We start from the raw sequence: 72,089 nt of genomic DNA, 5'->3' as shown, positions 1-72,089 counted from the left end.
TCTTTATATATGACATTAAATATATAATAGCAATATTATTTATGTTTTACATAATTTGCGCATGTGTTTTTATTTCTCGGGTTATTTATTAGTTTAATACTAGAACACAAAAAAGAACGATAACTTAACATAAATTTAAATTAGGCACAATTAAAGAAAATACATGACACGTACAACATAAAGATAAAATTCTACACTCAACACTTCCATGTGGTTGCTTAGACACTATCGCCCATTATTCTGTGCTTCAACCACTTAAATTTCTCTTCCAACCTATTTTTTTCTTTTTCTGCCCCTTTTAGTTTCTCCTTCACAGCTGCAAGTTGTTCTTGTAGTTTAATGATCTCGAGTTCGTATTCACCGGTCAAATTCCAAATGTTTAGCAAATATGATTTGTAGTACTCCTTGTTAATAGGTTCATCATACAATTCTTAAAATCCACATTGATTTTTTCCCTACCAATGGGGATTACAACACAACACTATTAATTAATATATTATATAAAAAATATTAATAAATATTTTTTCCAAAAATAATAACTTACAAGTTGTTGACAGATCTAGCATCTGCGCTCCAGATTGTAATTTGACTAAAATGGCTTCAAAATTGCACGTTTGCCACAGTAACATCTTGGTACGTTATTGCGTCTAGACATTTCGTAATGCAAGAAAAATAAAAAATTAATGAAAAGTTGTTCTATATGTTTCGTTAAACGCAAATAATAACATAAATGCATGAGGTTTTTGTAGGTAGCTAAGAGTGATTTTAGGTTACATAACACATATTGGTGGCACACTATGTTTCGTGTGATAATGATTCTTTAGAGTACAAGACAGCTTTTCCAGGTCGATAGCTTTTTCAAGTCGACATGACAATACACATAGCACATATTGGTGGCGTGCTATGTTTCGCGTGATAATGATTCTTTAGAGCACAAAACAGCTTTTCCAGAACGGCAGCTTTTTCAGGTTGACAAGACAATACACATAACGCATATTGGTAGCGCGCGCTATGTTTCGCGTGATAATAATTCTTTAGGGTACAAGACAATTTTTTCAGGTCGGTAGCTTTTTCAGGTTGACATGGCAAAATACATAACGTATATTGGTGGCGCACTATATTACGCGTGATAATGATTCTTTAGGGTACAAGACAGCTTTTTCAAGTCGACATGACAATACACATAACGCATATTGGTGGCGGGTTATATTATGCGTGATAATGATTCTTTAGGGTGTAAGGAAGCTTCTTAAACTGAACCAAGAGATCTGTATTCAAAGACCATTTACATTACAACATCCATTTCAAAAAATGCCACTAACATTTAATAAGTGGTTCAAGAAGAAGCAAAAGGGTGAAGGTAGTTCAACAGATCCACATGGAACACATTTTAACACAATCGATCCCTACCTTAAAAAAAATATACTAGGTTGCTATACTGATTTGGTTGATGACAAGTGGTATGGTGTTCTGTGTCCCTTGAAAAATAAGCCTATCAATATACACACTGATCTCAAAGTTGCAGGGCACATTATTGAGGGCGAAGTGCATTCTACTTAATCCTGGAGGTATGCGCATTTGAGGCAAAAAACTACAATGGGTTCCCCTTTACTCAAAAACGATATGATTATGAAGTACTATGTCACTGGCATGGGCTTGTTGTACCACAAGCACTGTCTGCAACCTTCCAAACAAACACACACAAATATGAACAAGAAGTGATTCGACATTTGATGAAGGAGATTCTAGAGATGAAAAAGGCACTAGTTGTTCATCATGCAATGGATGATCTTAACTACCTGGAAGGAACGGAGGAAAAGTACTGGGATTTATTAGAAAATAAAAAATTGCATAGAGATAATGAATATCTTGTTTTCCCAACAGTTGTCGAGTGGAAGGGACTACCTAAGTTTCTACCACAGACGTTGGATGTATGAGTCCCATATTGTTGTAGAAATCAAGCAAGTGATCGTATTGATGATAGCGATGAAATAAGAGAAATGTGTGTCAACTGGAGCCTAGATTACGACGCCCTCGGTCCTGAAGGGTGCGTACAAGATGTTGATGAAGAAGATGAAGACAATGATAATGAAATAGTGTCAGACAACGATAATAATGGAGAATGACATTTTTTTTATTTCTTGGGGTGTATGTTAAATTGTTGTATTGAGTCTTTAATTCTAAATATCAATCAGATTTAACTCCATTAGAAACATAATTTTATTTCATACATTTTGCAATCTGAACATTTACATATATTTAGTACAAAAAAATTACTACAATAAAACACCATGTGTATCCTTAGTAATTGGGCACATTGGATGAACTACCATCTGGAGCTGAATTACCACCTCTACCCAAACCAGCTGAAGGACATTTCCGGCGATCGTGTCCTGTTTGGGAACATATGCCATATTTACGCGCATAAACGGTATCACCAACATTCATTTGGTTCCGTATATGCGTTCTTTTTTGCACTTGCCATTGACGCACATAATCCTTGTACACACCATTTTAAATGGTTCCGGCGGCCAATAATGCTCAGCACCCACGGGCTGCAACTGTCCACTATAGGTGTTTAAGTATGCAGCAACACTATATTCTTTTTCAACGTACCTCGTTGCTGTGAAACCTGTATGTGAAAGCACTTCATGGCATGTGAGCATGGTAAGTGATAGATGGGCCATTTTCCACAGGAGCATAATCTTCTAGCTTCATTGACGGTGTGTGTATTATTCCCCCGGTTGTGATGCAGACCAGTGCGAACTTCAAAAATATTTTGCTCATAGCGATACTGCAAAAATGAATGCCATTGTGCTCGCTTCCTATATTTATCAATTCGTTTCATTGGTTGTGGAATAAATTCAACACCCATTTTCATCAATGACGATGCACCTCCTGATCTTTCAACAAACCTCTCCGCCATCTACTTGAATGACATCCGCACCATGGCAGTGACAGGCAATCCACGTGCAGACTTCAATAACCCATTGAAAGACTTTGACACATTTGTAGTCAGAATTCCCCATCTTCTACCACTATCCGCATGCAAAGTCCACTTGTCAAGCTCATGTCGCATCAACCAACGATAGGCTTCTGGGTCTTCCTGCCTGATCAATTTTATTCGCCTCCTGAATTTACACTCTTGATGATATGTTGCAGCTATCCACATCAAATCATGCAAGTCCTTGTTCAGATAAGTCCTCTAGAAGTTGGACTTCAAGTGCCTAACACAGTAACGATGGTAGGCATACGGTTCCTACCATGCACGCAAATTCTGTACAGAATTTAAAATACCGCCATACCGATTAGATATACTTCCATTAGCATTAGCATTTCCATATACATGAGTGTCGTCTATGGATATTACCAACCGACAATGCACAAAACCATCAATGGCTGGTTTAAATGCCCAGAACCCGGACTTCGCTCAAGCTCCATTCAACAACAGTACCCGGGTTAAAGTGTTGCAATACGGCCATGTACTTGGGTAGAGAGGCAAATGACTTATCTCTATTACCATAAGCAATTTCAAATGCACATTTGCGCTCGAGAAATGCCTTTCGTTTGGTGATGGTACACCCATATACCTGGTGGACATATATTGTACACTCTTTGATCTTGTACCTTATGGACGCTTCAATGTGTGGAATCAAGACAAGAGAAATCAAGCCAACATTCTAGTTAAAATAATTCTCACTAAATGTGTCCATTTCACAATTGTAGGTGCCAATGAATTTACCCACAATCCACATATTTGTTACCAACTTTCTCGCACGCAGAATCTAATTACAACTTGAAACCATCTTCGACAAATAACCTTGTATACTTCCGGAGATGATTAATTAACCACGATCTCACGACACTTTTTTATGTTGTACATTCGCACCGCCCTGCTTAGGTGCGCTTTATTAGCAAAAAGCACGCCCTTTGACAACTCTTTGCTCTAGATTCATCCCACATTGATGTTCAAAATTCGTCAAGATCCCTTGTGAGGGCATCCACATCCGGAATACTTGGCAACTGATCAAGGTAGGGAATCTCCCTTGAATGAAACGGCACATGAGACTCGTACACTCTTGGTCTAACGGCACATGAGACTTGTACACTCGTCCTCATTATCATCACCCTTGGCAGGGAAGGGTGTGTCATCTCTAGACTCATCAGCATTGTTGTCATAATCACTATTATCTTCTTGACTCTATGCATCTGCCAAATCTCGATTAAATATATCGTCTTCGGGCCATTGAGTAAGGACATGATCTTCAAGTTGCTCGTTTTCACTACACAACCAATAAAATAATGAGTTTCTCAAATTTATCCAAACTTTACATATAAAATTTATCACTTCACTTACAAATCATAATGTGTTAATATCACATGATGCATATTATCCTGTTGATGATGATTCCCGGATAGACCACCATGATCTAACACACCTAAACTAGGCATATTACAACTGTGTGTTGGTTCATAACTTGTAAAATTTATATCTGGCCGGTACCCCCTGTGGAATATATGAGTATTAATACAAATTCAATACATAAAAATAAACATCATAACACAAAGAAAAATTAAAGTTTACCACTCGGCTTGTGGATTATGTAAACTTGGGGAGAAATTATTTCCTCGCTCCTCATTCGCCTATGGAGATAAGTTTAGATCATGCCAAACTCTTTCACCCGGAACCTGTTCGACTAAAGCTGCTTCAAAATAACCACTCGATGATTGAGGGATATCTCTATTTTGTGTAACCTCATTATTACGAACATCTTCAGCCTTGATGTACATTTTCAACATTTCTATCACAAGATGTTCCTGGTGTTCATTTAGAGTCCTCAAAGAATCTGTCAGAGTTTCATTGTCTTCGATGTTAAACTCAACATAGAAAGCAACCCCTTGCAGGATAGCAGAATACAAATATCTTCCGGTTATTTTAATATTCATTGAACGTTTGCTCACATTCATTTTTTTACATAACAACGATACCAATTTATCGTACTCCATTATAAGTGACAACTTAACATGACACTGTGGAGAACAACTATAGCATACTGAGTTATTCTTCACCACAATCTGACCCCCCAATATAATAAAACCCTAATTTTCGCTCTTCGGACACTATGACGAAATGCAAAATAACTTAGCGAGCAAATATTTCGGAAGACTTGAAGGATCCTGAATGGATTTTTACCAAATTCTGAAACTCCTTAAATAAGAAAAAAACCAGTCCTAAGGGTACAATTATTTGATGTATAGCGCATGCATAATAGGCGCTATACTCATATGAATTATTCGTGGGTCAGTTAAGTGCACATGAATTATTGATAGGGCCACATTTTATATATAGCACGGTTATTCACCGCGCTATACCTTAATGGACAAACGTGTTGTTAAGGTATAGCAGGGGTAAATAACCGCGCTATATATAAAATGGTACCCAAATTTTTTTTACCTATTTACGTTGCTTGAGTACAAAAGAACCACACATTGGTTCCGGACTCGAAGAATATGTCCAAAAAAATGGAGGTGAAGTATGGTGATTTCGTTGTACAAGAACAAGGGTGACATCCAAAATTGCAATAATTACGGGGGGATCAAACTGTTGAATCACACTATGAAATTTTAGGAGGCGGTGGTGCAAGTGAGGAGCAGTATGTCTATTTTCGAGAACTAGTTCAGATTCATGATGGGGCAATCGACAACGGAAACCATTCTTCTTTTGAGGAGATTGGTGGAGCAGTATTCTGGTGTTTATTCACCTAGAAAAAAGCTTATGAGAAAATCGCTAGGGGAGTTCTATCGAGATGTTTGGAGGTTAGTGGTATTACAATAGCGTAAACTAGGGTGATTAAGGACATGTACGATAGAGCTAAGACCGGAATGAAGATTGTGGGAGGAGATTCAGAACGTATTCGAGTTGTGATGGGGTTGCACCATGGATTAGATCTTGCCTATTTTTATTTGCCTTAACGATGGATGTGCTAACTTGACACATTTAAGGAGATGTGTCATTGTGTACGTTATTTTTAGATTGCATAGTACTAATTGATGAGACGCAATGCGGGGTTAACGTAAGGCTGAAGGCTTGAAGACAGACCCTGGAGTCTAAAGGTTTCAAGTTGAGCAGGACCAAAATGTATACTTGATGTACAAGTTCAGTAATGAGACTCATAAAGCAGAAGTGGACATGAAATTTGATTCACAAGTTATCTCCAAGAGAGGGAGTTTCAAGTATCTTGGGTCCGAAATCCAAGGTAATGAGATATTAATAAGGATGTCATACATTGTGTTGGAGTGAGGTGAATGAAATGGAGCCTCACATCTAGCGTTTTGTGTGATAATAATACGCCACCAAGACTTAAAGACAAATTTGACAAAACGGTGGTTAGACCAACTATGTTGTATGGGGTTGAGTGATGCTAGCCGAGAACTCCTACATTCAGAAGACGAAAGTAGTAGAAATAAAGATGCAAAGATGTCTGTGTGAGCCTACGATGAAAGATAAAACTAAGAATGAAGTTATTCAGAACAAGGTTAGAATGACCCCTGTGAAGGACAAGATGCGATAATCGAAGCTGAGGTGGTTTTGGCATGTGAAAAAGAGAGACATCGGTGCCCATGTTAAGAAATGTGAGAGATTGGTTATGGTGGGTTTGAAGAGAGGTATAAGTAGGCTAAAGAAGTATTAGGGAGAAGTAGTTATGCAGGACATGATGTTATTTCAGCTTAACGAGTTCATAACCTTTAACAGAAGATTGTGGAGGTCGAAAATTAGGGTTGAAGGTTAATAGTTAGTCGAGACTTTCGCCTTTCCTTACTAGTAAATCAATACTATTTTTGTATTTTCTTATTCTTAGATCTTTAAGCTTGTTGCTTCGTTTGTTTCATTTATCTTAGGAAATAGGTCCGGAATTGCTCCTCTACTATTGTAATTTGCTTATGTGTCCTCTGTTATAATTTTCGTCCATTTTTGCCCCTACTATTAACAAACTCTTCAGATTTTTCCCTAACCCTAATGGACCTACACTGTAGCAGCTAACATCTCCAACTATTTTCCATGTCAACTGCTAAGTCATATGACACCATGTCATTCACCACAAAACGGTCAAGGAAGCTTCGGACCAGTTACGAGGAGCAAAGCAAGCTCTTTAGGACAACAAGCACCCCAAGTGTCGTCCGCATCAACCCTATTTTCGGATCTTCATCCTCAAAAGGAGCAAGATTTTCCACAAACGCATCTGAAGGAGGAAGCGATGTTGCTGAAAAGATCAAGAAAACTCTTGCTCTGCTTGACCTCTCCGGATCCAAGCACTCTGCTGTGAAGGAAGATGATGATGCTTCAAGTGATGGATCCTCCCCACTTACACCACATAGTGTGAACCAATCAAGGATCAATCTGTGTGAAAATCCATGCTACTCTCTATCGTCCATGACAATCATGAAAGTCATGGTGTCAAACACTTCATCTATGGAGGAGCAATTGACAAACTTGACGAAAGCAATAGTTGGCTTGACCAAATGCATACAAAATCAAGAGGCTAGAATTGACAAGCTAATAGACAGGGTGGGAATCTTGACGGAAGAAGAATCCATTCATGCACCCAGCAAACTCCCAGAAGTCTAAGAGATTGATCCTCCCCCACAACAAGTTGTATCCACTAAGAAAATTCCAGTCTCTTCAGAAGGGATGATTCCGATCAATCAACTAAAGGAGTTCATTGAAGGGACTATAAAAAACAAATATGAAGTTGCTTCCAAGTCCTCCTTTACCTATGCAAAGCCATACACTTTAAGGATCGATATGTTGAAGATTCCTGCTGGCTATCAACCTCCAAAATTTCAACAGTTTGATGGCAAAAGCAATCCAAAGCAACATGTGGCGCACTTTGTTGAGACATGCAACAATGCTGGGACTTATGGAGATTACCTCGTCAAGCAGTTTGTCCGCTCATTAAAAGGAAATGCTTTTTATTGGTACACGAACCTCAAGGTTGAATCTATTGATAGCTGGAATCAACTAGAGCAAAAATTCCCCAACCGCTTTTATAGCATGAGACGCATTGTGAGTACGATAGAACTTACAAATACTCATCAACGAAAGGATGAACCCATTATCGACTACTTGTGCTATGGGATACTTCCAGAAAATCCGTAGAGAAGAACTAAATCCGTCGTCGTGCACCTCGCTTCCTTTACTACAAAGATACCCTATACAGAAGATCATTTGAGGGAGTACTATTGCAATGCTTAGGGGAAGATGAAGCACTTCAAGCTTTTCAAGAAGCGCATTCTAGGGTATGTGGGTCTCATCAGTCTGGACCAAAGCTCCACTTCCATATAAAAAGGATGGGATACTATTGGCCAATTATGGTAAAAGATTGCTTGGACTATGCTCGAAGATGCAAGGCTTGTCAATTCCATGCGAATTTTATTCATCAACCTCCTGAAGTGTTGCACCCGACTGTCGCATCCTGGCCGTTTGACGCTTGGGGATTGGATGTTGTCGGATCACAGCCAAAGTCCTCTGGTGGGCACCTATTGGCTACTACTTCTCAAAATGGGCTGAAGTTGTTGCTCTTAAGGAAGTAAAGAAGGAAAATATTGTAAGTTTCATCCGAGTAAATATTATTTATCGCTTTAGCATTCCTCGTTACGTAATAACGGATAATGGAAAGCCATTTGATAATAGGCTGATGAACAAGATTTGTGATATCTTTGGCTTCAAGCAACGTAACTCTTCAATGTACAATATTGTCGCCAATGGTCTAGCTAAGGCATTCAACAAGACTCTATACAACTTGTTAAAGAAAGTCATCTCCAAATCCAAATGAGATTGGAATGACCGTATGGAAGAAGCTCTATGGGCATATAAGACGACTCACTGTACGCCAACACATGTGACTCTTTATTCACTCATTTATGGAGTCGAAGCCGTCTTGCCACTTGAGCGTCAAATACCTTCGTTACGATTGGCTATTCAAGAAGGGATCACTGATGAAGAAAATGCTCGACTTCGATTAGTAGAGTTGGAGGCTCTTGATGAGAAGAGGTTGTAAGATCAACAGAGTCTTGAATGTTATCAAGCTCGATTATCTCGCGCCTTCAATAAAAGAGTTCACCCGAGATCCTTTGAAGTAGGAGATCAAGTCCTTTCCGTATGAAGACCCATAATTACTTCCATAAACCTATAGGGAAGTTCACTTCAAAATGGGATGAGCCATATGTCGTACAAGAAGCTTACTCAAGTGGGGCTTACAAGTTGGTTGATGCAGATGGCATGAGAATCGGCCCTATAAATGGCAAGTTTTTAAAGAAGTATTATCCTTAAAGTTACTACGCTCCTTGAGGTAAGAGCCTAAACTGCATGTTGCTACGCTCCTTGAGGCATGAGCCTAAACTGCATGTTGCTACGCTCCTTGACACACGAGCCTAAACTGCATGTTTCTACGCTCCTTGAAGCATGAGCCTAAACTGCATGTTGCTACACTCCTGGCCCGCATGAGTCTAAGCTGTGTACGGCCCCTACAAAAAAAAAAGTCCGCTAGGTTGAAAACTTCAAAAGAGGCTGCCTAGGCAAAAGTGAGGACATATAAAAATAAAAAAAATTACCTAGTCTGAACTACGGTATGACTTGATCCTCTTCACCGAGGTACGTAGACAGCTTAGAGTTTCATTCTAAGTTCAGTCGCATAAGTTCAAAAGATACATATTGCCCCAACTGTTGTTCGAATGAAGTATGAAGGAATGTAAAATCAAGTTGAAATGCCATTTTCCTATTGAACTTTGATCTCATTTGATTTAAAGGAGGCAACCCTCCATGGTAAATTGATATCTTCAATGGGCCGATTTTAGGAGAATGTTAAGTGTTTGCATTGAAGTCCAGGGATTTGTGAGAATATAGCTCTTAAATTTCGATTGATGGCAATTAAGACATCTTCCAATCTCGAGGCTTCCATACCAAGATATGAATTTTTTTGGTGAGACTACGCAAATCTGGAATTGATAGCGTGGTGCAATATAAAATTAATTTCAAAATATTATCTGGGACGATTCTGAAGTTGTTTGATTGAGAATTCTGGATGTGTTCTATATCTTGAAGTCTAGTTTTCAAAAAAATCAAATGGTTCATAATTTCGACGTTCCTACACCAAGATATGATTTTTTTGGTGAGACTGCACAAATCTAGAATTGAAAGCATGGTGCAATATAAAGTTGATTTCAAAATATTATTTGGGATGATTCTGAAGTTTTTTGATTGAAAATTTTGGATATATCTAGATCTTGAAGTCTAGTTTTCAAGAAATCAAACGGTTCGTAATTTTGACGTCTCTGCGCCGAGATATGATTTTTTTGGTGAGACTACGCAAATCTGGAATTAATAGCATGGTGCAATATAAAGTTGATTTCAAAATATTATCTGGGACGATTTTGAAGTTGTTTGATTGAGAATTTTGAATATATTCCAGATTTTGAAGTCTAGTTTTCAATATATCAAACAGTTTACAATTTTGATATTTCTACACCAAGATATGATTTTTTTGGTGAGGCTACGCAAATATGAAATTTTCAACTTGGTGGAATCTAAAGTTGGTTTCAAAATATTATCTGCGGTGTTTGATTCTAAATTATGGATATATTTTAGATATTGAAGTCTAATTTTCGAGAAATCAAATGGTTCATTATTTAGACTCTCCCACGATAAAATATGAATCTTTTGTTTCAAGCGCTTAAAGCTGAAAATCATGCGACTAAGATAAAAGTCGGACAATGTAAAGCAAAAGAGAAGCTGAAATATTTAAGCCCTCAAAGTCTCCAAGTTGAAATCTTCAAGTTTGTCGGTCTTCAAGTGGAAGTCCTCACGTTCTCCACCCTTCAAGTTGAGATATCTAAGCCCTCCGGGTTTCCAAGCTGAAGTCTTCAAATGGAGGTCCTCAAACTCGTCGGTCTTCAAGTGGAAGTATTTGAGCCCTCAAATTTTTCATATTGAAACATCAAAGTCTGCCGAATCTTCAGGTTTGTCGGTCTTCAAGTTGAAGTATGCAAAGTCCGCTGAATCTTCAAAGTTTTCCAAGTGTTCAAGTCGACGTCATCAAGTCTATGAAGTCTTCGAGTTGAAGCTTTATAACTTTTCAATCTTAAGGTGGACATATAAGTCCCTTTGCACCTTAAGTCGGCCTCTTTGTGGGTTTGTCCTTAAAAGGAACTATAACTTTCCAATCTTAAGGTGGACATATGAGTCCCTTTGCACCTTAAGTTGGCCTCTCTGATGGGTCATTTTGAGAGTAATCTCTCCGATAGTCGGGCCGCCTTGAGAGTAATCTCTCCGATAGTCGGGTCATTTTGAGAGTAATCTCTCCGATAGTCGGGTCATTTTGAGAGTAATCTCTCTGATAGTTGGGCCACATTGAGAGTAATCTCTCCATTAGTCGAGGCACATTGAGAGTAGTCTCTCCGATAGTCGGGGCACATTGAGAGTAATCTCTCCAATAGTCGGGCCACATTGAAAGTAATCTCTCCGATAGTCGGGCCACATTGAGAGTAATCTCTCCGATAGTCGGGGCACATTGAGAGTAATCTCTCCGATAGTCGGGTCATTTTAAGAGTAATCTCTCCGATAGTTGGGCCGCCTTGAGAGTAATCTCTCCGATAGTCGGGTCATTTTGAAAGTAATTTATCCGATAGTCGGGGCACATTGAGAGTAATCTCTCTGATAGTCGGGCCACATTGAGAGTAATCTCTCCGATAGTCGGGCCACATTGAGAGTAATCTCTCCGATAGTCGAGGCACATTGAGAGTAATCTCTCCGATAATTGGGCCATATTGAAAGTAATCTCTCCGATAGTCAGGGCACATTGAGAGTAATCTCTCCGATATTCAGGCAAGGATGAGTATTCATCCTTTTACATCCCAAGATTGTCTTCTTCATGCATGTATCATCTCGTTAAACAAGAACACATTCCTCTTGTTTGACCTACAAAAAAAGAAGGAAAAAAATGATGAAAAATACACAGAAGAAAAATTACCTTGGGATTGCCTCCTACTAGTGAAAACACGTAGCCAAGGCATCTTGTGGATGCTCCAATTCGATGCTTAATAAACACATGGGCATGGGGTTTATATAGATCTTCAATGCAGCTAGTTGGGAGGTGATGTCTCGATGTGGGATCACCTGAAATCAATTACCAAAAGGGATTTGGAATTGCTTAGGCGGCTGAAATAATTAGTGTTGGAGATGGAGTCAAAGTGTAGTCTTCAATATTTAATATTCACTGTTTCAATACTAAAGAGATTCGGATATATGTACTGGCCGAAATAAGTAGTGTTGGAGATGGAATCAAAGTTTAGTCTTCATTTAATATTCATTGTCTCAATCCTAAAGAGATTTGGATACATGTACTGCATTAATACTACACATAAGACAATAATAATTTTCAATTAAAAGAGAGGTTTATTTTACCAAAAGGCAAAATGGAACGTTAGAGAGCAACTACACTGTTTAACGTGAATGAAATTTGGAACTTTGGTGTTTCGTTTTATGTGAAAATAAAGAGAAAAAGATGTTGCTCCATAATACTTCAAGCCTAGTCTTAAAGCTTGTACCTGACAAGTCTTGAAGTAGGGGGCATTTGTAGGCATGTAAATTTTATTAAAATTAAATCCATGAAATAATTTGGACTATATTTTAAATTCAAGATATATTGGTCCAAATAAATATATGGGCTAATATAATTGAATTAATTATATAAGTCCAATATATATGGATTAAATAAATAAGTCTTAATCCATTGAGCTAGCCCATTTAATTGGGCTAGAGTGATGAACCCACTTTATTAAGCCCAAGATGTCGTTTTCCTAGAGGCCCAGTCTGGTGCCACGTGTCAAATGACGTGGCGCGCCAAGTCAAACGGAAGAGCCAATAGGATTTTGCCACGTGTCAAAATGACAAAGCATGCCAAGTCACACTAAAAGGCCCATGAAATCACGCCACGTGTGCAAGTTACATGTCTGGCCAATCAAATGCGGCCATGTCACACTTCAATGTGATTAGCCGGAAAGAGTTTGTTCTTATCACAACTCTTTCCTCCCACATCTATAAATAGGGGTCTTCATAACTCAGAAAAGAGACCAGAAGTTATAACAAGAAGCAAGAGAGAGCTCGTGGATCAAACGCCGCAAATTTCTCTACAAGTTTCAGACTTCAAGCAACCAAGTTCAAGTTCAAGAAATCAAGTTCAAGTTCAAGAACAAAGAACAAATCAAGTATTCAAGATCAAGAACGAAGTCAAATCAAATACATGATGCTCATGATCAAGGCTACTTGTTCGTGATACAATTCGTGGCAACAATCAAAGTGTTCGCAATGGTTAAATCAAATTCCAATTCAAGGTCAAGCTCAAAAGCCCTTGAATTTATACTAGAAAAGAAGAATAAGAGGAATCATAGAGATTGTAACACTCAAATATTCGAAATAATATACTACGATTGTTGCGATATTTTCAATCTTGATTTTATTTTCTTGACGCAAATTTATTATCTACAATATTACGTATATATCTACACTTTAGCTTGCAAAGTATCCATATAACAGTGTAAAAAATTGGTTGCATAGCAATGTCAAAAAAATCATTGTTTGTCTTAATTGAATACTGAGTCAAACTTTTTAAAGCTAATACAGAAAAGGAATGAACAAAACTTGAACTGTAACAAGCTAAAGTCCAATAAATATTGCTTGAAATTAGGATTTTTACTAATATTTGTATCATAATCAGGATGTTTTAAGTATAAGTAATATGCAATTCTCTGTATGTATGTTCAATTTTATGCTTATACGTAATAACTCTCGAGGAATACGCCAGACTTATAACAACAAATTAGGTTTGGGAAGGGTATAATAGTGTGTACGTAGATCTTACCTCTATCTTGTGAAGGTGAAAATGCTATTTTTGATAGATCCTCATCTCAAGGAAAGGTGAAAAGGAAGCAGTAGCAACAAGAAGTAATAACAATAAGATAAAGGGAAAAGGTCCGGAATTGTCTCTCTACTATTGTAAATTGTTTATATGTGTCCCCCATTATACTTTTCATCCATTTTCACCCCTATCATTAACAAACTCTTTAGATTCGCCCCTAACCCCTATGGCCAATTCTATTGGTACAGCTGTATAACAACCTAGTACGGATTTGTACTATTTTGTACAGATCATATCCTATAATTTATGCCCTGACCCACGTGTCCTTGAGAAATCCACGCTCTTTCTTAAGTGTCCTCGAGATTGTATTGCCCTCGATGTAGGTCACGCCAGGTCTTCGATCTGCTTCCTCGAGGTGTGTGTCCTCCGACTGGGTCTGACCTCCACTTCGAGTCGCCCAGACTCGGACTCATAGCCCAATTTAAGACTTCGAAATCGAGCTTCTTGATTTTGACCGTATACAAATCGAGCATTCAAGAAATTCACGCTCTTTCTTAGAATGAAATGATATGAAACGATTTGGATTCCCGAAGCCCTTAGTGATGATGCCATCCTCGTGATGCCCTCGTTCGGAGTGATCGAAACGTCCCATCAGCTCACTTCCTCAAAAACATTGAATGCACGCTAACATTGGTCGGCCACTAATGCCATCGAACCGTCGCTGCCCCTCTATAAATATGAGGCATTTTCTCTAAGTAAAGAACTTTACCCTTTCTTCAATCCTTTCCCATCTTCATCTCTTTCTTCAATTACTCGCTTCCTCCTCCTCTTTAAGCACCGAAAAACACTAAGCTCTTGCCGGAAACACCATATCCTTGTGCACCCATATTCTTTAGTTTACAACCATGGACAAAACTTCCAAGACATTCCCCAAAAAGGATAAAGCATCATCTTCCTCTGCCTCCCGGCCGGCAAAACCGGTGGTGCCGCCAACACTTGAGGAAATCACCCCTGGTGATTGCATCATCAATAAGGATTTTGGTATAAAAAATCCTCCCGATGTCGAAGGACGATGCGAGCACGTATCCCGATATATTAGCCTGATAATGGATCAGCTCACCAAGGAAGTAAAAAATGATTGTCGGTGGGGAGACGAGGTCGAGGTTCAGATCCCGAGGCCTGATGAAAGCATAACTACCCACAAGGAGGGCTTTTTGAGTGTTTACACTTACCCCTTCATACTGGGCCCCCTCAATCCAGTGGTGATCGACTGCTGCACGACGTACGAAGTCACCCTCGGTCAAATCCGCCCTTCCTTTTGGCATATCGTGATCATGTTGCGGTACTTTTCTAAAAAGGCCGAGGGTTTGGAATTCACCCTTAGCCACCTGGTTCGGTTGTATCGACCCCAGCTATTTCGAGGGCTCATCAAGCTGCAATGCCGAACAATGAAATCCCTCTTTGCCAACACCGATGAACCCAAAGATCAGGGTTGGATGAGCCGGTTCGTTATAGTAAGAACTTCAGACATCATCCTCGAGGAAAAAATGCCATTCCCGGAGAAGTGGAACTTTAACTGTAAGTTGAGTTCGTATTTCTTGTATACATTCATATTCTTTCATGTTCCATAACGCCCTTATCTTTCTTTTGGCAGCCAATGCTTGGGTGCCTCTAGAGATGCCCGACCTTGGGGATTGGGTCAAAAATTTAGCTGCCACTTCATCCTACGACAAGCGCAAGTGGCGCGAATTAGCAAAGGGCCAGTGGGAGGCCAAGAACCACGATAAGCGCCTTTCTATAGTTTCCACACTTTCCATACATTTGGCGGTATTTTTACTTACTCATGCTTGCCTATGCAGGCCTTGGATATGCGTCCGAAATGAGACCGGCGTCGCTCGGGGAAACAACCAAGCCTTCAAATCCAAAGCCTAAGAAGGACAATAAAAGAAAAAGGGTCTCGAAACCTGAAGACCCCCAAGACAAGAAAACCTCCACTCGAAGGCTGCGGAAAAGGTTTGCTCAAACGGGCACAAACTCGGCTCATGACTCCTTGGATGGTGAGGAAAATGATGATGAAAAGTTGGCGCTAGTGACTCAGACCAGGAAGCCAGTTGAGGCCGCCGAGCCTTACGAACTAGAAAACCCATCCCGTAGTGAGGATGCCTGGAGGGAAGAAACGGGCAAAGCCCCTATGTCTCCGGAGGTTGAGATTGTCCCTCCGTCTTCAGAAACTATACCGAAAGGGGTAGACGTTGAGTCCCCCAATGCTAATAAGAATGCCCCGAGTGAATATCTTGGGGTCGCGACAACAAGTCATTCCCTTTCTTTGCCGACTTATTCCGAGGGGGCAATTGAAGAGGCCAACGATTTGCCTAAGCCCGATACAAGTAAAGTCAACAAGGACGATCCTTTCCAGGGTTGCAACGCTAGGATTGAGGATGTTGATGACCTGAATGATGCGCCTGCTGCCTTTGAAGAGGCTCAACATCTCCTTTCCTAGGTAAACCCTTATCTTTAGCTTTGCGATTTTTCCTTTCTTTTCTTTCGACTGATATGTCTCCATTTCATGTATAGGCCATTGCAAAGTTTAGAGTCGAGCTGAGCCAATGTGATGCCGAGCTCAAGAAAGTTTCGGGCGAAGAGAAGGCCCTGAGGCTCCTTTGTAGCCAGAAGGAAGATGAGCTTAAGGATCTCCGAACCGCGCTGGTGTTGATACCCAATTTTTTTCTATATATTTTTTAATATACAAGATACTTTCAAAACAACATTTGTATGCCTATATAAGTGTGTCCAAATGTTTTATTATTTTTCCTTATTTGTTTAAAGGTTTTTTTAACCAATTTATCCCCCTATTTCTATTCATAAAAAATCAATAATAATTCCCAAAATTATCATTTTTGGTGATTCATTTATTGGATTCTCATATTTTTACTAAAATATAGCTAAAATATTTTTGCATATTTTACAAATTTATTTAGTATTTTTAAAGCTAAATTGCATATAATTACAATATTAGCCCCTTTTAAGATTTAATTGCGTTTACATTTATAAAAATTAAGTCCAGTATTTTTAAATTGATAATTATGTGTTATAAATCATTTTAGTACCTTTAATTTATTTTTAGAAATCAATTTGCTATTTTTTTTTATAATTTTAAAATGGGAAATTGGCTATTTAAATAATAGCCCAAATTCATTTCAATCATAGCCTAAATCCTACCCCAATTTTAACCCAATTCTCGACCCAATTGAACTCATCGGACCAGGCCCAAACTTAGTTTCATAAACCGCCCCACTTACCCGTTTTAATCCAGGCCGTTGATCACTCAGATCAACGACCAATAGTCGCCCTTGCCTTAATTAATTCCAAACGACCCCAAAACCCTATCATTTCTCACGTACCGCCACCTTAGAATCGCCTTCCTCTCAAACACTCTCTGCAACACCACTCAAACCCTAGCCGCCGCCACCCTAATCCGCTGTAATCCATGGCCTTCCGAGGTCATCGGAGACCTGTACCAGCCTTCCTTGGCTCCTGTGTGTTTGTCCTTATGGTTTCAAGGCTAGACTATGAAGAGCTTTATTCCAGTCTTCATTCGATTTTAGTCCATGGCCCTTCTCCGGTCATCTTTGACCTTTCTCCAGCCGGTCATGATCATTCGAGTCAGACCTTTGACTCTCCTGGTTAGATCGATAACTTTCGAAGCCTTTCTCATCTTTTCTGGGTTTTCTGAAACCCTAATCTCTAAGGTCTTTCGATTTCTTTCACATCTACTTTAGATCTATGCTTGCTCTGAACTTTTAAGCATCTTCTCGAAGTTTCTTCAATTTTGCTTTCAAAAACGACTCTTTGTCTTTTTTCGATTAGGGTTTTTCCTATTAAGTTATTTCAAAATCTCTTATCTGACTTTTAATATGTTTAAGATGTGCGTTTGTTCGTTTAAAATCTTGCTTGACTCGTCTGTTTACTATTTTTCGAACTCGTTGTTGTTGAAAACCCTAAATTCTTGTGGGTTTCAGTCGAGTTCTAAAGTTGTTTGTTTGGTTAAGTTTTGTTTGATCTATTTTTAGGGCTCGACTATTGTTGAAAACCCTGTGGCTTTAGGTCTTAAACTGTTCGTTTAAATACCTAACTTGATTTGAAGTTCCTTGTTTCAGAATCCCTATTCCTTTATGTGATTCCTCTGACTCTGGGTTTCTACTATCTATAAAACTTGACTATCTTGAAACCCTAACTTTTTAAAAGGTTTCTCATCTGTTACTGTAAGACCTTTGCATGCTTCTGATACTCTATTTTTTCTTCACTATTGATTCAATGTGACTTGACCTACTTGATTAATATGCTTCGAATGTTTGCTTTAATACTAGCTTACTTCTGCCACTATTGCATGTTTGTGATTATCTCTTTTGTTTGGCCTCGCATGTCTGATGACCCTGTTCACTTTATTTATATGCTGAAATTTCTTCCTTGATTAATCTTCACCTTGTGACTGATTTCTAAAGTTTCCCTTTTATGAGCCCTGTTTCACTCGCCCGTTAAAAATTGATTGATTCTTTTCCCTTTATTGTAATATTTACCGTAATGAATCTATTTCCAAAATAAGTATATTCTGTACTTAGACTTGATTACTCACTGAATGCTTGTACTATTTCTTTTATGGCAATAATCAGTCTATATCTAAACTGATCTCTTTCCTTATTTGAATCTGTTAAACAATGATTCCTTAATTAAAGGGAATCACCCGTGTAATTGATTCTGACCTATGATTGTTTCCATGTTTGTATCTTATTACTTTTCCTTCACTCATTTTCAAAAAACTACAAATACCCTGCACCCCTCTTCTTTCAAAGACGAACTAATTGAGTTAAAACACATACACTTCACTCAAACTCTCTTTCTTTTCTTTGTTACTACTTGTGTTGCTACCTTGTCTAGCCGGCTGAAAGCCAAGGCTAGGCTATGGAAAACTTGCCTACTTTTTTTTCTGCATTTGCTTTTTTACTAGTATGTCCTAATTACTCTTCCTGCATCAACAACAACATGTTTCTTTACTAATTCCTTCACTCTTACCTGTTTCCTGCTTATGTTTAATCGAGTTTCATTATTAAGCATGCTATGATCTGCCTTTCTTTTTTATGAAATAATGTTTTCTCATGTATGAACCCCAATACCTCATACCCCCTATGTGTTTGTATATTGGTTTGAGGGCATGTCAACATCATAAATTGTTGTGCATGACCTAAACCTAACCCTCCCTAGGTCATATGTTCCACATCCCCTATGTGTTTGGTATCTTTGGTTGGTTTGGGGCATGACAGCAGCATTGAACATTATTGTGCATGACCCAAACCTGATTCCCTGGGATCATAACCCCCACTTTCCCCTCTATATGTTGTGTGTTCTAGTTGGTTTATAGGCATGACAACACCATGTATTACTGTGCGTGCCCAAACCCGGTCCCTGCCTAAGGATATATGCTCCTTGCAATGTATTTCCCAAACCTCTGACCCCTTTGTGCAATTGTTGATTCTGTGATTTTACCTTTACTGCTACTATTTTCAACTCACCCCTCCCTTCTCCATTCTCCACTCAGTTCTAAATCTCTACTCCTGCACTTTCACTATATTTTTAGACTTAAGTTCTGCCCCTCTTGTGTGAGCCTTGCCTTGGGACCCATGAGCTCCCTCTGAACTTGAACACATAAGGGTTGACCCTTCCACACTGCACTCATCTCTATTTGATTATGCAACTTGGGTGTGAGCACTGCCCAGGGTCCTCTTGAGACCCTTAGGAAACTTTGACACACTCAAGTCTGAGAAAGTCTTTGAAACAATGGCACTTGAGGTGGTTTATTCCATAACTCAGAGAGGAAGTCAAGAATCAGGCTTCCTCTGGTTGTAACTTTTCTTTTGTGCTTCCTTGATGTAATTCATTATCTAGTCTGTAATAATTTTGTAATAAACATTTGGGGGCTTGGCTAGTGAAAGGGGTTGGGTAATTATGCATGCTCAAGGGTAGATATCACATCTATAGGATCTAAAATTCCGCATGTTCAATTCTGCAATTTAGATAGTTGTTATACATGTTTAATTCTGCATCTAGATACCATGCCTATAAGATCCAATTTCATTAAATTCCTGAATGTTCTACATTTAGAGAATATGCCTATAGGACCTAAATTCTACATATTGAATTCCGCATTTAGAGAACCTGTTTATAGGACTTGTCTTAATTTTTGCATTACCACACTTAAACACCATGCTTAGGAACTGACGGGCTAAAAATCAGATATCATTTTCAGTACCCTCTTTCATAGAAATCATGCCTATAGGGATACTGCATGCTTCAATTCACGCTCGACTAGATATCATGTCTATAGGAATTAAAATGAGCAATACTAGATATCATGTCTATAGGATCTAAAACCAATTTAAAATCAGTTTGACTCTGAATTAGTTTTAAACAACCTTACTCTTTACTTTAACGCGGTTTAGAAAGCATGCCTATAGGATCCAAATCGTTCGTCTTCAATTGTTACTATTTTGCTTCATTTTGAATAGATACCATGTCTATAGGATCTCTCCTAAACGCTTAGGCAAGCCTTAGGTGATAACAACCAAAGAATTGAATCTGCCTTTGTTAATTGCTACAATCAGCAGACAGGACTGATTCGGACTTCTTATCTGAGTTATGTAATAAACTGGTCTGTCTCAACAATTGAAATTTCCATTACCTTAGTATGTTATAGTCAGACCTTAGATGTATGTTTAAGTCATGCTATTTATGTGCTTTGTTTGAGGAGGTATACATGAGCCTCTTATTTGTTATATGTTTCCCCTAATGTGCAGCCCCTATATGTTTTGTATGTCGCCCTAGCTTTTTCACCTTTAAAACCTAAAATCAGCCTAATATCCCTCCCCTTTAGGAATAGTAGTCCTAAAAATCCTCCAGGACTGATAGGAAGGGACAGGTAGTAGCATGCAATAGACATCGAGACCAATCCGTGCTTTAATACCTTAACAGGGTGGAAAGGGTAGATATGGATATGATGACTGGTGCGCTAATGCCACGTGTATCCCCTCTTCTGAGGAGTATCATACCGGGTATCGCATTGATGTGATCCATATTATAAATAAACCTAGGACCCCCCCTTTTCTCTTTTATATTTTCAAGTATTTGTAGAAGTTATAACCCTTTCTTCTCAAAATTCGCCTTTAATTGTTTTCAAACTCTTATGTGTTTAAACTTAAATCCCATACTATTTGAGCCTATATTTGTCTATTGCTAAATTGTACAAATTCACAATAAACTATCTGGTCAAGAACCACACTAGTGGATCCTGAGGGGTGCCTAACACCTTCCCCTTATGATAATTTCAAGCCCTTACCCGATCTATGGTTATCAAACAAGCTTAGGAGTAGATCTTATAGGTGTCCTAATGCACCTTAAATCATTAGGTGGCGACTCTTCAAAAATTCAAAACCAGTTCCCAAAAGGAATGAGTTATCCCATACCAAAAGTCACAAACCCGATCTCCTGATTGCATAAGAGGGAAAAAAGGGGGTGCGACAGCTGGCCAAAGCTCAAAAAAGTGAGTCCAAGCTAGACGAGCAGGTAACTATGATTTTAATAGAGTTCAGCCTTCTTGGACATACTTCGGAGGTTAATACTTCGGTATCTCAGCTACAGGAAAAGCTAGATATGATTGGGCAATTTCGGGGCGAGGTAGATCAAGTTCGGGCTGATTGTCATCAGTAGAAGAAGAACATGGATCATCTTGCTGCCGACAAGGAAGCTATTGCGGCCCAACTAGCCTCGGCTGAAGCTCAGCTTCGAGGTGTTGAAGCGAAGGGTTTGGCTCAGGCCAGGAAGATTGAGGGGTTGAAGGCCGAGCTGGCTACAGCCCGGGCCAAAGCTGTATAGGATAAGGCTGAAGTTGTACAAGCTAAGGCTAAAGTTGAGAAGACGAAGGTTGCGGCTGATAAATCCATTATCGTATACTTAAGGGATGCCCGCGGTCATTCAAGCTGAGTTGAGGGAGGCCTCCAACCGGGAAAAATATAGCAATGATTTGGCCAAGTGCAAGGCCCGGAAGGAGACTCTCGAAGAAATCCATGCCTAAGGGTTCGACCTTACCGAGGAGATAGCCGAGGCAAAGGCGCGGGAAACTGATGCTAGGTTTCTTGTCTCCTCCGATGACGAGGATATGGTGAGTGGCTCCGGGGATAAGTAAAGTGAAGAAGGTGTTCCCGAAGGGGAAGAAACTCCTGAAGATAAAGTCGTTGAAGATGAAGATGACACTCCCGGGGATGTGGCCTCGGAAATAGATTAATTTCCTTTTTTGTGCAAGTGCCCCTTGTGGGCGTTGCAATATATTTTGTAAATTTCCTTAATGAACATAAAGTATCCTTTTTCTCTCTCCTTGATTTGTGTTGACTTTTATTTTGTCCTTGTTTATGAAAAATTCCGATGATTCAAATACTAAGATCGAGTATTGGTCTAGACTCGTAGTAAACCCTCATGTTTTTTTTGCTCAAGATCATACCCCTTAAGGTTTTAGATTATCCTTGAGTTAAGCTTAAAATTACTTTGATGCGATCTCGGAACGATGGGCCTTTGGGTCCGAGATAAATGAGAACAGAGTCTCGGGCTCCCATAAGCTTTTGGCCCTATATCATTTTTAAGCTGGCCCTTAGGCTCTTGTATATCGGCCCTTAGCCTCTTTCAAAATTGGCCTTAGGCTCTTTTAAAGATGGCCCTTAGGATCTTTAAATTGGTCCATTTCAGCCTCTAAAATGGCTATATAATTTTTCCCTCATTTCGGCTAAAAGACTTAGTAAAATTTTAGTTATGCCTTAACATGTGTTTTTGTACCCCTTGGGTTTTCCGAAGGCTCGACGTATCGGAACCTTATTATTCATTTCGTTTGTGTAGACATAATCGAATACCTCTTAAGGTTTTTCCGAAGGCTGGTGTTATCGAAGCCTTTGGATTATTCGAGGGCTAGCTTATCGAAGCCCTTAGATTTTTCGGGGGCCGAATTTATCAAGGCCCCTTAGATTTTGCTTTTGCCGGGGGTAGCTTGACTTAACCAATTTTTTAATGTTGAAGGCCTTTAATTTTATAGCAGAAGTCGGACGTCTTCGAATCACATTATTTTGGTCATAGCCTTTATGTGACCGTAGTCTTTAGTATGGTTGTAGCCTTCGGGTTTGTCACTTGAACTTGTTTCCTGATAACTTTCCGAACTTGTTCGAAAAGTTAGTCCCCGAGTATATTGGCCTTGGCCTTTGTTTTGAGGGGGTGCCTTTTTGAGGTCTTATGAATCCGAATTTTTAGTGACTCGGATGCATTGACTGTCAGTGATAGTCCCCGAGCATTTTGAGGTGCTTTGGCCCTTGAGCCGCTTCCTGTAGGATTGTAAGTGTAGAGCTCGTATGAGATACAAAGTGTTTTTGATATAACCAGAATGCTTCTTTAAATAGTTGATACATGCGTACATGTTTTACCGTTTGGGCTCGACTAATCTATATGGACACGGTTCATTTGACCGTTTGGCCCATTATAAAGTTCTCCTATCGAGGCCCTCTTAGGCGTGAAATATCTTTCTAAAAAATGTAACCTCTGAGGGTGATGCCCCTCAATATTCGAGGTTGATTGAAAAGAAGCCTTGAATACTTGTTGAATGTTCCTTAGGTAATATATAGGTGTTGCCTCGTTAAAAACCTTGCCGGTAAAACCCATTCGGGATAAAACTTGATCTAAGGGAAAAAGAGTGCAACGCATGCTTTCAAACCCAAGGTCTTCGAGCTAAAGATGCCTCGATATCTCCTATCAAACATCTGCAAGGAGTTGGTTTTAAATACAAATGGAAAAGGGGAGAAGGTCATACCTCAGTAGTAGTATCGCCTGAGCATCGATACATTCTAACTGTTTGGTAGTTGCTCGCCTTCCATTGTGCTAAGTTTGTAGGATCCTTTCCCTATGACTCCGAGGACACAGTACGGTCCTTCCTAATTGGGACCTAGCTTCCTTTCGTTTGGGTCCCGAGTGTTGAGAGTGACTTTCCTTAGGACTAAGTCCCCGACTCCGAAATGTCGAAGGTTCGTCCTTATGTTGTAATACCTTTCGATCCTTTGTTTTTGTGCGGCCATTCGGATTGACACGGTCTCTCGTTTTTCATCGAGTATTTCGATAGAAGTGTTCATAGATTCGTGATTTGAGGCCTCGGTGGCATATTGAAACCTGACGCTAGGTTCCCCGACTTCGACTGGGATCAAAGCTTCGGACCCATATATCAAAGAAAACGGGGTCTCCCCCATGCTTGACTTCAACGTCGTTCGATACGACCATAATATCTCGGGCAACACTTCTCTCCATTTCCCCTTTGCATCATCTAACCTTTTCTTCAAGTTTCGAATGATGGTTTTGTTTGTAGATTCAGCCTGACCATTTGCACTTGGTGGTAAGGTGCTGATGGGATCCTTTTGATTTTATGGTCCTCAAGGAATTTTGTTATTTTGCCGCTGATTAAATATTTCCCATTGTCACATGCTATTTCGGCGGGTATCCCAAACTGACATATGGTGTGGTCCCATATGAAGTCGGTGACTTCTTTTTCTCTTACCTTCTCGAAGGCTTGTGCTTCAACCCATTTTGAGAAATAGTCAGTAATAAATAAGATAAATCTAGCTTTACCTAGCGCCGGTAGCAGGGGGCCGACGATGTCCATCCCTCATTTCATGAATGGCCATGGAGATAGGACCGAATGGAGTTGTTCAGCGGGTAGATGGATCATCAGTGCAAATCTTTGGGATTTATCACATTTTCGAACGAACTCCTTGGTATCCTTTTCCATGCTATACCAAAATACCCTGCTCCGATCACCTTGCGAACCAGAGGGTCTGCACCAGAATGGTTCCCACAGGTGCCCTCGTGGATTTCCCATAGTACATAATCGGTGTCCCCGGGTCCAAAGCATACTGTAGTGGTCCTTCGAAGGTTCTTTTGTATAACGTTCCATTTTCATTGAGTGAGAATCTAGATGCTTTGGCTCGAAGCATTCTTAACTCTTTTGGGTCCGCGGGGAGCTTCCCATGCTTCAAGCAGTCGACATACTTATTCCTTCAATACCATGTCAAACTTGTTGAATTAATCTCTACATGTCCTTCTTTAACCACCGATCTCGATAGTTGAACGGCAGTCCCCGGGACGATATCCTCTTCTTCGATCGATGATCCCAAGTTTGCAAGTGCATCAGCCTCGCTATTTTGTTCTCGAGGTACATAGTCTAGTGTCCATTCCTTGAAGCGGTGTAATGTCATTTGAAGTTTGTCTAAGTACCTTTGTATTCGATTGTCTCGAACCTTGAAGCTTCCGTTTACATGATTTACTACCAAAAGGGAATCACACTTTGCCGATGACCTCTGCTCCGAGGACCTTGGCTAGTTTAAGACCTGCAATCATGGCCTCATACTCGGCCTCATTGTTAGTTAATTTAGAAGTTTTGATAGATTGCCTAATAACACTACCCGTAGGCGGTCTCAAAATGATGTCGATCCCGGACCCTTTCACATTTGAGGCACCGTCTATAAAGAGGGTCCATGCCCCTGATGACGTACCTATTTTTAGCAAGAGCTCCTTTTCTACTTCAGGTACGAGGGCAGGCGTGAAATTAGCCACGAAATCTACCAGAATTTGAGACTTGATAGTCGTTCAATACTGATATTCGATATCATACCCTCCAAGTTCGATGGCCCATTTGGCAAGTCTGCTCGATAATTCGGGCTTATGCAAGACATTCCAAAGCGGGTATGTAGTCAGTACACATATAGGATGGCATTGAAAATATGGTTTTAACTTCCTAGATGCACTTATTAATGCAAGAGCTAACTTTTCTAAATGTGGGTACCTGGTTTTAGCATCTCCTAGGGTCCGACTCACATAATAGACAGGAAATTACGTACCTTGCTCTTCTCGAACCAACACGCCACTTACCGCTACCTCGGACACGGATAGATACAAGTAGAGTGTTTCATCCTCCTTTGGAGTATGGAGCAGGGGTGGGCTCGAGAGGTACCATTTTAATTCTTTCAAGGCTTGTTGGCACTCCGGAGTCCATGCGAAGTTCTTCTTCTTTTTGAGTAGGGAAAAGAAGTGATGGCTCCGATCTGATGACCTCGAGATAAACCGACTGTCGTGACCCCTTTTTTCCTCTGCGGAGAAAGTCTGGGTTCCGACATTCATGGGGGTAATAACTCATTTCCTTTTGGGAATTTGGGTATTTGAAGAGTCGCCACCTAACAGATTATGGTGCGTTAAGGCACCTAGAGTAATTAACTCTTAAACTAGTTTGCATTACCAGAGATTTAGGGCAAGGGCTCGAAATAACCTTGAGGGGAAGGTGTTGGCACCCCTCTCGGTCCACAATAGTGGGTCCTGACCAAACTTATACTTATGAATTAGTCATTTAACTAACAAGAAGTTGAAATACATAATTTGTAAATAAAAGCATGTTGGACACTATTTGGCTCAAATAACAATAAGACAAGGAATTTGAGCAAGTTGTATACAAAGGAGTAAAGTTTAAACATTGAGAATTGGAAAAAGGGTCCTAGGTTGGTTAGCCTACAGGATCACCCCACACAATGCCCGGTAAAGACTCCTCGATGAGGGGCTACACATGATATTAGCACGTAGTCATCATATCCTTTCAACCCAATTCCCTCCCCTTAGTAATAGCCTAAAGCGTTCTAGTAACCTTGACAATGTCCTATGTGTGCACTACCCGTCCCTTCCTCGTGGCCTTGGAGGTATTTTAGGACCTCTATTCTTTGGACAGTTCTAGACTTTCCTAAGGTTTTAAAGGATAAAATCTAGGCATCATCAAGAACAGTTAGGACTGCATATAAAGAAACAAGTTATAGGCTCACAGTTACCTCCTCAAACATAGCAAGTAAGTGCACATCTTCAACAATATTTCAATGTTTAAGAGAAAATCCTAGAACATGATATCTAGGTGAGCAGGGGTTATACAACCTTGAATTAGGACAAAGTGTCAAAAATCCTATTTAACTTGCCTAGTGGTTTAAACCTGTTAAATCTGGACAACTTAAGTAGCAAAACACAGTTTCAGAGTTGCAGAATTTAAAATCACCCTATAGGTTTGCCTAAACGCAGAACAATGATGTCCTAAGAGCAAGGTATCTACGTGGGTGCAGTAAATCAGTGAACAATTTTTAAACAGATAATTGAGATCCTATAGGCATGTTTTCTAGAAGTAGTGAATTAGGGAAATGTTTTAAAAAAACTCAATTAAAAAAGTGGATAGTTGATTAAGCCAATTTCAAAGTGAACTAACATGAATTAGACTGACTTGTGTAACTAAATTGATTTTAATTCTATAGGCTGGATTTCTTATTTTAATTCCTATAGGCATGGTATCTAATTGTTAAGAGCCGATGTTGGAACTTATATGGGCATGATTTTAGCGAGACAAATGTAAACACATGCAGTAGCAGGAATTGAACTCAATCACTTTACACTCTATAGGCATGGTATCTAATTTTGAAGTTGATTTTAAACCTATAGACATGGTTTCTATTATTGAATGCATTTAAACCCTATAGACATGATTTCTAATATGGGAACCTTTTAAACCCTATAGGCATGGTTTCTAGTGTGGTAAAGCAAACAGAGCAAGTATATTAATATAATCCTATAAATATGGTATCTACTCGAATTACCCCACAGATATGTAACTACCCACCCCTTTTCACTAATCAACCCAATATTGTTTACAAATAATTGTTATAGACCAACTGAACAAATTACATAAACAAATGAAGAAGGAAAAGAAGAAGTTAACTATAGGGAGCCTGAAGTAGGCCCAAATGACTTCCCAAGCCTCCAATAGCCTCAAGTGCCAAAGTACCATAGACAATATCATGTCTAGGTGTGTCAAAGTTCCCTAAGGACCTCAAGAATCTCGGGCAGTGCTCACACCTAGACCCTTTCTCAATAATAACTGATTTAAGTGCAGTGTGGAAAGGCCAGCTCTAACATGCCAGAGTTCAGAGAAATCTCATGGATCTCAAGGCAGTACACATGCCAGAGGGGCAGGACCTAAATATTCTAGGAGTAGTGGAGAGTGCTTGACATAGAAAGAGTTTGGTAGACAGAGAAAGAAGGTCTTAGTAGCAGAAAGAACATTTATGAAAGTCAGAACAGAGTTTTAAGAATAGAAATAGTTTAAGAAGACATTTAAAACAGTCAGAAATCAGGTCAGAGAACATACAACTTCAGAACAAATTTCACACAAGGGATAGAGGTAGGGGAACACATAACATACAACTTAGTGATGTCAATCAAGTACAAAGATGGTAGTTACAAAGTTAAGTTGGGAATACATAGGTTTAAGACACAAGCAGAATTATATTAGAACAAACTGTACCAAACAAACATTTCATGAAAAACATTCAAGGTATTAGAACAAGCAGGGTTTGGTCATGCTAAATAGTATGAAATCATAAGCTTGAAACATGATTTGTGATACAGTAATCTAGGCATACTGATTGCATATAAGTAGAATAGCTCATAAAACTGGAAATCAAGATTGATAAATGGCAGTAACAAAGTAAACACATAGCTTGGAATGTGAATTTAATCAGCAAGATCTTTCCTTAATCAAGGGACAGTTCAATCAACGGTAAACATGCCAGGTATTTAAGGAAAAGAATAAAGTAAAGCCTTAGGTATAGAATAGGTAATTAAAGGCTAGGTACATAAAGTTCTAATTAGGGAAATAATCAGTAAGAATCGAGTAATAATGCAGACAAGGTAAGGGAAAATTAATTAAGGCAAGCAAATCAATCAAATTGAGTAAAGAAGCAAGAATCAAACGTTTAAAGGGAAATAGTCAAATTAAACCAGAAAATAAGGGATTCAGAGTAATCAAGGGTTCAGAAAATCGTGAAAGAAGTAGCATGCTTAGCATATAAAATGAGGTAAGGCATGAACAATCAGGATTTCACATAGCCTTGACAAAACCCATGGTTAAACGACACTGATTCAAAGAGAAGCATACAAGTTTTGCATGAACGGCTAGTACAAACACAAGTTCATAATATCAGTGAAAGTTTGAACTAAGAAGATTCAATAGAAGCATACTAGGACAAGTAAATCATGAGAAGTCACAAGAAACTAAGGCAAGAACATAGTCAAAAGTACCCATATCAGAAACCAAACGAAAAACCCCAACATTAGGGTTTTCAGTACAAACGGGTTAGGGTTGCATCAAGTTTATAAAATTAGTCAAAAACGTGTGAGAATCAGAAGTTTAAACACAAAGAATCATCAAACAAAGTTTTAAAAAAAATTCAAAAACCCTAATTTTAGAAAATGTGAAGAAATCACTTGCAATCAAACGATTCTAGTAGAGAATCTCAAGGATATTGTAAAACACACAAGAAACAAACTCAAATCATCCTTGATCTGTACAGATCTATGAGGTTTAGAGACAAAGTTAGGGTTTCACAGAAAACCATACAGAGGTGAAGAAACATACTGAAAAACCCTTAGATCGTGGCTAACATAGAACGATTTCACTCAAAATCACACCGGAATGGCCAAGAATAGGCAAGAGATGGACCCTAGATGCAAGTCGGCATGGCCCTGGTCCCTTGAGGGCCTTAGGGATGGCAAGAATGACATGAGAGAAGCCATTGGAGGCCTGAGAGATGATGAGAGGTCGCCGGAGATGGTCATAGATGGGAGGTCGGCATTTGGAGATTAGGGTTTAGGTTGAGAGTATTTTGAGAGCAGATAGGATTTTAGGGCGGCGGGGTGGGTTGTAAAATGAATTAGGTTTTTTTTTTTGGGGGGGGGGTTATTGGTCGGTTTAATTAGGAAAGGGAAAATTTGGGCCGTTGGTCAAAACGATCAACGGCCAGGATTTGGCCGGTATTGGGTCGGGTATTTTAATCAGAAATTGGGCTGGGTAATTTGGGGTTCGGTTTGGGCTGAATTGGGATTGAGGAAGGGTTGGAATTGGGCTAAAGTTGAAATGCAATTAAGCTAGATTTTAAATAGCCATTTTAACACTATACTCCCTCCGTTTCAATTTATGTGAACCTATTTCCTTTTTAGTCTGTGCCAAAAAGAATGACCCCTTTCCTTATTTGGAAACAAATTACCTTTACACAATGATTCATCGCCACACAAAATATATGTGCCTCATTTTATACCACAAGATCCAAAGTCTTCTCTCTTTTCTTAAACTCCATGCCCAGTCAAATGGGTTCACATAAATTGAAATAGAGGGAGTATAATTTATAATAAATAATAAATAATTTCATGTACTAAAAATGATTTAAAAATAGTTGTTTAACATTTTAAAAATATAAAAGACCATTTTATGTATTAAAAACGTAATTATACTTTAATAGGGCTAATATTGCAAATATATGCAAATTGACTTTAAAAAATGCAAATGAAATTATAAAAATGCACTAAAAATATTGTAACAATATTTTGGCATAAATACAGAATTTAGATGGCTAAATTACCACAAAAATAATTTGAAGGATAATTATTGGAGATTTTATGAGTAAAAAGGGAGGAAATAAATCAATTTGAAGTCTTTCAAAATTATCGAAAAATTATAAAAATGCTTATGCATGCTTATATATACATGTATGCTATTTTGAAAGTATATATATGTATTAAAAATATATAGGGAAAAATTGGTATCAACACCGACCTAGGGTAGCTATTCGTCCGGTCAATCGTTATACGACTTTCACATTGTTCACCACGGTGATTTCCTCAATGGCTTTGATTTTATCGGGGTTGATCTCGATACCTCTATTCGATACCATGAAGCCCAAGAACTTGTCCGAGCCGACTCCAAAAGCGCATTTCTCGGGGTTGAGCTTCATGTTGTACTTTCTTAGGATATCGAACGTTACCTGCAAATGGGTCAGATGGTCCTCTACACGAAGAGACTTAACTAGAATGTTATCAATATAGACTTCCATGGACTTGCCTATTTGATGTTCGAACATCTTATTAACTAGGCGTTGATATGTGGCTCCTGCATTTTTAGCCCGGAGGGCATTACATTATAACAATACGTACCATACTTCGTGAAGAATGAAATTTTTTCCCGGTCCTCCGGGTTTATTTGAATTTGGTTGTACCCGGAGTAGGCATTGAGAAAGGTAAGGATCTCGTGGCCGGCCGTAGCATCGATCAAACGATCGATGTTGGGCAATGGGAAAGAATCTTTAGGGCATGCTTTGTTTAAATCTTTGTAGTCTACACACATTCTAACTTCATTCCTCTTTTTAGGTATTACCACTACGTTAGCTAGCCATTAGGGATATTTTATTTCCCTGATGGATCATACTTTGAGAAGTTTGGTTATCTCTTCTTTGATGAATGCATGCTTTACCTCGGACTAAGGTCTCCTCTTTTGCTTCATCGGCTTAAATCTGGGATCGACACTTAGTCGATGGGTAATTATCTCCGGTGGGATCCCTATCATGTCTAAGTGGGACCAGGTAAAGCAATCAATATTGTCGATGAGAAATTGAATGAATTTTTTCCTGAGTTCGGGGGTTAATCCCGTTCCCAGTTATACCTTTCGTTCTTGAAGATGCTCAATCAATATGGCCTGCTCGAGTTCTTCGACCGTGGACTTTGTCACATCTGATTCCTTGGGGGAAACAAAGGTTCGGGGGGGTGAGGAAATCTTCTTCTTCATCCTTAGCCACTTGTTCATCGAACACCTATCCCTCGGGCTCAACCGAGGGCACGGGCTGTGATTGCTATTTGGCCACCTATTCATCCTTCAACTTTTCTGATGTGGACAGTGCCGATGCCGGTGCCAAGTCGTGTACTGCAAACATCTTCTTAGCTGCATGCTATTCTCCATATACTGTTTTCACGCCATCCTTTGTTGGGAACTTCATCATCTGATAAAGGATCGATGGCATCGCCCTTATGCTATGGATCCACGACCTTCCAAGTAAAGCATTATATCCCATCTCACCTTCGATGACATAAAATTTGGTGTCTTGTATAGTTCCGGCCACATTGACTGGAGGATGATTTCTCCCTTCGTTGTTTCACTTGCCATGTTAAAGCCATTCAAGACCTGAGATGCCGGTATGATTTGATCGAGCAGCCCGAGCTGCTCCACGACCCTTGACCTAATTATATTTGCCGAACTACCTGGATCCACAAGAACACGCTTAACTTGAGCTTTATTTAAAAGGATAGAAATTACCAATACATAGTTGTAAGGTTGATATAAAGCCTCGATGTCTTCCTCGCTGAATGTGAGGGTATCCTCGGGCATGTAATCCTGAGTCCGTTTCTCCCTTGTGTTAGATACTTTGGTACATTTGAATATAGGTCCCTGCGGGACGTCGACTCCACCGATGATCATGTGAATGACATGTTGAGGTTCTTCAGGTTCATTCTTTCTGCCTGCATCCCTCTCCCTGAAGTGACTCTTATCCCGATCACTTAGGAATTTTCGAAGGTCGCCCTCATTGAATAACCTAGCCACTTCTTCCCTTAGCTGCCTGCAATCCTTCATTCTATGACCATGTGTGCCATGATACTTGCACATCAAGTTCGGGTTCCTTTGGGATGGATCGGTATGTATTGGCTTGTGCCACTTAGTATCTTTGATTCTACCAATAGCTAAGATGATCCCTGATGCATCTATGCTGAAGTTGTATTCTGATAATCGGGGGACCTCGACGGGGTCGGTGTGCTTATCAAACCCGTTCTTGCTCAAGAGTCCCCAAGAACCTTGACCTTAGTCACTTCTTCGATCGCTCCGGGAGGTGTTGTGGCTCGGGCCGTTGTTTCTTTGATCGGCATATGGTTGATATCGTTATTTGTTGAATCTTGATCCCCAGTCTGTGTCCCTCGGAGGCTTGGCTGCGAATCTGTTAGGATGAACTGAGCCCGAGGGGGCTCCCAACTAGTCGTCCTCGACCCTAATTTTGACTGATAATGATTGTGCACATCCGACCATGTCACAGTTGGATATTCAATCAAGTTCTACTTTAGCTGTCGAGATGCAATCGAGCTCCTTTCATTAAAACCTTGCATAAAGGCCTGAACTGCCCAGTCATCGGAGACTGGTGGTAATTTCATCCTTTCCATCTGAAATCGGGATGCGAACTCCCTTAGCATCTCGTCTTCCCTTTATTTTATTTTGAAGACGTCCGATTTTCTTGTGGCCACCTTATAGCCCCGGCATGTGCTTTCACGAAGGAGTTTGCCAACATAGCAAATGAATCTATTGAGTTAGGAGCTAAGTTATGATACCATATCATAGCTCCTTTTAATAGTGTTTTCCCAAACTTTTTCAATAATATTGACTCGATTTCATCGTCATTCAAGTCATTTCCTTTGATTCCACAAGTGTATGAAGTAATATATTCGTTAGGGTTAGTTGTTCCGTTGTATTTTGGTATATCGGGCATGCAAAATTTCTTGGAAATGGACATCGGAGCCGCACTTGGGCGGAAAGGTTTTTGTATGAATTTTTTGGCGTCTAGACCTTTCAAAACTGGAGGTGCTCCCGGTATTTGGTCTACCCAGGAGTTATAAGTTTCCACCTTCTTATCGTTGTCTTCTATCTTCTTTTCTCCTGACTCGATTCTTTTAGTCAGTTCCTCGAGCATTTTCATGATTGTGGGGTCAGTCCCCGAGCTGCTTTCATCAGGCCTTTCTAGCGCTGGCTCGTACAGGGCGTTTACTGGTTCGGCGATGTTAGGAGTTCTGTTCTGACTCTAAAGCTGAGCGATGGCGACTTGCCGAGCTTGCAGCATTTCGAATATCACTTAGAGGCTGACTCCTCCTTCTTCCATCCCTCGTGTTTCCTGGCCTCCTGCTCGGGCTTTCCTGTGTGCATTCCTTACGGGGTCTGTGCATGTGTCCGTGTTTAGAGCGTTGTGCAAACTGATATCAACTGGCTCCACGTTTGTCACTCCCTCAGGATTTATAGGTGGTACACCGACCCCTATAGCGCCGTTTTCTCCAAGACCTTCGTCCTCGTGAATAGGTGCATTCTATGTGCTAGACATGATTAAGCCTGAAATCAAAGAATCTTTGACAAGAAAAAGTGTGAAGAATAACGTGTGTTATCAGAAAACTAGCACTAAAATAATCACTATTATCTTTAACCCCACGGTGGGCGCCAAACTGTTTACCTCGAAAAATGGGGATAACAATTAAAGATAAGTTGTGGTTTTAAAGATATGTGATTTATTCTAATACTAGTGAATATACAAGTAATATCAAGTTTAAGTAAGAAGAATTGATGAACCAAACCAGTTTTACTATAACAATGAGGACCTCGAGCTCGACTTTCTTGGGGGCCTCGAGGTTAGTTAAGAGCAATGAAGTATGAATAATAAAGTAAAAACAATAAAGCTAAAGAACACTTGTTGAATACGGTAAACAAGAAAAACAGAGTAGAATATTCTATTGCAGTGAATAATGTGAGATGATCCTTACAAAATGATTGAGGTCCACTTTATATAAGAAGGGAAAACCATAATATGATACATTTCCAATTATGGCCAAGAATTCTATTGGTACAACTGTATAACAACCTAGTACGGATTTGTACTATTTCGTACAAATCTTATCCTATAATTTATGCCCTGACCCATGTGTCCTTGAGAAATTCCTGCTATTTCTTAAGTGCCCTCGAGATTGTATTGCTCTCGATGTAGGTCGCGCAAGGTTTTCGATCTGCTTCCTCGATGTGTGTGTCTTCCAACCGGGTCTGACCTCTACTTCGAGTCGCCCGAACTCGAACTCATAGCCTAATTTAAGACTTCGAAATCGGGCTTCTTAATTTTGATCGTATACAATTGTCATTCTTCTTCACCACTCAGGTCTTCGGTTTTTGCCCAAAAATAAAACAAGATTGACATTACAAGTTGAAGTATATTTGTATCACAAGATAAACATCATATATAAACCATGAAGGGAAGAAAAAAAATATTCAAAATCATATATCTATGAGGTTCATTAAAGCCATATCGATTTCGAATCTATTATGACAATTTATTACTGAAGATATAAACTAATCAACAATGAAGCAATCAAAGACAATTTAACAAAGAGAGAGAGAAATTCAGATGAAAACAAGGTATAGCTGCCACCTATTGGAACAAAAATATTGGTCCTGAATTTAATAGAAATTTGTGGTGATACCAAAAAAGCTATCAAATTTACATGAATTATGAAATTTTCTACAAGAATACTGCAGTAATATTGGCTATCTCAGTAATTACATAAACATGTAATTATATTAAAATTTTCGAACACACACTAAATATTAATTTTGCTGCATATATGATGTATTCCGATACAAAAGGTAATAATAAGAGCTCATAATTAATGGCTTTCGAAAGTGGGGTTTGGGGTTTTGTGTGTGTGTGTGGGGGGGTTGTGTTTCCAAAATGTGAAATTTTGGCTGGTTTTCATTTTATTTTACTAACCTGTAAATTTTATGAGAATTTAAAAAATATGCAAAATAAATAAGTAAAATGCAATTTATATGTCTAAAACTCTAAATTAATTACAAAATGGTCGTCCGTTAAAATTGAATTCGGTAAAATGCAAAATACAAAATGTAATTTTATGTAGTTATATAGATGTATCTCCTTTGTAAGTGGACATAAATAGCTCGAACAAGTATAACTTTACGGGATAAATTGGGAAAGGGTACATCGCATTCATCGCAAGAACTGAATCGCATAACCGAATAGGACTTGTATATAAGTCGATGGAATAAGGAAGGCGTGAGAGCAGTGTTGGCTGCCATGGAAGGAGCTCAAGATCAACAACAGCAACAGCCGCCCAGGGTGGCGGAGGGCCTGAACCCCGCCGTTCAACAGCAACTGAACCTGGAATCCGTCAAAACTCGAGCCATTAGTCTATTCAAGGCTATTTCTCGCATCCTCGAAGACTTCGACGCCATCGCTCGCACCAATGCTGTCCCCAAATGGTTCTCTCTTCTTTATTTCTTCTATTATTTAAAACAGTAGGAGGAAATACAAAATTGATCTGCTTATACATGTCCATTATCACAGTTGAATGAGTGTACCCCTTCACTCTCTAGCACTTTTATATTATTCAACCCCCTTATAAAATAGAATTAAAAAAAAATCCAACCTAAGATAGATTTGCACATTGGTTAGTAGAAGGAATGATGTATAAGAAGGTTGGCTTGCACATTTCATATTGATTTCCTTTTTGGTATCTTATTATACTGCTGATTTCTGTTTTCCATATTATTTGGAAAATGGAATCCGAATTTTCCACGAGATAAATAAAGCCAAATTTATTTACATGAAATCTGTGCTCTTACTTCCACACACTCTTTATATTTCTATAGACGCTGTTAACTAATTTGGATCTCGTTAGAAATTGAGATGAAGTATTTTACAGTTGATACTTGATGGTATATCCTTAAGAATTACCAATCAAAAAAAGAAAGAGATTTTTGGAAGTATCTAAAACTCATGCATGATTTCCAACTTATTCCTCAAACATGTTAATCATTAGTTTTAATAAATCCTTTTGTCAGGCAAGATATTCTGGGGCAATTTTCTATGGTGAATCTCGAGCTTTTTAACATTGTTGAAGATATTAAGAAGGTTTCCAAGGCTTTCGTTGTACACCCCAAGAATGTAAATGCTGAGAATGCTGCAAGTACGGATTTCTTCACTCACACTGGGTAACTTTGTAAAGTTGGACTTTTTGTTGTCCTTTTTTAAATATACACGTGAATCACTGATACTTGTCGTTGCGTATAAGCAAGTATATAAACTGTCTAGAAGAAATTGGATCACCAAGAAAGTTGATGTCTTACTAATTCTCTTCTCTTGGATGCTACCAAAGGGTATATACATATTTAGTTTGACTGCTAAGTGACTCTTTATTTGACATTTTTACTTATTTGCGACTTTCTGTGGATAGGTTGATATACATGTGTGGCTAACTAGATAGCATGAGGGTCAGTCACTATTGCTATCAATTCTGTTGTCATGTGGTGAGATTGTTTGAGCATAATTGATTGATCAATCAACGATGCCCAATCCCAAATTATTTGTGGTATTGTTTGAGCATCAAATCTTGTCAAATTTGCGAAAAGGTTAAAGAAAAAAGGAAGCAGATAGTTTTTGGGCCGTGGCTATGTGATATTTGTGTTGACAGAAAATCTGGAAGATACTTTCTGTCATTTGTTAGTTGCAAATACTTTTCCATGCAGTTCTACCTGTTATGCTGTCATCAAAGCTGCTGCCAGAGATGGAAGTCGAAGATAATGCCAAAAGGGAGCAATTATTACACAGCATGCAAAACCTATCAGTAGCATCCCAAATTGAGAAGTTGAAGGTGGCAAACTCTACAGATGCTGTTCTTATGTTTGTCTATCTGTGTGGCATTCTAAGATTCCTATAAATAGCAGGTTAGAATTGATATGATTGGAGCAGCATGTGAAAGTGCTGAGAAGGTCATAGCTGATACCCGCAAGGCCTACTTTGGAACCAGACAAGGGCCAACACTGCTTCCAACTATTGACAAGGCACAAGCAGCAAAAATTCAGGAACAAGAAAGTTTACTTCGAACCGCAGTAAATCATGGTGAAGGTGATAATTTTGTGTCGTGAGTCCTTTGCCTAAAAAGATACTTTTTTTTCCTCTCAGCATTTGTTATGCATGAGAAATTGAGGCGTAAGATTCTTGGACCCCAATGGTCCCTCTGTTGATGTGTATTCTACTTAAACTAAAAGAAAGAGAGAGAAGGATTCTTACAAACTATCATATCCGTTGAGTGCCTTGTTTATCAGTAAATTGCACATGTTCTCCGTTGAAGAATTGATACAGTATAGGAAGGGTGAAAATTTCAAGTCAAATGATTCTATATGCTGCTGCTATGCATCATAACATTTATGTACAAATTCATCCGCCACGTGTCTAGTGTATTTGTAGCATCTCTTCGGTGCTGTTTGGAGGTACACTGGTTTATGACTTGTTTGATTACATGTATACTCACAGATTTCATGAAACTGGTACTTACACAGGGTTACGTGTACCTGGAGACCAAAGGCATATTACTTCTGCGCTTCCTGGTCATTTGGTAGATGTGCTTACAATCACTGACGGGCCCCAGTCTTTCGCTGATTCATCTGGTAATCTATCAACTAATGTTGTCATGCTCTCTCCACTTTATTTCATGAACATTTGACTAGAGAAACTGATGCTATGTTCAAGCAGGCACTTATCTGAAGAATACTCCTCCCTTTTCATCGAGCAATGTCAATAGTCAGGGAGCTTTGTTACAGGTCAGTTTTCTTATAATTTGCCTTGTAAATGAGCATTTTGCTCAAGGAATGAAGATAAGATTGTAACACATGAATTTTACTTCCAGATCTTCCTTTAATTTTGTTATTTAAAGGTGTTATGAACAAAGGGACAAATATTACTATACAAATATGTTATGCGATCTTTCTGTGAGAAGAGGAGCCTTGGTGAAAAGGTTAGAGTTGCGCCATGTGACTAGAGAGTCACGGGTTTTCGGGTTCAGCCTTGGAAAATGCCTCTTGCAAGAAATGCAATGTAAGATCTGGCCTTCCCTTGTCCCAGCGCATAGCGAGAGCTTAGAGCAACTCTCTACCTTTTTTTGTTTTCGGTATGGTTCTACTTATCTTTACTTGTTCCGGGGAGGGGATTAATTTTTTTTTTGGGTGTGTTTTCGTTTTGATAGTTGCTAATTACTCAGTCTAGGTATACAGACCCCTTTCTATGCCGGCCAACCTGATATTTTGTTAAGTATGTTCCATAGCACCAGGCGGTACCGAAAAACTTTACATCTTACAATGGGTTTAGATCCATCAATTATGCAAGGAGTTTAAAAGGTTCATTGTAGTGTTTAAAAATCATATACACTTCTTACGTTTAAAAATCATATACACATCAATTATACATGGCTCCGCTCCAGCTCACTGACGACATGATCATCGATAGAAAGGTGTGGAGGTCGAGAATTAGGGTGGTTGGTTGATAGACAGTCTATAGTTTCGCCTTGTCTTACCAGTTATACATGTCTCTGCTCCAGCTTATCAAGGACATGATCATCAATAGAAAGGTGTGGAGGTCGAGAATTAGGGTGGTGGGTTGATAGACAGTCTAGAGTTTCGCCTTGTCTTACCAGTAGTAGTAGTACTAGTCGGGTATTTTCCTATTCCTAGTCCCTTGTTTTTATACGGTGTGTCATTATTATCAGTAGGATTGACACTATTCTTGTAGTTTCGTATCCCCGGATCTCTGTTATTAGTCGTTGTAATATTTGCTTCTATTGTCTTATTACCTTGTTGCTATTGTTTCTCTATTGCTTCATTTTTACTATTCTTGAGCCGAGGGTCTTTCGGAAACAACCTCTCTATCTTCATAAGGCAGGGGTAAGGTCTGCGTATACGCTACCCTCCGCAGACCCTACTTGTGGGATTTCACTGGGTTTGTTGTTGCTGTATACACTTCTTATGTTACACCAAATACTCAAACCTGATGTTGATACTGCCAGTTGTTCACTGCTTATTTACATCCTTGGTTGCAAGTGTTAACACCTTTTCTTTTTGGTTGGGGTGAAGCAGGTGGTAAGAATTATTTCCCTCATTTATTTGAATTTAACGGAGGAACCGAAATTAAGTGGACATGTTCGTCTCCATGTTTGCTATTAAATACTTGAGTAATCAGATTGAAACTCTTTACCTCTATACATTGCGCTAAAGAGCATTAGGGAAAGAATAAATGATTAACCTGCAGGAAGCAAATTAATCATATCCTTTTTCCCTTCTTTTCCTTAACTTATACACAACAACAAATCAATGTTCCCGAAGTTATGTTAATATATTGAGTCCATATCTCCGTAGAAGTTCTTCAATTCTAGTATCTGTGTGCTGTTGTTGGAGTAGGCTTCTGGAGCACTTCGAGCAGCGGCTTCTCCTAGTGGGACTACTTCCTTTGATACTACAACAGCATCCCCCTTGCCACATGTCAACTCACCTAGGTCTAGTGCTAACATGATGAATACACCATCTCCTCAGCAGCAGAGCCTTCAGCAGCAGCAGCAACAACAGCAGCAGCAACAACAGTTGCAGCAGCAGCAGCAGCTCCAGCAGAGGCAGAAAATAATGCAGTTACCTCAGCATCAACAGCAACTTCTTGCCCAACAGCAGCTTAGGCAAGCCTCAATGCCAGGACTGGGACAGGTACGGGTTTGTACAACCATCTTGACTGGTTTAAGGTATCTCTTGCGTTATCCTATATGCTTGTTCCTTTTAGTCAATATTTTTTCTTTTGATAATGACCAAATAAGCTAGTTTTTTTACTAACAAAATAATGCGATTACCGCGATTACTAGCTGTATACAAGTGAGAACCGTATAAATAACTTGCTTTTGTTATCATCTTAAAAATCTGCGAGTGGCTTTGTGCTCTGAAAATACGATAAAAATAACAAAGAATGCTTTGTGTAGCATCAGATTTTCCTCTGCTCAAATATCTGTTGTATGCTTTAAATTGTCCAGTATATCGCATGTTGTATGCCTTCTGCCATTCTTTTTCTGCTTTTGCTGCCTTATCTAAGATCTCGGGCATTCCAAGCTCTCTTTAACATTGTAGATACCTATAAACAGCAGCCCCATAGTTTATCAGCAAATTACGGTTTATTAATAAATGGGCTACTTCTTATCCCCTTTACACATAAAGGATCAACGCACTATGAGCCCGTTTTGGTTAGCTGATTGAAAGTAGCTGAGAAGTATCAAATGCTGAAAAGCACTTTTATATGCTGAAACTAACTTTATGAACAATTTGTTATGTGATTGGATAGAAGTGTTGAAACTGATTATAATCAGTTAGTGTATTTGGTAAAAAGGTGCTGATAAGCACTTTTTCTATTAGATTGACTGAAAAGTCCTTAAAGATTGTAAATATGCAAGTATTTTCACATTAAAAAAGATGAATGAAGGAAATAGAATATAAAGATAATTAGGAGTTCTGTTTTAGGAATATTATTTTGGAGATTACAAAAGATATTAGGAACAAAATGGTAAAAGGTTTGGTCAATTTAAAAGCGCTTATAAGCTGAAAAATCATAAGATGGGGGTGACCAACTTATGGTTTTTGGCTGATTTTACCTTAGTGCCTGGCTTATTAGCACTTTTGGTGTTTACTAAACGTGTGGATATGCCAAAAAGTGCTTATAGCTTATAAGCTTAGCCAAACACCCTTTATATCTTCTTTTGTTTCCTCCAATTGTCAACTGTGAGAATTGAATCCGAGGCAACTGTTCTCACAAAAATGCTACTTTTTTGGTCTTGACTCCTTATGACAACCCATAATGGATTTAACGGTGGGAGAGCCTGATGAATTACCTTCCAACTGCGAAACATCTCTCTCATACAAAAGCAGTGATTCTAATTCTTTTCAGGGGGCAGGTTAGTGAAGTTCTTATCTAGATAGTAATTGTTTAGAGTAAGAACTTTCTAATCTTAAAACAAAAACATGACAAATATTGATTTTCTGCAAACCAGAAAATTATGGCGAACTGTATTTTTTTGTTTATTTTTGGTGTAATGAAAGCTTTGTAGATGATGCAGAACCTTTACCTGACATGATTGATTCCTTGTAAGATAGAACAGAGGATACTCTGTGTGGTTTTTTGAATTGTAGTAATGCTATGTTACCTTACTTTGAAATAGTATATTAGTTTCTGTAGTTCATTACATTGGACAATATGTAATAACTGAAGAGCCTGTTTATTAGCTGCATGGTCAGCCTCAGATGCAGTTCTCTCAGCCACTGGGAGCACAGCAGTTTCAGGGCAGGCAGCTAGCATCTGGTGCCATTCATCATGGTATGGGTCAAAGTCAGCTCAACCAAGGAAATCAGCTGAATCGACATCTAAACCAGTTTTCTAGTCCTATGAATACTGCACTATTCAATTCTGCCCAAAGTACACCTAACTCTCAGATGGTGAGTCATAAATTTCAGTATTTATTTTATTTGCTTCTTCATCAGGCGAATTATTTGCTTTTTCCGCTAGTTTTGAGTTCAAATTCACCTGATTCTGCTGTTTTCTGCCGATTTAAATTAATATGGGTTTATTCTGTTTTCTTACTGTGGCAAGTTTCAGAAGTGAAGAATGAATTAAATCTTTTAACTGATGTGCTATGTGCTCTTGTTCTATTTCCTGGTAGACTAGATATGTCTAATGAAGCGACATACTTATTCCGCTTGCCTCTTATGTGCATTAGGTGACATTTACTTGTATTTTTCAACATCATGTTGGTGCAGATGAACTTTCTTTCTAATTCTTACTGCGCATTCTACCAACTAAGACATCTTCATATACAGTTCCGATTGGGTTTAACTGCAAGTTGTTTATCACATCCATTGAGCTGGTGTTTAACATACCGAAGATTTCGGGGATCTTTGAAATTGATGGTTCTAACTAAATATTTGTTGCATTGAAGCAGTTACAAAAGTTTTAGAAATTTTTCATATCTATCTGGTTGCAACCATCTCTATCCCTCCGGGGTAGGGGTAAGGTTTGCATACACTTTACCCTCCCAAACCCCACTAGTGGGATCCTACTTGGTGGTGGTTGTTGTTGTTGTTGTTGGTTGCAACCCAGTTTGTCAACTAGGTTTTTCCCTCAGAAGGCACTCATTGTTGTACAGCACATGCCACGAGGTTATTGATTAGCTCAGCTGTGTGTCTAGTTCTTCCCTATGACATAGATATAACTAACTTCCTCAATATACATGCTAACGCAATGCTCATCTGGTCTGTTCTGTGTCATGCTTCATTAGATCTTTTGATTATTTGCTGTTCATTGCTTTATTCTACTATGTTTTATTGATGAACCAGTTCAGTCAGTAAGCATCATAATTTCTCAAAGTGTCCTGCATTCTTTTCTTGACCTTAAAATTTCAAATATCCAGTCTGCTTCGGATCTTGTTAAACTTATTCTGTATGGCAGATCTCGAATATGTCAGCAATGATGACATCGCAAACTCTTCTGCCAAGAACGCAGGTGTGTCAAAATGTATTACCTATTGCTTTTGTCATGCATGTTGGAGTTATTAGGTCTATTTATAAATATAGTTCATGACAAGGTGATTAGTGCCTTCTCCGGAGTGTAAAGAGCGATCCTGATGTCTTTATTTAGAATGTTGATTGGAATTTTCTATTTATTGGCATTGTACACATCAAATATTTTTGAGATTCTGTCTTGACTGTGAATTTGCCGTAAATTGATGGGAAGCTACAGCTTCCCTGTGCTCCCAACTTGTGTGAGCTAAGTATAATCTTTCGTTGCATTTAAGCATTTCTTCAAGCCGACCATATATGATTAAGGATGTATGTTACTCTTTCACGGTCGAGGACATCTCGTATTTCCAATATGAGAGTTATGCTTTTTGAAAGTCATTTGCATGGGAATAACCTAATTCTTACACGTTTCTTTTGTATTATGTTGCCGATTGTTTTATGGCCTCATATTACTACTTTCAGTTTGGAATATCTGGTGGAACTCGGAATCTTGCTGCTGCAAACCTGAGTGATCAAAGTAAAAGCGCCTCCTTTGCTCATCTTTCTTATAACTCTGTTCAAATGGATTTTTCTTCCTTTTTAGCCCGAAGAGAAAATGTTGTCAACCAAATAAAAGTGCAGCTTGTTTCTAGTTGCAAAACATTTCCCTAAACAGGGATGTCGTTTTCTCTGCAGTGTTCAATATGGGCGGAAACAATCCTGGTATGATGCCAATCCAACAACAGCAGCAGCATGGCACATTTGGAAACATGTCGCAAAATACACAGAATCTGCAGCAGGGTATGATGCCTCTTCAGAACACACCTCAGACGCACCCTTCCTTTCAGCAACAAAGACCACAGGGCCAACAGTGAAGTGTTTAAAATTAGAAGGAAGAGGATATGCATACCAAACCTAACTTTTCCTATTGTTGAGTACTGACCTTGATACAGTATTCCAATGCCAGGTTGTTGCAGTAAATTTTTATTACGTAAAACATTACATTTGTTAAAAGAAGATTGTATAATTACATGCTTTGTACACTATTCAGAACTAAATGTAAATCAGAAGGTCATGCCATCAGCACGCACTTGCTATTCCACATCTTTCTTACACATGCCTTGTACCTCGTTCTTTCCTTATACCTAAATCAGAAGCTATAGTTGGTGTCTAAATTTGAGATGATAAGAATGGGATTTATATGAAGCGAAAGAAATACTACATTTTCCCTTATATTCCAAAATACTTGTTCAATATCAGGGAATTTTTCGTGAAATACATTTACTGAGGATCATGGTTCCTATAAAGTCATTTGAGCACTGTCTCCTGCAAGCTGTCAGGTTTTGCTTTTTCTCTCATACAGCCATTGTCTTGCGGCAGTTTTGAAAATGTGTGACCCGGTGACACCTCTTTCTGGTTGTAAAAGAAGTGCAACATCTCTGAAGGAACCATTTCAGCCTGCATACTCCCCATAAAATCGAAGGGGTGCAGACAAAACGGGCGGGGCGGGTCGGGTCAGACATGAGACAAGTCAAAACGGGTAATGAAAAAACGGATAAATTATCCGACCTGACCCATATTTAATACGGATAAAAAACGGGTTAACCGGCGGATAATATGGGTAACCATATGGGTAACCATATTATCCATGGCTTCTTCAATATGATCACTTTTGAAAGAATTTCTAGTTTTCCAAACTTAAGAACCCCCAATTTGAGGCCTTACAAATATAAAAGTTAAAACCAATTAGTTATCCATTTTCTAAATAGATAATATGGTTCTTATCCATATTTGACCCGTTTCTAAAAGTTCATTATCCAACCCATTTTTTAGTGAATAATATGGATGATTAAGTGTTTTCTTTTAACCATTTTGCCACCACTAGTAAGATACATGGGAAAACACCATCCATAGGTGAAAGAAATGAAAAGCAGAGTACAGTAATAAGGGAAAGGAGCTTGCTTACAAGTCTAAAAGGCAGGAGCATGTGGAGTGGAGTTGATGATGTGGTTGGAGTTGGTGATGTGGTTGGAGTTGGTGATCCAGAGAAAATGGCGCTGCAGGAGACGTCGGGTGGAGGATGTCTGTTTGAGGGGAGGGGGGTGGTGAGAATGGTGGGGAAGGAGAAGGAGATGAAGAGAAATAGTAGGGGAGATGTGCAGGTCCTACACTCACCGGCAGTGGGGATTGTGGAGTTGGGGGTGACGACGAGGGACTCGCGTAACCACTAACCATTATTGAGTTTATCTTCCTCCCCCCATGGCCATTGTGTGTGTCTGTATTTTGAAGTGTCGCGCGACTCAGCTTTGAATTGTAGGTAAACCAAACGGTCACTAACACTCACATATGGGGCCTTATCCAATCCCGCCATGTGGAATCAATCTCTAAACCCCGACTATAAAAATGCACATATTCCAGACCAGACTTCCCAACAACCAATCCACTTTGTATTAGTAGGTGTAATCCTCTAGTCAAACGGACACCTACAGTGAAAAAGAAAGAAGTGTGGGAGTCGGAGAGAGAGGAGAAATGATAGCAGTTAAAAGGAGAGGACGAAAATGAATTGCAAAAGAGAGTAGAGGTATCAATCATCCGTACACGAAGGGCATATCCATCCTCTCGTCTCTCTTTTTCTGTATCGCAGTGGGAGCTCAAGCTGCCCAAGAAAGCGCAGCTGCGTTGCAAAGGGGTCAACTCTTAATTGTTTAGTGCTTGACGGACTTCTTTATAAGTTCTTGTTGGACTTAGTCTCCAGTTATATTGTATTTCCTCAAATAGCATATTTGTGCATGCAACTAGCTCTGAATCCACCTATCTGCAGGCTCTACGCAAAACCTGGCAAGTTGTATCTTTTTAACATCATGAACAGATTCAGAGCTATACATCAGCTAGATGATCATTAATACATTATAACTAGTTCAGATTATAACTTCTAGATAATTAAAGAAGCAAGAGTCTACATGACATTGAACGGTGCTCAAGTATGTTCATAAGCAGACAAAGTAATTGGCATTTTTGCAAAAGCTGAATCTCCGAATAAGAAGATGATCAACAGAAATTACTACCATTACAACAATACAAGAGGATCTAATAAACCACCCACCATATACAACTGAAACCAGGTGAACGTTGTACCTTGCTCCCTCTTAGAGATGCTTGATAGATTTTCCATACTTGACAGATATCCTAACATGCCAATGTGACAGCCAGCGGAGAACCAGGCTAGTACTTCTTACGCACAAGCAGTGAATAGATGCACTTTTCTGCACATAAATTTTTTCCCATACATAAACATGCATCTGCTTTAAACTTGCCACTTAATAATTTCTCTTCTTGGGTAGAAACTCTATCAAATGATCTCCGCGATAAGTTTCTGAAGGGCTTCATTTGTAAGAGGAATACACAAGCAATCTTGACCATCCGAATTCCTTTTGGTTTTGATCAACTCATGGTCCTTAAATTCTGTCAGATGTGAATTCAAAGTAACTTGACTACTCACCAGGAACCGTTCTTGGCATGTAGTGTACAAATTATTGATTGGCATCCCTGAGAAGAACAATGTCCAATTTAAATGAATGATAGATCTATTGCATTCAACAAACATGGAAATGGAAATAAAAATGGGGGGAACGAACGTATGAAAGAACTTGCCTTCTTCATCAGAATGGGCCAATTGATGCTCCGCAAGAACTTTAAAAACATTTTGAGCATTTGGTGTCAGACTCTGTAAGACAATTGAAGCTGTCTTCACACTTTGAGCAGTGGCCCCATGAGCGAGAATGAAAGCAAAAAACATTGCTTCAACCTTGCATGGAGCGAAAGTAGGAACATGGCACCAATACCAGTTAAACTGTGTATGAACCATCTTTTTATCCCACACTGGTATATATGACATAGCCAACATAGTAAATGTCAGACCTTTTTCTATGTGACATGCACATAATAAATACAGGAGTTCTAATACCAGGTGTTAAGAGAGATACTAGGGAATGACAAGGAGTTGACATTTCAACATCAGATGGTATAGTTAAGGTGCTATATTTGTATGGTCGAGCAGCAATTAGCAAAAGGCAGTAATACCTAGTAATTCTTAAACCAGGTAAAATTAGTAAAAGGCACTAATACATGCAAACTACGGAAAAGGACTTCACAAAACACTCCCTTACACCTCTAGACATCCTCTATTATGCACACGTCCAATCATATACATGCTCACACACGCATGCAGAAAACACTTACAAAGAGGAACATTGACATGGTCAATGGAAGCAACCATATGGACATGAGAACAAGCAGCGATACTAGCAAGACATTGTTGGCTGTCAGAATCACGCAACTCAGGACCATCAATGTTATGAGCAATGATGCAAACAAAACACTCATCTCCTATATCTGGCTTGTCTAGAAAAGCAAGAAGGTCGTCCATGGATTTGGGGTTAAATGGTTGTTGGCTTTTAGACGGATTTCCAGAGGTTGTCTTTTTTCGCAATTTTAATTGATCCCAAAGGAGCTCAGCTAGTGTTATCACCACCTGCAATAAAACATCAACGATAGCAGATCTCTTAGTATTACTAGAATGATTTTGTGCTAGCAACCCGTGTATTGTGCATCTCATGCGGATCTTATCATATAATATCATAAAAGAGGGGGTGCTCATAACTGCAATAATTGTTGATATTAAGGAAGTATAATAAATTTAAAAAGGTAATTACTATTGTTATATCAAGTCCCAAGCACCAGGAATCAAATGAACTGTGTCAAAAATATGTGTTTTAAGTATTGATAGCCTCCACAACACCAAGTAAATTTTGAGACTATGAAGTTTGGGCATAACCATCATATTGGACCAGCAAATGTGAAATCTTCAGTTATTGCCCTCATTAAATCCAGTGGCACTGCCTTGGTATGTACCAGATAACAACTAAACTTAAAAAATTGTCACTGCTAACATAAAAATCCATGTCAGTGAGCATGTGCTGCACTAAAGGAGAAAGTTGCAACCAAACAACATAGCTCCATAGGCAAAAGCTCCTGTCATGATCAGTGTTCTTATAGTAATCTGTCTAACCCAAAAACACGGGCCTATAACTTTGTTTTTCAGAAAATTTGCAAAGTGGAAGATCCTGGCTTTGAGACTTTCTACACCAAAATTATTTTCTAAAACAAGGGTACCAAGCAAGCAGCACTTTTAAACAAGAAAACAATAGGGTGAATACCTGTTTAAGATTTATAGACTGGAGATACCCATTGACAACAACAACAGAATACTCAGTTAAAGATCTTGTCGCAGAATCTTCAATCAAAGCTTTCTTTGATCCAAAGCCATACATCAAAAGTGCAAAACCACACCTATCAGAGTAACAAAGAATTGGAAAGAAAAGCCTTCCAGGTTTACATTGGATAGCAAATGAATACAAGGAAAATAAAAAAACTTGTCGAAAAAGCATATTGTGGAGTAAACCTATACATCAGGACACTGACCTTAGCACAAAAAGCCATTCTGAATACAAACTTTTGTAGCTATTGATCAAATCATTTACTTCTTTCTCATGTTTGGGCTCAATATTAGCTGCCACCTCTCTTAATTCCTGCATGCAACAATCATCATTGTGGACTCTCAGTAAGAAGAGTTATAACTGGAACTTTATCCATTATGCAGTGGTCAGGAAAGATTAAAACATGTATAAGGGACACAACCATGTACAACAAGTGTAATTTGGAAAATGCATATTACCCCTCATCTTCGAGGGTATTGTCCACTGGCCCTTTGTTGATATTATCTTTCTTGCCTCTGTTCAATGGTCAAGTATGGATTTCCTTGATAGTTTTATTACGTGAATGATCACGGCTCGCATCATGAAGTAGTTCATCTCAAAATATACCTTTATGCACTTCTTGGAATGCATCAAATGAAAAGTCAGCTCTTATTTTCTCCATAATTACAAAAATCATAAATTTTGTTGAACCTCTTTTGCTTGCTGATAAATCCAAAAGGTGGTTCACAGCAAATACTTGTGTATTCAGAGCTGTTAAGATGAATTTATGCTTATCCGTTGAAAGAGAGCGTTTAATGTCCACAGTTCCTTTTTATTGGATCCACTTTGAGTTACTTCTAAATTTTCTCTTTACTATGATGAGGAAGATGGGTTTTGGTGATAGGTGAAAGGAATGGACGAAATTTTGCGTGCCAACTGTCATTTTTTTTTATTTTAATCAATGGATTCCCCGTTGGTTTTTTCTCCCCATAGAGGATTGAGACAAGGTGATTCTTGGTCACCATACCTTTTTATTATGGTGATGGAAAGTCTCAGTAGAATGATATCTAAAGCAGTGTCACTTAACTGGTTAAGAGGGGTGGAAATTACTGGTAAGTGGTAACTATAGCAATCACTTAACCGCTCCCTTATCTGCCATCACTTAACTGGCTCCCTCTTGTATGCTGGTGACATTTGAATTTTGTGTGATGCAGATAAGGAGAAAATTTTACATTTGAAGGGGATTATTATTGCTTTTGAACTATTTGGAATCCATATAAACCTGAGGAAGAGCAGTTTATTTTCGGTACATGCTGACCAGCATGCTCAGTCACTAGCAGACACTTCGGCTTGCAAGCTGGGAAGTTTTCCCACTTCTTGTGTGGGACTACCTCTTGGAGCAAAAATATAGAGATAACAGCATATGGAAAGGAGTAAATGAAAAATGCGAGAAGAAATAATGTTCAAGGAAAAGAGAATATCTTTCTTTCCTTTGGTGAAAGATTGACGTTGATTATCTTTGATAAAGTAAGTTGCTTCATTGAAAGGCATCAAGCTGATGCAATGATTACAAAAATAAATATGCTAGCTCCATTACAAGATGTTATGATGGGATCTTGGAGCTAGCCAATAACAAGAAAATATACCTCAAAGAGGCTAGTCAAGAGTAAGGGAGCTCAAAAAATCTAAAAACACAGTAGAACTATTTACACAGGACTGTTTGGCCCAACAAAAAAGACTAAGTAGACATTTGGCCTTCAGCAAGTGAATTGGAGTTGAGACTCCATCAAAACATCTGAGGGTTCTTTCAGTCCATAGGCACCAAAAAATGCAAGCTGGTATCATCCTCCAGGTGTCCCTGATGGCCCTATCAACTCTCCAAAGGCTCCAGCTCTCGACCGCATCTCTAATATTCTGTGGCATCACCCATTTGAGATTAAAAAGAGCTAGAAACATATGCCACATATCTGCAGCTACAGCACAGTTAATAGTAGATGATTGACTGATTCTAAGCTTCCTTGACATAGGTAGCATCTGTTAACAAGCTGGAAGCTTCTCCTACAGAGGTTGTCCTGAGTCAGACAAGCATTCTTTAGTGCCATCCAGCTGAAGCACATCACTTTTGGAGGGAGCTTTGTTCGCCAAATTAGTTTCCAAGGCCAGGAATCTAAAATTCCGTTATGAGCAACTAGCACTTTATACCCCAGCTTTACTGTATATTCCTTTGCATTGGGACCCCAGCTTAATGTATCTGTAGCTTGTGAGTTCATGCTAAAACCTTCCAGTTTACTCATTAAGTCAAAAAGACTCTCTAGTTCGCAAGCATGCATGTTCCTTCTGAAGAGGGGATTCCACTATTACCTTCTCTGTTCTGTGCGACTGTGGAGTCAGCGTTACATGCTATAAGGAAGAGTGATGGGTATAAATCTTTCAGAATGAAGTTCCCTAGCCACCTATCCTTCCAGAATTTAACTTTCAGACCATTTGTAACCTTGAATGAGACTTCTTGGAGGAATTCTTCCCAGAGCTTGCTTATATGTTTCCATGGTCCAACTCCATATGGGGTTCTGCTTTGTTTAGTGCACCAGTGGTTTAGTTTTCCATGTTTTGCTGCAACAACTTCCTTCCATAAAAGATTGACGTTGATTAATAGTATACTTGATGCAATTCCGACTGATTTAATGCTATTGGTACCTATGTCAGCCAAGGTGGAAGGGCATTTAAATAGGATCAGATGCAATGTTTTATGGGAAGGTAGATTCCAGGTAAGTTTCATTTGATAAAGTATGAAAAAGTTACAATTTGCAAGGAGGGAGGTGGTTTGGGTGTTAGGAACATCAGGCTCCATAATAAAAGTTTGCTTTACAGATGGCTATGGAGATGAAATGACATAAAGAAAGAGCACTGCAAGGAGGTCAGCAAGGCTAAAGATGGGTTCCAGAATTATGGGGAACAGCTCACGTAGTATCTCTCCCCATGGCACTGCAATGTGGAAACATATCAATAATCTGTGGGAGGAATTCCAAGCATACACCAGATTAAGTGTCGGAGATGGAAAGACAAGTGGCTTGTGGAAGATACATTAGATGATTCTTTTCCTGATTTAAGTAAAAGACTGTTGGGATGGCAGTACTTGGATCTTTCAGTTTAGAAGAAATTTCAACGGTTGGGAGATTGAAAGCATAAACAGATTTCTGCAAATGACTCAGAATGTTTCACCGATAGATTCCCAGAATGATTGTTTGAGAGAAAAGGCAGCAGGGATGTCAGCTTTTCTGTCAGCTCGAGTTATCAGTTACTTGTAAAAAACATGGCTTCTCACAATAATGACTGGCCATGGAAAATGGTGTGGAAGACAAAAAGCACCAACCAAAGTAGCTTGTTTCGGTTGGTGGCAGCACATGAGGCATGTCTTACGAAAGAAAACTAGCAGAGCAGAGGTATTAACTTTGTGGCTAGTGTTATTTATGTAAGAAAGAGGGTGAAACAGTTAACCACTTGCTGCTACACTGCAATTATGTATGGCAAATATGGTGCATGTTTCTTAATCTTTCGGGATCCAATGGGTTATGCCAGCAAGAGTTTGGCATATGCAGAGTGAGCAAGGAAAAGAAGAAGACCTGGATGACCATTCCTTTTATGCATAATATGGAACACTTGGCTCAAGAGGAACATAAGATATTTTGAGAATGTTTCATTTTTAAGAATATATGTAATTGAAGTAATACTGGAGTTTTTGGAATCGTTACAGATTTAAAGGGTTCATACCCAGCAAGGTCCTTGTATTGTGCCCCAACTGTCTTGGCACTGGCCTACTGGGCTTCTATAAGCAAACAACCTTTATTCATCAAAAAAAAGCACTTGACTAATCAAATACTATATTTTTCTTTTTATAGTTTAACTGAAGCTACCTCACGGACCGGGAAAACAGAGAATTGTGAGTGGTAACTTAACGTGTAATGATTTGTCATCAATAATATCTTTCCTTATCAAAAAATTAACATGAAAAATTACTAATTAGTCTGGCTGTGTTTATTTCTAGTTTTCTTTGTATCAAAAGATAAAAAGCTGCAACATGGTCAACTGACAAAAGTTGTATAATTATGTGAATATGGGTTAGGAATGGTTCCTTTTACCTTCAACCTCGATTTATCCTCATTTTGATCTTGTTTTTGAACATTGGGTTTAATCTCCGAATTTCCTAAGGCTCCATGCAGATGCAAAAGGTTTTACATTATCTCTTGCGCATTTCATTTCACAAATAATTCGGTTTCAATTTTTCTCAGTGGAATTGTTGTTTATAAGTAGCTCCATTCAAATGTTAAATCTCTTATGTATTGAAGTTTTTATAATTCAAATCCTTACAAATATTTGAAAACAAACAATCCTAATGGGACTAGTATGTTTTCAATCTTAAGAATTGTTTGTTGGATTTGGAGTTTCTCAGTTTCCCTAAACTGAACATATAACTATTTAAATTTGTTATCTTGAAAATTATGTGCTATAGAGAAGATAAATAAAATGTCACTGCTATTGTACTTCTAGCTAAAATGGAATTGATAAAAATAAAGTGGATAGGACAAATGGGACAAAATTTTCTCAAATTACATTAAACAAAAACAAACAGGTGAAAACTTCCTTTCTCTCTCTCACCATGCTCCCAGCGCACGGTAGTTAACCTACGCCACTGTGAATACCATGGGCCTGGATGAGGCAGAGGAAGGGGACGACCAAAATCAGTACCAATTGTTTCGTTTGGGAGTGCAATTGGTGCAAGGATGCCGCCAGAGACATCCAAAGCAAGCGCTCAAAGTCCAGAGGTAGTGTTTAAAAAAGCGCCCGCTTCCTCACTTTAAGCGAGAAGCGAAGCGGAGCGAGAAGGTGCACGCTTCAGCAGGGTGAAGCGACTCAGGTGTAGAAAAGCGACCACTTCCCACTAAAAAGCGAGAAGCGGGAAAGCGATGCGATGCGAAGGAAGCGACCGCTTCTGTGTTTTAAAACAGACCCAACCCTATTTTATTAAAAACGAGATGTCTGGTCTTTCATTAAACGAATAAAGCGACTAGGGTTTTAAAGCAGAGACACTGGTCGACTTCTTCTTCTTCAACAGCAACAGGTATGTTCTGATTTTCCTCCTCCTCCTCCTTCTTCTTCTTCATCTTCTTTCACTGTTTAAATGTCCAAATAGTAGCGAAATAATGGCAATTTTTTTTACCTTCGGTTCTTTCTCAGAATTGATGCCAATTTGGGTTCTTCTTTCTCTGCCTAGTTTTTAACAGAGAATTACTGCCCTTCCTCTATACAGAGAATTTTAATTTTTTTTTAAAATTCCGCTTCACTTCACAAAAGCGAGTGCTTCGGTTCTCGCTTCTCGCTTTAAGCAAAATGGGGGTTGTCGCTTTTTCTCGCTTCACGCTCTTCACAACACTGTACAGAGGAGAACAATCCTAACCATGCAAGCATTGGACGAGCTTCAATAGATCTGCTAGCTAGTGAAATCAACACACAATTAGACCTAAAGGAAAATCCAGCAACAACACCAAAGGGATTGGGCTTGAGTACTATAACCCTAATGGAGAAATCCAATGGAACAGTAACCCCAGGGGGAGTGAGTTTACCAGTGGAGATACTGAAGGAGGATTCAACTCTGAAGCGACCAATTTTGAAGAACTTAAACGAGAAGGCCATGGATCTGGAAAGCAAAAGCACAAATCCTACAGAGAATGCCCCAGTGAAGGTAGCATGGACAAGCCTATTTTCTAAAAACAGATGGGCAACTAATGGTATGTCTCTCTCCTACATTCCACCACAGATAGTGAATGGTCAACCCATGACTCAACTAGTTAAATCTGAAGTAGATAAGGAAGCTGAAAAGGAAAAGTGCGCTTATATCTATGTAATAGGAGAGGTACCTGGTTTCGATGTGATGAGTCGATATATAAGGAAAACTTGGGCAAATGTAGCTGTCCCGGATCTGTTTCTGCATGAGGGGGGCTACTATGTGGTAAAATTTCAAAGTGTAAAGGACATGAAGGAAATCTTTTACGCAGGTCCCTACACTATCAGCAACAGACCTTTGATTCTGAAGGTTTGGACACAAAACTTTGATTTTAAAAAGGAATTCCTCACAAACATCCTTTATGGGTCAAGTTTCCAAACCTTCCTATGCGATGCTGGAGTAGTGATTCTCTGAGTAGAATTGCAAGTCTCATTGGTACACCAATTTTTGCAGATGAATGCACCTCAAAACAATCTCGAATTTCATTTGCTAGGATGTTGATAGAGGTGAATGCAACTAAGGCACTCTCTGAAGAAGTTGCCGTGAGGAACCAACAGGGGAGGTTTTTCAGCAGAGCGTCACTTATGATTGGGAACCTGCATTTTGTGACCAATGCCTCCAAGTAGGTCACTCACGTAAAGTCCAACCACAACCTGGCCAGCAACATCCAGAAGTTCAGAGACAAAAGAGAGGCCCAAAAAGAGTGGAACAAGTATGGGGAACTAAGAATCCAAGGGACAAATCTATCGAAGGTAATGGGTAGATGCAACATAAGCAAGATCAAGACATACAAGGCAATGATGTGCAAACAAAGGTGCATACTCCGATCCTGCTATCCTTAAAGATGTAAATGCCCAAACAATTAAAGAGGATCAAAAGGATCAAATGGCAGAAGCTGCAAAGAGTAAAGGAAAGGCTACAATACCCCAAAGTCCTCCACTGGATTGTAGTAACTTTCCACTGCTGGGGGCTACACCAATAAGAAATTCCTTTGAGATACTCAGTACAGAGGAGTAGAGAAGGGGGGGCAAGTACCTCTCAATGACCTGGTGCATATGGAATGTGAGAGGCACTAAAAAGAGGTACAAACAAAAGGAGCTCAGGAATTACCTCAAAAATGCCAAAATCTACTTAGCAGGATTAGCGGAGACAAGACTTAAGCAACATAATGCTCAGAAGATTCTTAACAGCATAGCCCCTGGTAAGGGATTCTATAATAACTATCAAGAGGCACCTAATGGTAGAATATGGTTAATGTGGGATGAGCAAAGGTTCTTTGTGAACTTGTTAGTTGTTACTAGTTACAGCCCAACTGATTCACTATAAAGTTTCCAGACAAAATTACTGCAATTGAGCAACTGGTGACAATCATTTATGGCTTTAACACTGTAGAGCAAAAACTATCCTTATGGGCTGCACTAAACACATTTGGGCCTTCGATCAACCTCCCTTGGTTGGTGAGTGGAGACTTTAATGATGTACTCTACTCCATAGATAGAGTAGGAGGAAACCCCATCAGTGCTTCTGAGACCAAAGACTTTGAAGATTGTATACTCAACTTAGGCCTAAATGAGCCGCATTGGAGTGGTCAGTACTATACCAGGTCTAATAAACAACAGGGTCGTGATAGAGTGTGTAGTAGAAGTGATAGAGCCTTGGGTAATGGAGATTGGATGCTATGCTGGGGCCACATTAAAGTGGAATATGATGTTCCATTTATTTCAGATCATTCTCAAATATTACTTCACTTGAAATCTATAACCAAATCACCCGAGACTCCCTTCAGATTCTTCAACATTTGGACTGAACATAGCCAGTTTGAGTCATTTGTGAAGGAGGTGTGGCAGAAACAATTAGATAACAATCCTATGAAGAATATATGGATGAAGCTGAAGGCCTTGAAACCTTGCAAGAAGCTCAATAAAGAGGAGTTTAGCTACATCACACAGAAGGTTGAGGTTACCAAACAACAACTGAGAAGTATAGAAGAACAACTAGCCCAACAGTATACAGATGCACTGATGATAGAAGAAAAAGAGACAGCTCAAGACTTGGAAAAATGGTCCTCAATAGAGGAAAGTGTGATGAGACAGAAATCTAGAATTAGATGGATCAAATTGGGTGACGCTAACACCAAGTATTTCACAATAGTAATCAAGGAGAGAACAGTCGAGAAACAAATAGTAGAGCTCAACACACTTACAGGAAATAAGATCAATGACCCAAAGGCTATTAGTGATGAAATTATCACCTTTTATAGAAGCCTAATGGGAACATCAGCCAAGGAGCTACCAGCCATCAACCAGTGTTTTGGATAGCGTGCAGCGACAAATAGCGACGAAGGCCCGCTTCACTGAGGCGAGATGCGCGCAGCGAAGCGCTCGCCTTTTTGATGTGAAGCGACAATTTATACAAAAACATAAAATATTATATACATATAACTAAAAAATCAATAACAATAATATATTAATAAATATATCATTCAAAAATTAAAGACTCAATAGATAGTTATAGACTCATAGTAGATTCATTAACAAAAGTCTAATATTCTAAACTCTAAAACAAGCAACATCTATTCTTCTATAATTGAAAGAATAGAGCTACAAGTCAGAGCAAACAACAGATACAGAGCAAAGAAAGAACATAGCAAAGAAAGAAAGAATCAAAGAAAGAAAGAAGAAGAAAGTATTCATTAACAAAAGTCTAATATTCTAAACTCTAAAACAAGCAACATCTATTCTTCTATAATTGAAAAAATAGAGCTACAAATCAGAGCAAACAACAGATACAGAGCAAAGAAAGAAAGAATCAAAGAAAGAAAGAAGAAGAAAGAAACAACAGAGCTACTGCCTCTGCTCGATGTCCAAAAACAGAACCCAAAAATAAAATAAAGCTCTGGTCGAGAATCAGAGCAAAAAAAGAAAGAAAGAAGAAGAAAAACAAAGCTGAAAGAGAAGAAAAACAGCGATCACTGAAGAAAGAAGAAAGAAGAAAGAAGAAAGAAGAAAGAAGAAAGAAGAAAGAAGAAAGAAGAAGAAAAAGAAAAAAGAAGAAGACAACAATGGTGGTCGACCAGAACTGAAATAGAAGAAGAAGAAAGTAGAAGAAGAAGAAAAGAAAAGAAAGTAACATACCTGAAGTGGTCGCTATGGCTGATGATGGAAGAAGAAGAAGATGTGAAACCCAAGCCCTAATTTTGTCGCTGAAGGAGAAGAAGTGGTCGCTGCTCGTAAGAAGTGAAACCCAAGCCCTAATTTTTGTGTTTTAGTAAAAATCGTTGCCTTTTCTTCCGTTATTTTCAAATAGCGACGCCTCGCATGCCCTCTCGCTACACACGCAGAGGCGCTCGCTTTTCTTATTCGCATCGCAACAACCCAGAAATGGCGACACTGTCTCGCCTCACGTCGCTACATGCTTTTAGCGCTGTAGCGCTCGCTATTTACAACACTGCTATCAACAGGCTGATCATGCAGCAAGGACCAAAGTTGACTCATGAACAACAATTGGCATTGTGCAAGGACGTTACAACTACTAAAATTTATGACAGCTTATGCTCGATTGGAGATGACAAGGCACCTGGAGTTGATGGGTACAATGCAGTCTTTTTCAAGAAGACATGGCACATAATCAAGGAAGAGATAAACCAGGCTATTTTAGCTTTCTTCACAACAGGGAAGCTATACAGAGCACTTAACTGTACTGCCCTCACATTGATACCTAAATCTGAGAATCCCCTCTCAGTAAAAGAATATAGGCCCAATAGCCTGCTGCACTGTCCTATATAAAATTATAAAAGTTTTAGCATCAAGATTACAAAAAGTGATGCCTGATATTATCTATGAAGCACAGGCAGGCTTCATACCAGGGAAGAGAATAGGTGATAACATCATATTGGCTCATGAACTAGTCCAGGCCTACAATAGGAAGCATGTGTCTCCTAGGTGTACGATCAAAATTGACCTTCAAAAAGCTTATGACACAGTTGAATGGCGCTATCTGGAGCAGGTATTGGAAGAATTGGCTTTCCCCAGAAAATTCATTGCTTGGAATATGGAATGCCTTAAAAGAGTGAACTACTCTATCTTGGTTAATGGTGAACCAACTGAACCTTTCGATGCTGCAAGGGGCTTGAGACAAGGGGATCCCATGTCCCCTTTCCTGTTTTATCTTAGTAGGCAATTGAACAGCTTGAAGAATGAAAAGACTTTCAGATTTCATCCAAAGGGTGCAAAGATGGGGATTACACATTTGTCCTTTGCAGATGATCTATTACTCTTTGCCCATGAAGATGTAGGGTCTGTACACCACCTTCATCAGTGTTTTCAGCATTTCTTCTCTGCCTCAGGCTTACAAGCTAACCTAGGCAAAAGTTCATTGTATTGTGGAGGAGTGATACATGCAGAAAGGGATAGAACTTGCAGCTGTTGGGATATGTCTATGGGACCTACCTTTCAAATACTTAGGTGTACCTTTGTCAACTAAGAAGCTGACCATTGCACAATGGCAGCCTCTTATCCAGAAGATTGTCAAAAGAATCTCCTCATGGACTGCTAGGAAATTATCCTATGCTAGAAGGATCCAACTAGTTAAATCAGTCATCTTTGGTATCCAAGCATATTGGTCTCAGCTTTTCATGATCCCTGCCAAGGTATTGAACATAATTGATGCATATTGTCGCAGCTATGTGTGGTCAGGTGTCAATACTATAAATAAGAAGGCTTTGATTGCCTGGGAAAAGGATTGTTCTCCTAAATCAGCAGGTGGACTTAACCTTATGAATCTACGGATTTGGAACAAGGCAGCAGTAGTAAAAACCTATTGGGACTTAGCACATAAAACTAACAGGTTATGGATTCGATGGATTCATAGTTACTACATTAAGGGACATCAATTTGCTAATATGAAGGTGCCACAAAGTGCATGTTGGATGATTCGGAAGATTTTTGATGCAAGAGATATCATGCTGCAAATGTACCATTCTGCTCCAGGGAAAAACTTGATTAAACAGACTTACTTGCAGCTTCTAGGTGATCTCCCAAGAATACCATGGAAATGGCTAATGTTCTCCAACGAAGCTAGACCTAGAGCAAGATTTACCATGTGGCTTCACTTGCATGGAAGGCTACTTACTGTTGATAGATTAGCAAAATGGGGACTCAATGTGAAACTAAAGTGTAGCCTATGTCAAGAACACAATGAGGCAAATGAACACCTCTTTGTTCAATGTAGAATCTCAAGGAAGCTATGGGGACAAGGTTCTGCTATGGGGAAAGAAGCATGCACTATTTCCAAACACATGGAATCAATATCAACACTGAATTATTGAGAATGCCAAGGGGAAATCAACAATTGCCCAGGTCTTCAAATTGTTATATACTGAACCAGCGCAAGCTATTTAGATGGAAAGGAATCATGGGATATTTGAGCAAACGAGCAAAGATTGGAGTGCCATTGCAAAAGAGATAGCCTTCATGTGTTGTGCTAGATCATCTGTTAGAACTAGGAGCTATTTTCAGACTTAAATGTTCTAAATTTCTCTAAGTGTACATATAGAGGTATGGATAGTCTTTCTTGTTTTCTTGTCTTTAGATAGTTAGTGAGTTAACTAACTATGGCTTTGTAAAGTTTATCCTTGGTGATTAATAAAAATTTTAATTACCAAAAAAATAAAATAATAACAATTCACTTATACGAGCCATCCAATCTCTTTTGTTCTAGCTAAGATATCGGAAAAAAAATGAAGGAATACTTTTTTCTCCATTTCTTCTCATTGTGACCGGAAGTAAACTATACAAAATACTATAAAAGAAAGGACAGCCTACCTAAGGCAAGTATCAGGGTTGCTTTCACGGTTCAAACCCGTGACCTATATGACACACAGGAGTTGCACGAGGACAGCCTTGCAGTAAACAAATTTTAAACAATTTAAGTAAGATCAGTTCGAGCCATATATAAAATTAAACAATTTTAAAAAAGAAGTATTCTACATCAAATTTGCAACCCCTGATTGGGAGGAATGGTAAAGATGTAGCAACCAATAATATAAACAGATGAGAAATTAGAAAGCACACACAGACCTCTTCGTCCACAAGATCGATTTCGGAGAGCTTACGAGCTGATTTTTTCCGAGAAGAGCCCACTTCTTTAGCAAGGAAATAGTTTCTTGAGAACCCAAACTCCTCTTCCTCAATCTCATCCGCATCCATTTCCTCAGACCCAGAGAATCTCAAACACTAAGAATTTGTTCAATTAACAAGCACAATCTCAAAGAAGTGGGTTTTTTCTTTGTATTTCTTCTTCTATTACTCTTCTATTATAGAGCGAATAGCAGACAGTTGTGAGGTGTGTTTATAATTTCATTGTTTAAGTGCAAATGTAGGAGACATAACGAGGGAATTGCCGCTGCTCTTTAAAGTTTAATCTCTTTTACTCTCCTCAATTCTTTTATTCTCTCTCTATAGAACCTCAGTCAGAGTCTAGCCGCCCAGGCATACACAAGTCCAGGCATATACAATTAAGGAGTATGTATAGTGTTTTCGCTCTTTCCCCTTCAGCGTGACTCATCCAAAATCTCGTGACTCATCCAAAATCTAATAGTCGTGGGTGAAATTACTTTTATCAATTGAGCAAAATCTAATTGTTGTGGGTGAAATTACTTTTATCAATTGAGCCACCCTTACTTATTAGTTTAAAAACTGACGTGCCTTCTTATTACAGGTTTATGTGCAAAGAAGGAAAAAGAGGCATGTTGATTTGCTTATTTTCTAAATATTCTATGGTAAGGATAATTTTTAGAAAAAAGGTCTAAATTTCCTCCTCTAATTTCGAATATTGTCTACATCTATCCTCCATTATATTATTCGGTCAAATTTTCCCCACCGTTATACTATCCGGTCAAATTTACCTTTACCATCAACAAACTTTTAAAAATTATCCCCCAATCCGTTAGGTGACCCAGAATCTCCCAAATCATTTTAATTAAGTCACTTATTCTTCTTCTTGATTCAGACAAGAGGGGTTGCTCTAATGGTAAGCAACCCCCACTTCCAACCGAGAGGTTGTGAGTTCGAGTCTCTCCAAGAGCAAGGTGGGAAGTTCTTGGAGGGAAGGATGCCGGGGGTCTATTTGGAAACAGTCTCTCTATCCTAGGGTAGGGGTAAGGTCTGCGTACACACTACCCTCCCCAGACCCCACTAAGTGAGATTATACTGGGTTGTTGTTGTTGTTGTTGTTGTTGTTGTTATTCTTCTTCTTGATTCGCTATTTTTGAAATAGTTGGCATTTAACTACTTTCTTAATTAAAAATATAAGAGAAAAAAATATTAAAATAATACAACGGTTAGTAAACAAAGTAGTTGAAGAATCTAAATTAGGTAGCTTGTCTAAATTTTAAAAGTATTTACAACACTCCAACTTTAATGAATTCGTTGCACCAAAGGTATGGAGACTTTGCAAGTATTAATGATAGAAGTTGAAGTTCCTTGGAGACTTTACGTTGTCGAATTCAACTTTTCTTTAATCAAATGCCTATGCATTATGCACTCTTAAGTTAATCCATCGAACTATATACTAACCAGACAATAAGAAAATATATTTGAATATACATATATGTACGTGATGAGCAGCTGCATATAAATACATAATAAATAGACCCATTGAATTCTACGGTGTGTATATGGTTGAAAAATAAATAAAATTTTAAACCAATCCAAACCCATTATCACAAGAAGAGAAGTGGGTGCAATAGTGATTAAAAATAGGGGTGAATTTGGCCGGATAGTATGACGGAGGTTAAATATAGACAGTTTTCGAAAGTAGAAGGGTATATTTGGCCCGTCTCCCTAATTTTTATTGTTTATATAGCATTACATCATAGCCTATTATTTATCCTCGATACGTGCTACTTGCACATCCTTAAATAGTGAATTTTTTTTACTCTTTCTTCCTTTATTTTGGTCGTTTCCCTATGTGACCCTCAATCATGGGTCTGTTGTTAGCAATGTGATCGTGGCTACAAAATGAAAAAGGGTAGGGGGAGGGGGGATGAGGATGGGAGCTATTGCTGGCAAAACGTTAAAGAAGCTGATTTTCTGTAATAAAGATGAGCTGTTAATCACATAAATGTAATTGATCTATTACAATTAGCTAACTTATCGCCGATAATTTCAAGCTTTTTAAGTTTTGGTGATAAAAGATTTATAATTTCTTCACCTTAAGAAAATTTCTACTTAGAAGTCGATTTATTGATACTCCCAAGGTAACATTGGCAAATTTGCTAATGAGTCGCAGCCTTCATCAATCTTTGAATACTAAACAGAATATCCAACCTAATTTGCTAATATGTTTTACTCTTAGGAAGTTAAACAACTAGCAAAACCAATATAATCATGGTTCATCTATATGGTCTGTGAATCTGCTATGTTAATAAGGAATTGGTATGATAAAGAGTTAATACCCTCAAACCCACCTAAATTATACGATTTTTGTCAGTTTCATATCTAAACTATTGAGTGTCCCTGGAAACCCCCTGAACTATATCCCCCTTCGTAATTAAACCCCCCCATCGCATTAGCCCTAGTGCATATGGTACACGCTCTAATTAAATTATAAAACATGCCATGTGGCATGCCACATGGATAATTAATCTAATTAATCATAAAATCGACTTAATTAAGTAAAATAACTTTATTACGCTCAATCAAAAAATTAGGTTGTTTTTACTCGTTCCTTCAGTAAAGACTCTCAGTCAAAATATGTTCCTTTTACTCCCACCAGAGAAAACTCTCATCGGACCTTCAAAGTCTCTTCTCCGATCATCTTCCTCCAATTTCTCTTCAAAACTAATCGCTGCTACCATTGATTCCTCTTCAAAACTAGTCGCTGCTATTTCGAATTTGGAATAAAGGTGAAGTTTTGCTGGTGAATCAGAACAAAATTAGGGCTTAGGGTTTTGCTGGTGAAATATCTTCCTCCGATTCTTTAAAGAATCTGAAGATTATTAAAGAAGATTGCTTTAATACAGGTTTTATTCTTTTTTTCCTATTAATTTTGTTGCGAAATTATGATAGGTAGTGCTGCGATTTAGTTCGTAGTTCCAAAATTTGGGTATTTTCTTCGAGCTATTACATCTTCCTGCTTGTAGATGTTTGTTTGTCGAATATATAGTTGCATGCATGTTGCTTGTTGTTAGTTTTGGATTTTGGGTCTTTTTATGTTAGATTAATAAAATGTTATGTGTTTTTGGCCTTATTCTTTGCTGCTTTTTATTGTTATTTTAGGGTAATGACAGACAAATATTTGAATTTGAGATTTCATATTGGTGGTATGCTTGTGAGTGAGGTAGGGCCGGTTTATGTTGGGGGGAACATTGAATATGCCTTTAATATGGATACAGACAAACTTTCTATTCCAGAAATTATTGATTATGCCAAGGATTTTGGGTTTACTATTGTAGGAAAAATGTATATTGTATCTTCTAAAGGTGGCAGTTTGGTAGAATTAAAAAATAATAGGGATTTGTTGGTACTTGCTGAGCTGTTAAGTAATAAGGATACAATAAACATTTATGTATGCCATAAGGGAGATAATGTGGTCCAGAATAGCCATGTGACTAGTGGGATCGTTAAAGAATCTTCCAGTAGGGTTGTTGAAAGTTTCAATGCACCTTTAGGTTCCCAAATTGAAAATATTGATTGTAGTGGTCAAATAGACCCCCCTGAACAGTCACATGTTGTAGAAAAACATCCTACAAACTCTTTAGTAGATGAAGATGATTATGACATGGAAGATGAAGACTTAGAGGAAGATAACATAGGTAATATTGAAATAGTAATAAATCTAGCAGTTCTGATGATGAAGAGCATGAGGATGATTATGGTAGTGATGTGCATGAAGAGTTGAACATAGTTAAAACAGATTTGAAGGCATATAAAAAGAAAAAAAGAGCACCAAGAAAGAAAGTAGTTGTTGAGTGTTTTCTTGGACCTGTTGGGATAGATCCAGGTTTTTGAAGACATAGATAAAGGGAACAAAAATGTTTCTGGTAAGTTAGTTGGTGATGAGCCTTTTTATGACAATTCAGATGCTGATAGTTTTGTGAGTGACAGTGACAATGAGAGTGCTAGTGAATCAGGAAACATAAGTGGTAACATGAAAGCAAGAAAGGAGAACAAGAGGGTAATGTATGATCCAAAATGGGAAAAGGTGGTTTGGCAACTTAACACGGTCTTTGAAAATGTATATAAGTTTAGTTGTTATGTATACGTTAGTTGTTAGCTTAAGTTAGCTGTTAGTTTGGGACTGTTAGTTCTGATTGGTATTAGTTGGTACTAGCTGATTGAGACTGTTTCTATATGTGCAAAAGAAGTGGCTAAGTCATAAAAATCAACCTCTAAAAAGAGATCAAAGGCTGACTCCCAAGCATCTACTAGTAAGAAGAATGCTAAAGCTAAGGGTGGTAAAGGAAGAAGCAATAACAACTTGGTGCAGAACTCACAAAACTCAGATGTACAACAATCTCAAGTTTCAGATGTCCATCATTCTCAGGTTTCAGATGTGCAACAATCTCAAGCAAGCAACAGAGATGCTCTTACTGCATTTAAGAGGCCAAGAGTAGTAGGACATGGAGTATTTGTCAGCAAAAATGGCTATACATGTGTTGAGGTAATTAGCAGTTTAGTTGCTAGTTTTGAGGTTGCAAGTTAAACTCTATTGTCCGATATCTATTTTTTTTAACTTAATTTTTAGCAAGGGAGGCCTGTTAGTAGGGTAATCGATAGTGGAAGGAACAATGGAGCAGTTGAGGCGGGTCTGAGGGTATTAACTCTATGATAAACTGTGATGTGAGAATTGCTTAAGTTTATGGGAAGACCATGAAACTGTGCCAATGGAAGAAATGTCTTGTGAATTCTGTGTGTTGAAGTTCAAGGAAGAATGTAATCTGGTTAACCAATTTCAGTCTTATATATATTGAAATGATCTGCCAATGAAAGAAATATCATTCTAAATTCTGTCTAGTGCAGTTCAAAATTCGATTTACAACTATATGGGCCAAAAATTGACTTAGTTATGTTCAGACCATATCAGCATTAGGAGGGCCTTCGAGAGCTTCCACGTATCATCAGTATGACTTCAACAAAGAGGCAAATCCAAGATCGAAGTGATCTAGTGAGAGACGAAGGATTTGGTCAAGGCCGAGGACAAGCACTCCCTTAAAAAAGGAATAATAACGGGTAGTTTTAGATAAGACTTTAGAGAGAATATTCATATTAGGGTTTTTAGACATGTGTTCCCGTATAAATAGAAAGAGACATAGTTATGAAAAGATAGGTTTCTCTGTAGAATCTTGCTTTATTGCACACATACAAAATATACATTTTTTTCTAAAATTTTTGCCTAACTTTTCCACTCGATCCAAAAACAAACTGAACATTCGAAGGATCATCAATCATTCATCATTGTCAGAAAGAACATCCACAGATCTCACCCTTTTCGGGTGACTCACATGTTTCTATTTACTTAAATGCTATTCATTGCTATTTATTGTTATTTAATGCTATCCCCTTCTTTTGGGCTATTGAATATCGCTAGTGTTATCAATATTTGTTGCTACTTGGATAATATACGTATTATCTTACTACAAAATCAGTTAATATATCTTTTGGACATTAATATTGGCTAAGGTTGGCTCTATTTTATTAAATCAATTGTCTAAGCCCATATCTAAATTTTGGGTCAAACAGTTTTCCGCCGTCTGTTGGGATTCTTAGCTAATCTTTTAGTTTCCTTTAGATCTACAACTCACGTGAGTTGCTAACCTAACAAACCACAAGGTTTTTCTCTTTCTCTACACGTACAAGAACTTACATGGCAGGTAACTAAGCAGACAAGACTAAAATGGCAGGTGACTTCCCCGGCAACCTCATGAACGCTATCAATGAGAGATATGAAACGCTAGGCGATGACGTGACACCTACTGCCTCCCCTAGGCACGAGAGGTTACCTCCCCCTCATTGTAGCACAACAAAACCAAATGGAAATGGGGCCTCAACGTCCACAAGAGAAGGGATACCACCTGCCATGAAAAAGCTCCTCGAAGCGTGGTTGACCGATACATTAGTAAGTGTGCTCAACAAAAAAGCTCCATGCACGACCATAGAAACCACGAGAGCCCATACGGTATAGTAAGGAGACAAACAAGGCAATCGACTAGACCCTCTAACGCTAGGTATAACTCACAATGTTACTGACAGTTCAGGTGATGGCGTCCTCGCCGCTGCTTTGAAGAGGATGGAAGAAATGAAAAATGAAAGCAAAATGCTTAGAGACCAAATGAAAGAACAACAAGAACGAGTAGACAAGATACCGGGTGCCCCTAAGTTACTACTATTGAGGGATGCCAGCAGGTTCGTAGAGCAGCCGTATAGCGTGGAAGCGACCCCATATGCCATACCAAAGACCTTGAAAATTCTACCATATCTCAAGATATACGACGGAGCAACCGACCTCGAAGATCACATGACTCATTATGTCACCGCCGTGAAGGGTATCAACCTCACAAAGGAACATGTGTCCTCCATTTTGCTGGAGAAATTTGGCGAAACCCTCACTAGAGGGGCATTAACACGGTATTCACAACTACCAATCTACTCCATAGGAACCTTCGAAGAAATGGCCGATAAGTTCGTGACAGAGCATGCCGGGGCTAAGAAAGTCGAAACAAGAGTAAACGACATCTTTGACATCAAGCAATCCCGAGGAGATGGACTAAGGGACTTTCTAGCCCGATTCAATAGGGTAAGGATGACCTTATCAAATGTATCTAAAGGGATAGAAGTCGTAGCCTTTCAGAAAGGGTTGGGCAGAGAGGGTTCAAGAGAGACCAAAAAGCTGCTAAGCCAGTTGATGAAGTACCCTCCAACCACTTGGGACGAAATCCATAATGCCTATTGTGCCCAATTCTGGGCAGATGATGACGACATCAACGGACCAACTCGACGGATCATCTCGGTACAAGCTGAACCCAGGAAAGAACGAAGAGATAATAAGAGGGATCACCCAATTTCACGGCCAAACAGAGAACGACATCAGCCTTACGTCAAAACCCTCGTACCTCCTTCCTTCCGCTATGACGACGACCCATCTAGGCCAAGAATGGGGACTCACAAGAATGAAAGAGTTATGCCCCCCTGTTATCTACTCACAACTTTTGTGTTTCACCTACAGAAATAGTCTATGCCCTGGAGAAACTTGGAACAAAGGTAAAGTGGTCGCCAAAGATGAGGTCTGATCCTAGCACCAAAATATCCGACACCCTCTACGAATTCCACCAGGAATGCGGGCACAAAATAGAAGATTGCATCGCCCTAAGGCAAGGAGTAGTGAACATGTTACAGTAAGGGCACCTTAAAGAGCAGCTAAGCGACATAGGAAGGAACGCCTTCGCCAGGGGTTGAGAACATCAAGGCCTGCCGAAGCCTCCCTCACCGTCCTGCACCATCAATATGATTATTGACGGCAACAATGATGCCTCCATTAACGACATCAAGTTCACTACCACTCACAAGCTCAAAAGATCGATCACCCACGAACGGTATGACGGCCTCGAAGAAAGTATCATCTTCGACGAGTCCGATGCCGACGGTTTGACTTTCCCTCACAACGATGCTCTTCTCATTACCATACGAATTTCAGATACTGATGTTAAATGCATTATGGTAGATGATGGGAGCGGAGCATGCATATCCATCCCCGAGTCCTCACTCAGATGAGATTCGAGGACAAGATAGTGCCACGCTGCATCACACTAACAAGTTTTAAAAATGTAGTTGAATGTACTTCAGGAGAAACTACACTCCCTGTCCTCATCGACGACATAACTCTAGAGACAACATTCTACATCATGGACCGGGCCACCACATAGAATGCCATAGTAGGATGATCATGGATACATCCCATGAGAGCCATCCCATCCAGCCTATACCAAGTGATCAAGTTCACAACACTATGGGGAATATTCAACATATGAGGGGAACAACACACATCCTAGGAATGCTACCGCATTGCCATGGATGGCTCAACAACCCAACAAAAGAAAGATAGGGAAAAAGAAGCATAGCAATCAACAGGGTCGAGGTCGACACACGAAGAGACTAGGGACGTCATTATAGAACCTGAAACGGTTGAAGCCTCAGACTCAACTAGAGGACCCTGACCCTGTTCAACTGGATTCCAGCAACCCCAGCAAAAAGGCCTACATCGGTCAAACTCCAAGAACAAGGTAAATTTAGCCAATTTTTAATAACTAATGCAGATTTTATTTGCCTTCAGCCATATAGATATGCCAGGCATCCCCAAGGAAATCGCCCCACACAAATTGAACGTCGACCCATTCTATCCCCCTATAAGGTAGGTCAGACGAAAGTTCAACCCTGCCATCAATGATGCCGTCCACGAGGAGGTAGAGAAACTATTAGAAAATAGATCCATCAGGGAGTCGAAATACCCCATTTGGATAGCCAACGTGGTGATGGTCAAAAAGAAAAATAGGAAATGGATGATGTGTGTAGATTTCACAAACTTGAACAAAGCATGCCCGAAAGATTCAGTCTCATTGCCACGTATCTACCAACTCATCGACGTAATGGCTGGTCATGAGCTGCTAAGTTTCCTGGATGCATTCTTGGGCTATAACCAGATACTCATGGAAAAAGAGGACCAGGAGAAAACCACGTTCATTACCCACCGATGAACATATTATTATATGGTCATGCTGCTCGGGTTGAAGAACGCAGGAGCCACCTATCAGAGATTGGTCATGAGAATGTTCAAAGACCAACTCGGCAAAATCATGGATGTATATATCGACAACATACTGGTCAAATCCGTAAGGGAAGAAGACCATATCGACCACTTGAGAAAAGCTTTCTGTTACATCTCACATTTTCGTACGTCAAAATTTCGTCATAAGTTAATCGACGTAAGCTCGGGGATGAGATTATCTTGAGGTTAACGTATTTATGATATTTATAACAAAGCGATAAGTAAGTGCCATGAAGGATAAAGGATACATGAATTAAAGAGAATGAGTTTCGTTGAAGGTTGTCGATTTGGGATAAAATACGGTCCAAGCAATAATACCCGATATTTATAGTCTAGTACCATAAAAGATACCATATGACCGTGATAGTATGATGTATAAAGTATATTAAAAATGAGTAGTATTTTAAGTAATTTGAGACAATTCTTAATTATGTGGGTAATTGGTTAATTACCGGGTAATAGAATATTACCTAATCAATTAATAAATTATTAGATAAGATTAAACCCCCCTCCCCCAAAACGTGGAAGCAAGCCACTTTCCAAATGAATGACTCTTAGTTACTTGGATTATATGGCAACCTAGTATGTTAGTTACAAGACATCTTATGCCTAATGTTTTTATTTTCTAACAGCGCTTTAATTCTAAGACTTTTAACAAAAACTTTCCATAACTTCAGTAGCTCATTTCTCTTAACGTTTCTGTTAAGCATAAACATAATCTCTTCAAACTTCACCAAGACTTTCAGAACTCTTTTCATAGTTAAGGATACATTTTAACGTCATCGTTACTTAAGGAAAAATTCAGCTAAGATGGTCTTTGCATAAGAAACGTTATTGCTTCGAGCTTTCATACAACTTGTTCCGTATTTTGTCGCAATTAACGGGTGTTAGAGGATTGTCAAGAGAATCGACTCAGGTATGTTAAGGCTATCCCTTCTTTCTTTTTGGCATGATCCAAATTATACAGAAGAAACGAGCAAACACACAGTTTTCATAAGCGATTCTATTCATAAAATACTAGGGGTCTCTGTGTTCTTGATTCCCCATGTGACATATTATTATATCTTCTGCTCATGGGTCTCAGAATAATACGCAGTTGATAAAGTTTATCCGAAAGGAATATTGAGATTATTAACATATTTTCATGCATTTCATTCATTTATACATATACATTGATCCATGACCAGATGGCGTTATATACGTGTATATATGTATATGGTATATGAAAAAAAGTTATGTCGTTATATACGCACCTCCACCACTTGATCAGTTGGTATATGTTGATGATGTTGCCTACAATAGCCGAGATGATATGATGGGATGCCCTCAGAGGCTTGATGATTTTATATACACCTATACCTATGCATGACACAACATTTATATGCACATTTATGCACTAATTTTCAGAATTTACAAAGTTATTCAGATTTACATATGGATTTGTTTATTCCATGTTTCATCTATGTCTTTTATGTACTAATTTTCATGCCTTACATACTCAGTACATTATTCGTATTGACGCCCTATTTCCCGAGGCCTGCATTTCATGCCCGCAGGTACAGGTAGGCAAGCTGACAGCCCCCTTCTTAGGATCCTTGATCAGCGAGAGTTGGCATGCTCCACTTGATCCGAAGCTGTTTTTGATTTTGATATGATATGCTTGTATACATATATGGGTATGATGTGGCTCAGTCTCATCTTTGTACAATTGTATTTCTATTAGAGGTTTGTAGACAGTATGTCTAGTTAGATAGTATGTGGCCTTGCTGGCTTCCAGTTTTAAGGTAAATAGTTGTCTATAGTAGCCTTGTCGGCTCGCCCTACGTATGCTGCACGTATATGTACATATGCCTTTTGGGCAGGTTTCCTTCATGTATGTTATTCTCGTAATTCAGCAAGTGTTATTTAGGTTTATATTATAGACACATGCTTAGAGGTGTTCGACATGTAGGACTCGGGCACCCATTGCGGCCCATTAATTTGGGTCATGACACTTTCGACATACTAAGATGATACAGGATGAAACTAAACCCAGAGAAATGCGCATTTGGCGTAGCCTCAGGAAAGGTTTTGGGTTTCTTAGTGTTACAACAAGGGATCGAAGTCAACCAAGACCAAATAAATTCTATCGACGAGATACCTAAACAACTGACTACTAAGAAGCGGGTCCAAAAGTTGACTAGTCAAATCGCCGCCCTATCAAGATTTATCTCGCGGTCGTTCGACATATGTCATAGATTTTTCGGTGTATTCAAAAAGGATAGTGGCCTCGAGTGGATGTTCGATTGCGTATAAGCTATGCGAGAGCTAAAGGCGTATCTGTTATCATCGCCTTTACTCTCGAAGCATGAACCCGGGGAACACCTCCTCGTCTACCTTGCCATCTCCGAAGCAGTAGTAAGTGTGATCCTGGTCCGACAAAATAAAGGTACGCAATCTCCTATTTATTACATTAGTAAAACACTCGTCGATACCAAGACGAGGTACCCACACCTCGAGAAACTAGCCCTGGCACTGGTCGTAGCTTCATGAAAGCTTAGACCCTATTTCCAGTGCCACCCTATCTCGGCCGTTGCCACTTTTCCTTTAAGAAGCATTTTACATAAACTTGAGCTGTCAGGGAGTCTGGCCAAGTGGACCATCGAGCTAAGCGAGCACGATATCACATACCAGCCTCAAACAATGATAAAGTTGCAGGTGCTTGCCGACTTCAGCACAAAAGTAATGCCCGAGGCCGAGAAAAGCCGCTCAGGCTTCTCTTCAAACACAAGACCTCTGGGTCCTATACACCGACGGTGCATCCAACACTTCTGGTTCTGGACTGGAACTCGTACTCGAGCTCCCTAATGGAGAGGTAATTCGCCAATCCATAAGGTGCCCAGATATTACTAACGATGAGGCCGAGTATGTGGATATAATTGCAGGGCTAAGGCTAGCACTCAAATATAGGGCAAAGTGGCTGAAACTCCATTGTGATTCTCAGCTCGTGGTTAACTAGGTTATAGGGACTTACCAAATAAAAGAGCAAAGGTTGCAAAATTATCAAGCCAAGATATGTAAGTTGCTGCCTAAATTCGACGAATGCCAGCTCGACCAAATCCCACAAACCAGAATACTAAAGCAGACCGCCTTGTCAAATTGGCTGCAACCACCAAAAGCATCACAACCGGAGATAATAGTGTAGT

At 39.0% G+C, this 72,089-nt stretch overlaps 2 protein-coding genes across 3 annotated transcripts; one reads left to right on the top strand and one right to left on the bottom strand.

Moving 5' to 3' along the window:
• Positions 1-35,620: 35,620 nt before the first annotated feature.
• On the top strand, positions 35,621-44,154 carry LOC107811241 (mediator of RNA polymerase II transcription subunit 8). 2 transcript variants are annotated; one of them, XM_016636129.2, is made up of 11 exons: positions 35,621-35,958; positions 36,541-36,665; positions 37,225-37,349; positions 37,423-37,603; positions 38,038-38,145; positions 38,231-38,298; positions 39,928-40,224; positions 41,782-41,991; positions 43,001-43,054; positions 43,534-43,588; positions 43,747-44,154. In XM_016636129.2, exons 1-11 carry the CDS (start codon positions 35,774-35,776, stop codon positions 43,923-43,925), a joined length of 1,587 nt encoding a protein of 528 aa, XP_016491615.2. In that variant the 5' UTR covers positions 35,621-35,773; the 3' UTR covers positions 43,926-44,154. The 2 variants fall into 2 exon arrangements, with proteins under 2 accessions (XP_016491615.2, XP_016491616.2); XM_016636130.2 differs by lacking the exon at positions 43,534-43,588.
• A 1,808-nt stretch (positions 44,155-45,962) lies between these two features.
• Positions 45,963-60,648, bottom strand: LOC107811243 (origin of replication complex subunit 2-like). Its single transcript, XM_016636131.2, has 6 exons — positions 60,162-60,648; positions 48,532-48,638; positions 48,267-48,399; positions 47,290-47,581; positions 46,702-46,929; positions 45,963-46,596 (listed from the first exon to the last, which is right to left on the bottom strand). Exons 1-6 carry the CDS (start codon positions 60,288-60,290, stop codon positions 46,400-46,402), a joined length of 1,086 nt encoding a protein of 361 aa, XP_016491617.1. The 5' UTR covers positions 60,291-60,648; the 3' UTR covers positions 45,963-46,399.
• Between the last annotated feature and the right edge of the window lie 11,441 nt (positions 60,649-72,089).

The sequence above is a fragment of the Nicotiana tabacum genome, chromosome 3 (genome assembly GCF_000715075.1).
Source record: "Nicotiana tabacum cultivar K326 chromosome 3, ASM71507v2, whole genome shotgun sequence".
NCBI classification, from domain to species: domain Eukaryota; kingdom Viridiplantae; phylum Streptophyta; class Magnoliopsida; order Solanales; family Solanaceae; genus Nicotiana; species Nicotiana tabacum.
The sequence above is the reverse complement of the archived record's forward strand: the minus strand, read 5'-3'. Positions and strand labels throughout refer to the sequence as shown.

Coding starts and splice junctions, on each gene's coding strand:
- LOC107811241 (XM_016636129.2), top strand. CDS start 35,774: ATGGAAGGAGCTCAAGATCAACAACAGCAACAGCCGCCCAGGGTGGCG. Junction 38,146..38,230: donor GTCTTTCGCTGATTCATCTG/GTAATCTATCAA, acceptor ATGTTCAAGCAG/GCACTTATCTGAAGAATACT. Junction 38,299..39,927: donor GTCAGGGAGCTTTGTTACAG/GTCAGTTTTCTT, acceptor TTGTTGGAGTAG/GCTTCTGGAGCACTTCGAGC.
- LOC107811243 (XM_016636131.2), bottom strand. CDS start 60,290: ATGGATGCGGATGAGATTGAGGAAGAGGAGTTTGGGTTCTCAAGAAAC. Junction 48,639..60,161: donor TCGATCTTGTGGACGAAGAG/GTCTGTGTGTGC, acceptor TGTTGCATGCAG/GAATTAAGAGAGGTGGCAGC. Junction 46,930..47,289: donor CCATGTCAATGTTCCTCTTT/GTAAGTGTTTTC, acceptor CATATATACCAG/TGTGGGATAAAAAGATGGTT.